This window comes from Lolium perenne, chromosome 3, assembly GCF_019359855.2.
Source record: "Lolium perenne isolate Kyuss_39 chromosome 3, Kyuss_2.0, whole genome shotgun sequence".
NCBI classification, from domain to species: Eukaryota; Viridiplantae; Streptophyta; class Magnoliopsida; order Poales; family Poaceae; genus Lolium; species Lolium perenne.
In genome coordinates, this window is record NC_067246.2 from 134300890 (window position 1) to 134372978 (window position 72089).

The 72089-nt window shown below is 42.4% G+C and overlaps 1 long non-coding RNA gene across 1 annotated transcript; it reads right to left on the reverse strand.

Annotated features, from left to right (window-relative positions):
• Positions 1-10965: 10965 nt before the first annotated feature.
• Positions 10966-15093, reverse strand: LOC127342494 (uncharacterized). Its single transcript, XR_011755420.1, has 2 exons — positions 14384-15093; positions 10966-14276 (listed from the first exon to the last, which is right to left on the reverse strand). It is a non-coding gene; the product is annotated as an uncharacterized lncRNA (long non-coding RNA).
• Positions 15094-72089: the final 56996 nt, after the last annotated feature.

Genomic DNA, 72089 nt, shown 5'->3' on the forward strand with positions numbered 1-72089 from the left:
TATTTTATAAAATTCTTTGAAATACTCACTTAAATGGGTATTTTGGAAATGTCCAAAATGCCCTCGGGCCCACCTGTCAGGGTGAACCCGAGTGGGTTGGGCTCAACCCCGTTGGCCTGGTCCGGCCCACTCGGTCGCCCTCACTTCCTCCTCTCTCTCCCTCGCGAAACCCTAATCCCCTTCGGCTCCCGCGACCATAATCGCCTGCGCCGTCGCCGCTTTAATCAGACCGTCTCCGGCCATCGCCGGCGACGAGATGCGGCGGATCTGGTCCGCCTCTCGATGGCGGACCTGATGGTCCTCGTCGATCTGACGCTCGCTGCTTCCTCGACTCGCCCCAACGCCTCCGCTCGCCTGCCGTGGTGTGCCGCGGCGATTTCGTCGCCGCCGACGCTCCTGGCGCCGTGGCGTCGCCGTGCCCTGCCGTGGTGGTGCTGGGCGCTGCGGCGCTGCCGTGGCCTGGCTTGGCCTGGCGCCGCTGTGCCCCGGCGTGTGCCGCCGTGGCCGCCATGGCCGCGCTCTTCGCTCCGCCTCACCAGTAAGTTTCTCCTCCTCCGTCCTTCTCTGCTACTTGTTCTACTGCTTCTCCTTCCCTTGTCTAGCTCTGGCCACGGCTGCTCCTCCTCGTGGAGATGCCTGCCGTGCTGATGCGCTGCTGTTGCGCCTAGCTAGCTTGCGCGTATGCTGTTGTGCTATGGCTTAGCTCGATGCTGCACTATTACTGTTGTGCTAGCCATGGATGCGCGTGTGCTGCTGCGGTGATGCTGCTCTGTGTATGCTGCTGCCATTATTCCTAGCTTCTGCGCTGTGCTGTTCTTCTTTATCAGTTGCTGTTGTAATCCATGAGCCCTTGCTCATGAGCTTGCTGTGGTGTTGTGCTCAATTTAATTGTTACTGCTGCTGCTATCTTGCTCTTGCCTCTCCTGTGGGTGCAACCACTTGCCTCTGGCTTGATCATGATGCATGATCCTTGCCTTTGGCAAGTGCCAGTGCCCTGGTGTGCTATATCTTGTGCTTAATTTCATGAACATGCTCAATGGAGCATTGTTGTTGGCTTAACAGCACTATCCAGTGATGAGTGTTGTGTGCTATCCTTTTGTAACTTGATCCAGTGGTACATCATGCCTTTGATGTGCTTCTGGATACAATTATAAAGTCATTAATTCTGTATTTGTTTATTCAGTTATGGCTTGGGTGTAATTCTTTAGTAGTTGGCTAATTATTGATGCTATGCTTGGCTATAGCAACCTGTAACAAGTGCTAGCAAGCTCTGGTGATCATATGATCATCAGTTGCTTGATGATTAACTATTGTGCTTCTGTCTGTGCCTAACTGGTGCTCACTCTGTGCTGTGTGTGCATCACACATGCTTGGCCTGGTGTGTGATGGTGCTTGCTCAAGCATCAGTTGATGCTTGCAATGATCCATTGGATCATCTGCAAGGCTCTGGTGCTTTGATTACTTGTGTAGTTCATTTATCTGTATTAGCTTGCTTTATTAAATGGATAAATGATGTGAACTGCTTGCAGTGATGATCATTTCAATGAATTTGGTAGGGCTAGATGGATGCCAACCACTGGTTGGGTACCCTATCCCACTTCTGAACCCTATTGGGTGATGATGTGGTGGCTTTAGGTGTTGGCTGTGGGTTGAGGTGGCCCTGGCAGCTCTTGGATGCTGTCATGGGTAGCTCCCCCTCTCTGTGGCTTGATGTGGCTTTGTGGATGCATCTCTAGCAATTCCTTGTTGGATTTCCAGTGAGCTTTACTGTTGACAAACAAAAATAGGCACATGTTGCCTATCTGTCTGATGGTATTACTAGCTGTAGGTGCTAGGTGATTTGGGCTAGGCTAGCTGTGAATCCATCGTTTGCTGGGTTTCCTTAGTTGTGCCACTCATTTGACATAACTAGTGTTCCCCTTGGATGATTTCCTATTGGCCTCTCCCTTATTTGCTTGCACCAAATGGCTTTGTAGCTAGATGATGACACAAACAGGGTTTCTACCCTTTTTGCTTCTGTGACATATGCACATGCTTAATTATGAGCAAAACCATGGTTTGCTCATGTTCATCTGGTATACCTCACTCCAGCTCCTAGAAATTTGGTGTTGGTGTAGAGGTTTGCTTCTGATTGATGACTTAAGCTTGCCCTGCTCCTCCTGGCTAGCTTGAGCTTGCTCTACTCCATCTTGTGCTTGCTCACAGTTGACAGTTCTTGGTGAAACTGTCCCTGGATGGTTTTTGGTGGTTTGCTGTTCTTCCTATTCTAAGTGTTCTTGTGTTCTTGGTGCACTTACCCAGCTGCTTGTGTCGATGGACTGGTTAGAGTTTACTGTGGAGGCTTTTATCTGTCTGGCCCCTTTCTTCTCTGGTCGACAGCACTGCCTGGCAACACTTGGTGACTCACTGGCTGTGTGAGTTGCTGTTGTGCATGCACACTAGCTGTGTGAGCAGCTAGTGTGTGTGTGTGTGTACCTGGTGCTTGGGACTTGGGCTGTGAGAGGATCAGCTCGGCAGCCTGTGGTCATATCCTCACATTTTTACTTTCTTTTGCTAATCTGCCAAGTGGCTTTGCCACTTGGCATAATCTGTTTCTCTTCTTTGTGTGTATGCAGGGACTTGGAGATGATCAAGATGAATTGCAAGATCATCTTGGTCAGGGATTGCATGAAGATCAACTTGTAGTTTAGGAAATTTCATTAAGTTGTAATCTTCTTTCTTTTTCTTTTTTTTCCATTTTGTCAATTCTTGTAATGTGTTGTAATATTTCAAATCTGAATATTGTAAAGACAATGTATCTTGTGTGATTATCAATAAAGCTCGAATTTTCTCTAATGAGCTTTACTTAATATTTGCATTGTTCATATTCTTTAGTATTCATAATTTGTATAAAGAATTACCTCAATATTGAATTATGAGATATCCATATGGTGTTTGAATTTGAAATTCAAATGCAACTTGTGTTTGAATTCAATCATGCAACTTAAGTTGTAATGCAATATATCTCCTCTCTTCTCAAAACCCTAGTTTAGTTAGGTGAGAATCAAGTTTGTCGCACTCTCGAAACCCTAACCCTGTAAGGTGTCGAGAGAGAAACTTGTCCCCCTTCAATGCAGTTTTGTTTTAAAAGCGCGAAATTTCCCCAGAATTTACGATGCGGTGCACATCCCTTTCTAAAATCTACCCCTCGATCGTATCTAAACCTGAGACATTACAGAACCCCGAAGTAAAAACTCCTCCTTTACTTTCATTAAGCCCTTCCAAAAAGGCGAGTCACTTGGTTTTGCTGAAACTTGTGACAAAGTTTTAGAATGCAAGTATTTCTTAGTGAGCAGCTCTTGCCAAATTCCCTCCTCATTAAAAAGTTTGTAAACCACTTGCTGAGCAAACTCTTATTTTTTTAAATCTAGAACCTCTACTCCCAAACCGCCCTGGTCCCTGGGTCTACATATAATATTCCATTTCGTTAGCATGTATTTCTTCTTGCGACCATCACTTTGCCAAAAGAACCGGGACCTAAAAAATCTAGCCTTTTCCGAACTCCTTTCGGAATATCGAGAAAAGAAAGCATAAACATTGGCAGACTAGTTAAAACCGAGTTAATCAGAACCAACCTATCGCCATATGATAAAAGTTTCCCAATCCAACTACTTAATTTTGTCTCAAACCTGTCCTCCACCGGTTTCCATTCACCATTTCTCAATTTGCGGAAATGGATTGAACCTATGTCACAACCAAAAAGAGATTTATAATCATCCTCCCTCTGTTTGGCCTTTCCAAAACAAAAAAGTTCACTTTTATGGAAGTTTATCTTTAGGCCTGACAATTGTTCAAAGATACATAACACTAACTTCATGTTAAGTTCCTTTTCAAGATCATGTTGCATAAATAATATGGTATCGTCAGCATATTGAAGAATAGACAAGCCCCCATCAACTAAATGTGGAATAAGACCCTCCACTTGGCCATCTTCGTTTGCCCTCGCAATCAGAATAGCAAGCATATCCGCTACGATGTTAAATAAAATTGGTGACATTGGATCCCCTTGACGCAATCCTTTTTAGTTTGGAAATAATGACTTATGTCATTATTTACCCGGATCCCCTTGTATGTCCAGAGAGGAGATCACTGTACATGGACTTCACCGAAAAAACACCAGAAGCCGTTAAGTTCCATTTGAATCTATCCTCACTATCATTTAACTGTACCATAATAAGCCTGTGTAATAGATGTGTCCATCTTTTCCATTTGTTGTCATTTAAAGTCCTCCTAAAACTAATATTAAGAGGATTCGTCGCAAGCACATTTTCAACCGTGACATTTTTATGATTTACAATATTATAAAGTGATGGGTATTCTTCCGCCAAAGATTTATGATCTAGCCAAATGTCCTCCCAGAATCTGGTGTTCATCCCATTGCCAACCACAAAAGAACCCCGAGATAAAAAATCCTCCTTTACTTTCATTAAGCCCTTCCAAAAAGGCGAGTCACTTGGTTTTGCTGAAACTTGTGACAAAGTTTTAGAATGCAGGTATTTCTTAGTGAGTAGCTCTTGCCAAATTCCCTCCTTATTAAAAAGTTTGTAAAGCCACTTGCTGAGAAAACTCTTATTTTTTAAATCTAGAACCTCTACTCCCAAACCGCCCTGGTCCCTGGGTCTACATATAATATTCCATTTCGTTAGCCTGTATTTCTTCTTGTGACCATCACTTTGCCAAAAGAACCGGGACCTAAAAAAATCTAGCCTTTTCCGAACTCCTTTCGGAATCTCGAGAAAAGAAAGCATAAACATTGGCAGACTAGTTAAAACCGAGTTAATCAGAACCAACCTATCGCCATATGATAAAAGTTTCCCAATCCAACTACTTAATTTTGTCTCAAACCTATCCTCCACCGGTTTCCATTCACCGTTTCTCAATTTGCGAAATGGATAGGAATCCCTAGATATCTAAAAGGAAGTGAACCTATGTCACAACTAAAAAGAGATTTATAATCATCCTCCCTCTGTTTGGCCTTTCCAAAACAAAAAAGTTCACTTTTATGGAAGTTTATCTTTAGGCCTGACAATTGTTCAAAGATACATAACACTAACTTCATGTTAAGTGCCTTTTCAAGATCATGTTGCATAAATAATATGGTATCGTCAGCATATTGAAGAATAGACAAGCCCCCGTCAACTAAATGTGGAATAAGACCCTCCACTTGGCCATCTTCGTTTGCCCTCGCAATCAGAATAGCAAGCATATCCGCTACGATGTTAAATAAAATTGGTGACATTGGATCCCCTTGACGCAATCCTTTTTTAGTTTGGAAATAATGACCTATGTTCCATTGAGCTACGGGTAAGTGTGCTATGCCGCTCTGGACGCTCTTCTGGGTTTCGAGATGGCTAGGAGTTATTGGGAGCGAGTTGGCTACAATAGCCATGTTGATCGTCTCAACATTTAAAGAACTATGTGTATGAACTATATGTGTCTTTCTATAAATCGTCTTCAATATATATTGAAGTATGTGTATGTGTCCTTCTATAAATCGTCTTCAATATTTGTAGGAAATCATCGCTACATTTTCCTTGTGTATTTTACATCTCTGCATTCACTCAGTCCTGGGGCACGTTCCTTGTATACCAAAATTATATTAGTCCATGCCTCTCCAAGGAGGAGGCCTAGAGGATGACAATAGACGCCTCGTGCATGCCGCCACCTCCACGTCCACCTCCATCACCATGGGACTAGTGGCCGGCGCCGGCTCTGGTCTACCCTCCACCTACAACATATCCATTGCCTTCCTAGGCGCCCAAATGTCCCTGCATGCACGAGCCCTAAGCTGCACCGACCATCCCTCCTCCTATGTGATCGATCTACTATCTGCCAGCGCCCAGGACCGACGGTTGTACCCGATGCTCCACCATCACGCTGCAGAAGATGCCGTTCCAATTGCGATTTACAAACTTAAAGATATTATTTGTCCAATTGCGGTTTACAGATTGAAAGATACTAATTATTTGGCCATATTATATGAATAATGCATATATTATTTGATAATAATATTTAAAAAAGAATAAACCATAATTATTTCATATTCAAATTCCTCATATTTTTCTAATAATAAAGCATATATTATTTAAAGATATTAATTATTTGGCCATATTATATGAATAATGCGTATATTTTTTACAATAATAATAATAAATGAATAAAAAATAATTATTTCATATTAAAATTCCTCACATTTTTCTATTAATAAATCATATATTATTTCAATTGCGGTTTACAAATTTTAATATATTAATTATTTGGCCATATTATATGAATAATGCATATATTATTTAATAGTAATAATAATAATAATAATAATAATAATAATGAATAAAAACATAATTATTTCATATTCAAATTGCTCACATTTTTCTAATAATAAAGCATATATTATTTGTCCAATTGTGATTTATAGATTTAAAGATATTAATTATTTGGCCATATTATATGAATAATGCATATGTTATTTGATAATAATAATAATAATAATAATTGAATAAAAAAATAGTTATTTCATATTCAAATTCCTCATATTTTTCTAATAATAAAGCATATATTATTTGTCCAATTGCGATTTACAAATTTAAAGATATTAATTATTTGGCCATATTATATGAATAATGCATATATTATTTGATAATAATAATAATAAATGAATAAAAATATAATTATTTCATATTCAAATTCCTCACATTTTCTAATAATAAAGTATATATTATTTGTCCAATTGCGGTTTATAGATTTAAAGATATTAATTATTTGGCCAACCGAGACTAGAGCCTCTTACGGGTCGGGACCGAAGGTCCTGTCTCCACTAGCCAGAAATCTACCGGCGCAGTTGACCGAATAGATCTTGGGCGGCGAGGCCGGCCGGCGCAACCGAAAAATATTTGGCCTCTAAAGACGCGACAAATGTGGCCAAGAATCTACTCCAACTCCGATCCTGTCTCCGGCGCGGAGAGGCCCGAACAGACGGCGTGTACTACGGTGGTGCCGCGGGGTGGGGTTGGGGTGACGGCATCACATTAGGGCAGCAAAGAAGGGGAATATAAAGCAAATCCATGCAGTAGTTTTCGCTGTCCCTGACCTGCGGGACCAGGTTAGAATACGAGGAGACTCGGCGCGATCACGCATCATCCATGCATACACAAATTTAACGCATATTTGGACCATGTTTATGTCTCTGGACACAATCCAGTCACTATGTATCGGATCGCTTGATCTAAGTGCAGACGCATTTTTCAACCGCGCATTCGCACAGAAGCCCCGCACTTGCCCACTGGTAAGTACTGTGCCGTGACATGCCGTTACCTAGCTGAGAGCGCAAGTAGGCACGCAGTCGTGCATGCAGCAGTCCGTAGACGTGTCGACGTACGTACCTCTGCGATGCGTGTCCGTTAGCGTAGCGTGAGGCGTGCAGGTATTATTGCACGAGTGCACGCACCTGACACCACTAAAGAATTGCACGAACGGGACGTACATAGTCACTTTTCTCATCATTAGTTTACTAGCAATAAAGGGCGCGGCGGCACGACTCGCCATTTGGTGGATGGACGATGATAAGTTTTAGCAATGTTAAATACTTATGGGTTTTAGGTTTTAGTATTTTTTCCTTTTCAGAATTGTGATTGTTCTAGCTTTATTTTAAGGCGCATCGGATTTGTTGTTTTTATTTTTATGTGACACCTTTACATAGATCTTGCAAAGGGCAGATGTTAACAGAGGTGGGCATGCATTTTTAGATGTTAATTGTGTTTGATGGTCGTATCTGCAAAGGTGGACAACATTCTTGGGCGTACTCCTTTTCCTAGTGACAGTATGTAGCAGTTTCAGGTGGAGGAGTCAACTTTGTAAGGTTGGTGCAACGACACACCCGTGTAGTGGCTAACAATAAAAGACATAATTTAAATGCATGACTCTTAGAGAGAACCGCTTTTCTTTCCCATTAATTTTGCAATACTCTTTCCTATGTGAAATCGATTAGTTTGTTAGTATAGCAAAGCTAAACCTAAGTTAGATTACAATTATTGTAGAGAACCAACCTGAGGTTGAGTGGTTAGGAGGGTGGTTGTGCACCCATCCCACCATAGTTCAAACACCAGGTTTGCCATCTGTTTGTCACATAAAGGTGGAATATTTATTCAGTGAAAAACGACGTTCCCGTGGACGGTGAGGCGGCTGTGGTGACTTTGTCAATTTCAAGATCCAATCCACTGGCTCAGTCTTTCGGAGGTGCTCATAGGGATAGGGTGTATGTGCGTTCATAGGGATGAGTGTATGTAAACGTCTGCGTCTGTACCCTGTTTTTTTAATACAATTATTGTAAGCATCCAAAAATATTCGAAGGATGCAGTTGCACATGGCCGTACATCTGGTTCAAATCAAAGCCACTTTCAGCCTACATTGATTTCGCACATACCTACCTAATAAGCACATCTCGAGACTAATTTTCACTTCTATATATTTCCAAAAAGAATCAGTTACCTTAAAAAGATGACTGTAGAGCATATTAAAAAAAATGGTTACATACTATGTAGCATATTAAAAAATGGTTACATACTCAACTGAATGCCCAAGATCGATGAAATACGATAACTTTACTCTCATAATCTAACCGTGTCTCTGATCAGGTAGCAAGCTCCCGTCTTTCATTCTCCAAAGCATGTCGCATCAACAATAACCGCAAACACAATTCTCCTACAGTGAAATATCCTTGTTGATTGGTGCTCTAGAATCATACTAATATTGCCGAACATCTAGAAAAGACAAAAGAAGGCACATACATGCAAAGTAACATGGAAAAAAAGTTAACTGCAGATTCAATTCAATGGGCAAGCTTGGTGTTTTACTTGTTCAAACGACTCCCTTTCACCGTGAACAAACATCCTAATAGTCTATAGTCCACCGAACAGCCAAACCATAAAATTGATGATTGATAGATTCAATTCACTTTTTTTTGCATACACAGGTCAATGTGGTATTTTGAATGTCTACGAAAGGAGTGACGAACCATTTAAATTGTAAAATGACAAGTACCTCAAACAGTCGCAGGACTCTCACAACATAATTAATTTGACACACCGCCAAAAGTGAGGAACTTTAGTATGGACTGAAACATGGATCAAGTTTCTAATAACTAACTCTGAGTTAGATATATAATATCGCAAATTTGGTATTACACATGTCTACAATTGTACAAAGAGTGTACTTGGACAACTATCCACTTCTTTTTTTAGAAACCACTACTTGTTTGACAATCTAAGATATGTCATTACGTGCAGAATTTTATTTTATTCAAAAAGTGACCCAAAAGAACTTCCACATATATTCTGACTGGAGGGCCCACAAAATATTGAAAGGAAAGTTCTATTATGTGTGTAACCATCCTTATAAACAGACATAATAACACATTATATTTTCAACATAAATTATTGACCTTATATGATGGCTCGGTTACCATATTGCTCACCATTGCTGAAGCAAAACAAAGACGATCTCTAGTGAGAATACACTTTGTATATTTACTTAGAAATAAAACTATCTCCCTTAAAAGGATGCCTATACTTGTAAAAGAACTAATTGGATTAGTCCAAAAGAAAAATATTATTTTCTAAAACTAACATGAGTTCAGTAAGACAATAATTGCATTGTGTCTGATGAATCATGTACATGCAAGATAACAATTAATACCTTGCCGTACAGACAAAGATCAATGTATAAACTACGCAGCTATGTGACTCCTAGCAGCTTAGCATATATGTCAGCATACCTGATGCCGGAACATAAATGGTGTTGCAAATGTAGTCAACTTAGAATGTAGTACACCTAGCCAATGTTCAAGAAATCGGTAATCGTTAACTGCTCGATCGGCTTGAGTTTAAAGATTAATTGAAAATCGGCCTATTAACTGATTTAATCGGTAGATTATTAACGGAGCTAGCGAGTAACGCATCCGATTTGCCCTATTCGATAGGGTCACCTCACGAGCAGCGTTTAATCGGACGATTACTCGTCTACTCGGCCGAGTTTTCGAACAATGCACCTAGCTAAGTTTTTTCCTTCTCCCTATTTTATTCCTCGAGATGATCTGCAGGTATTAATAAGTTAAAATTTTATTTTCTAGGGCCAAACTATGCATGAAATTAATCTGCAAAGATAAGCGGTCCCGAAACAATATAAGGAAAACATAAAAATTAATCCTGCAATCATCGCTTCGTGTTGTGATCGCTTATCGTTTTGTACTGAATACTGAGTAAATAAGGCAATACGGAGCACAAAAGAAAATGGAATCTAGAGAATAAATAGTGAAGCTACAACTTAAGAGAATACCTTTGAAAATGATGAATCTGTTGAAAAAAAATAGTGAATCTGATGAAAATTCTCAACAAATTTCTGTCATTTTCATGATTGCCATCAGGCATCAGCAGAGTCTATGGTATCTTGAGAGCAACCTCAATCTTTGTAGACAGTTAGAGTCCGTAGATTCGTAAAAAGTAATTATGTAGATTTGGAAGAAATATGACCATACCAATAGAGAAAATCCAAGCACAATTAACTTCTCAATTAAACAGTTATTCACATGACCACAAACAACCATTTCACTTGAAGGACAATATTTATAAAGTTGGAACTCTTTTATCTACGTCAGATCATAATGGTGTAGGCGTGTAGCATATCGAGCCGGCACTTGAACCACACTAACTGTAGTTCAACTTTGATCAATTTGAAATTGCAGCCATAAAAATGGGGTAAAGGAATCCCATACTTTATTTCTCATTAGTTCATGTTGGACAGATCAAACATTAGAAATCGTAATTAAGGGGAGAAGGATGGGATACCACCATAAAGAATCACTGCCAATATGCCAAAAAATAAGCCCTCACCACTTATAGTCCACTAAACGATATTTACAACGCAAAATAGAAGTGTCGGTATTATCTTGCCTTACTTTTTTCTCGAACACATTGTGTATTAGAAAAAAAACATCAAGAAGAGCAAAAAAATTCAGAAAAAGCAAGGAAAAAAACTGTACAAAGTTATTTTGTTAATCCTTAATGTTCTATCCCGGTGGGTCATCAGGGGGCATAGCATCCAGGGGAAGCCGGCGTAACGCCCTAGCACCGGCAAGCATCCATGGTTTGGCTTCTTCAAGGACAGATTGAACCAGGTCATGTCTGTGTGGGGCTAAGTTTTTGAAGATGGCATCATTGCACGTCTTCCAAAGTCTCCACATTGTGAGATCCCCTTTCTGAACTACAGGGTCAGAGTTGGTGACAGCCAGCCGTGAACTCCATGTTGGGATGTGGCATACTAATAAGACATTATCTTGCCTTATTAGTGTCCGCAGGCTTGAAACATCCACAACGCACTTACTCAATCAATACTGAGATCGAGTGACTTGGCTCTGTCAAACCACCGAGTAATTTGCCCCTACACAAATACTGCAAACAACAGTTCCAAAGGCACAGATCAATCACTACCAAAGCACAGCAATGCTTCAAAGCATTTCTCTGATACAAATTTATCAGCTGCGTCGGTATTTTTTCCCGCAAAATGCAAACAGAACCATTTGCATGGTGTGGTACATAATCAAAAATATTATTCCCTATTGACGTAGCTGGAATAGATTAAGAATCCTATCTCAGTTATTAATACTGGTATATATAAATATCTACTCACCAGTCAGAAGGAAGACAAATACGACACGACACACTGAAGGGAAGAAAATTTGACCGGCAGAGAATATTCAGTAGTGTACAGTCAAAAATAATAAGCGTGTTTGTTTGTAGCCATGCAACGCAATGTATAGCAAGCCACGGTACATTGCAACATATGAGCCTAGTGCAAAAACAGAATGCAATGCCTGCAAACTACAAGTCTTTCCCATGCTTTCTTACATTTGTAATTATCTGAATCCAAGAAGATATATACACACAAGAAATGTGGAGGCCGTGTATTGTTAATCTAAGGTCTAATCAGTCAATTAGATTGCAGGGTACCTGAAGGCTTCTAGGTATATAGAAAGTTTGCCTGATTCACGTTTGTTGAGTACAGAGAGGAACAACTTAAGTCGCACAAATGTTCAGGGGAACAGAATGTGAAATGCACTATATGCATAAAGAACACTAACAGTACATCTATGAAATCTAGGATTTAGAACTTAAATTCGATGTGTAAAACTAAGCGAGGAGCAGAGCAGGGAACAAATAGGGACTTACTCTTCTAGGGCATACCTCAATAATCGTGCTGGATTCTGTTTCTTACAATAACACTATCGCTCCAACTTCAAACTTGCCAGAACATGCCACACTTTGCGGTTGGCAATTCATGAAAATGCCAACATATATAATTATGTAGGAGCATACCTTGGGAAGGCCAAACAATTCCAGACATGGGACATGTATTTTATATTTATCTCTTAATAGACTTACTTTCTCTCAACATCACTTGCAGCCTACGTGCCAGAAGTTGTCCATGGAAACAAACTACCTGATGACCACAGTATGATATTTGCAAGCAGGATGGGAATGCAAAATTTTCTTTTGTGCTCCCACACATTTATTACCTGAAAATTATCCAAAATACACCTCTCATTAACATGAGAACAGAGGACGTCAGGAAAATCAATGTTTATAATTTGCATATCCAACGACTTATAAGTCATAACTATTATATTAGGCATTACATGATTGAGAAAATCAAATGATTTAAAGAGGCGCCTCCAAAGACCTATAAACCATAAGCGAGATATTTTGAGTATATAAAGTTTCAGGAAAACAGAGATTAGGGTGAAGCCATCCCCCACGATATGGAAGCAAGATAAATGCCCGAGCCCATGATCTTCCTGAGACCGGATGGTGAGACGCCGCGCCTTTGTGGTAGCCACAAGTTGAAGAATAAAAGAAGCCTCTATTATAAAATTACTAAGGCGGCCCCAAGGTGAGTTAGAAATCAAAAGATAAGCAATGTGTAAACAAATTCAGAAGTGAAGCATCAGCTCTGATATTGCTTTAAATTGTATTACATACCTCATTAATGGGTGGACACTAATAGAATGTAGAACACTGACCACATAACCGACGGTGAAGTTAAATTCGCAGCTGGGTCTGGTGTTCAGACTTCAAGGATGAAGTTAGGACGATCCAGCCAGAAGTACAATCTGGTTAATATATACATTTCCGTAAGTTTCCTATGCAGTTGGATGCACCATTGTTGCCTAGAATAATACTAATTGACATAATATCGTGCAACTGAGTTTGCGCTAAGCTCTACGTGGTTACAGATCATAAAATGATCGAATTAAGACGTGAGGTTTTCTAGGTCAGCTTAATACGAAATAGCCACAAATACTACTACATGAAATGAAAATTTCCAACAGGCTAAATATGATAATAATATGCTAAGGATCAAGTTAACATGGAGAAAATTTATGCTTCGGGTCTCATAAGTTGTTCCACTCTCTACAGTGGTATCTCCAATAGATAAAAAAAATTATTCGTCACAGGCTCAGAAGTTCAATGGAATCAGACTTTTCTAGATCTCGACCTATATACTCAATCCACCATGTATTAACCCCCTGTTGTGGCATCCAATAAAAATATTCACGGGAATTCTCATGTCGATCATGATTGGGCAGCTACCTCGGAGAATTGAACAACCCAAAGCAATGACAATCTCAACTCGTCTCAATACGTACAAATGACGGCGAGTTGAACCTTAATGGTAGCCTACCCAGAACCAGCAGCCAGAGTGGAAAGGTCCAGGTATCCTGAAACCAACAGACATAATTTGCAAAAGCAGAATAGGAACAATCAAAAGTATACAGGAAGCTTAACAGAACTCATGGAGAAACATGATGCAAAAAAAAAATTTGCTTCATGCTTTTGAAAAGAGAAGCAATGCTAGTGATCCTGTTCATGTTTTAATAATTCTACAATAACAAAAGAAACAAACAAATTGGGCGAGTATTTCCGTTGTATGTTCAGTACAATAAGTCAATAACAAATCTTAGCTAGCCATCTAACTCCAATCCGAACATTTGGACATTACCTCGGTAGATAATCAGCTCGGCCAGAACCAAAAACACTACTCTGGTCGGCACCGCTCGTCTCTCGCCCATGGCCTGGCTGTGCCTGCCCACCACCGTGCAAAGTTCGAGATCGACGTCTCTGACTGTGCCTGTTAGACACCCGCGCCCGAAGCATGGCTGATGCGCCGCGTGCCTGCATCCTCTTGATCTGATTTGGGTGAAAAAACATTGTAGTCACATCATCGCCTAGATGTAAATCATGTCGGAGGAGAGGGAGAGCGCCAGCACGTACACACACAAGGGGTGGGGGGCTACCTGTGCCGTTGCTGGCGGCGGCCTGGCGAAAGGCGACGGGTCCTAGACGGACAAAGTGGCGGAGCCGGCTCCCAACCCGCCAAATCGGCGGAGACTGCTCCCAGCGTGAGGCACAACTTGGGTGTATGCCAGCAGCAGCGCGAACACCCAGCGGCAAGGCCTTGCACTGTCCGTTGCAGGACTATGTCCTTGGCGCTGCTCCTCCCGGTAGGCCTCGCGAGGCATCGGCCGACGACCGTCGTCCTGGCGCTGCTCCTCGATCCCGGCATGGCCTTTCGGTAGCCGTGGCGGCAAACGACCAGCCCGGCGAAGCCCTTCGCAACACTCGGCAAATAAGCACGGGGCGGCGGGCCTGGTCGTCTCGGCAAGCCGAGCTCCTCCTCCGCGCCGCCAGCAGCCTTGGGGAGCCGAGCACCTCCTCCGCGCCGCCCGCAGCCGGGGAGCCGAGCACCTCCTCCGCTCTGCCGACCGCTTAGTACGGAGAGAATGGAGCAGGTGTGAGGGAGAAGAGGATCGATCTCCGCCGGTCCATCCAGATGACCCCTCGCGCACTGCCGGCACTGGCAGGGAAAGATGATGATGAAGAAAGAGGAGAGGAAATTGAGATGAAATAATGGTCAAAGCGGTGCCATCAAGTGCTTGTCCCCCCATGGCCCACCACCATCCCAAGAACATCTCAGCTATGGTCACACCGGTAATACCCCAGAGCATCTCACCGTCAAAGGCCTAATACATCATCAAATAAATCTGAACTATCTCAAATTCTTGGAGAGCACCAAAGTGGTACACGTAAAGAAAGGTGCAGTAATCAATCACCACAAAACACACGTGTTAGCTCAGAGTTAATCCAAAAAGTAATTCAAAATTATGTGAAAAAAGATGTTTGTTCATCTTTAGTATAGTAGTTATGCGCGGAGTAGACGGTGGCCCTGCTCCATGGATCCACGATCGCGGGTCAGAGCAGCCATCGTTGAACTAGCCTTGGTTTATTGGGAACTATAGGAACATTATTCTCCCTTCAAAAACTAGGATCAATATTGTTTTTCACATTGAATATAGTATGTTCGTATTTACACGCGTGTATTTAACCCAGAATGCCCAACAAGCACACATGGCGTGGTCACACAAGTCAAGCGTACCAAGATAATAAAATCATTAAGATTAGTCACAACGAAAAGTATCATACAATAGATCATGCATATGAACCAGTTTATGATACCAACACTATAATGCATAGTACCAGTGTTTTCTAGAATCTCAATGTAAATATATGTATATGATATATTTGTCATTATATTTCCTAGTTTTACGTGCTATAATACCATATCTAAGTATGATACCACTCTTATATATTTCCTCATTAATATTTTGTAACACATTAGATATTTGCTAACATAGCATAGATGATACTACCTATGCCATTGTGGTTAGTCTAACCCAAACACACCACGGTGCTCAGCGAAGGGAGCCGCACGATTAGCACTTGCTCTTTGCCCTTGTGAGTAACTAGTCTCGGCACCCAACACAACCAGAGAGCATAAACCTCGGATTGCCCTATGATTCAAATTGTCACTTGTTGTGTTTGTTATCCGATTAGTACGTACTTCCTCCTTCCCAAATTAGCATGCCTATATTTTTTAGTTAAAATTAAACTTTAAAAAGTTTGAGTAATTTTTTATCAACATATATAATTTTAAATTCTCATATTATGAAAATATTTTTCATGTTGGTTCTAAAAATATTGATATGTGATCATAATTGTTAACATCTTTTATAGTTGGTCAAACTTTAAGAAGTTTGATTTTATCAAAATATTATAGGCATCCTATTTTGTAAAAGAGGTAGTACTTACTCCGTTCTTAGATAAATTATTAATATTTGTATTTATACAAACAAACAAATGTACTCCCTCCATTCTAGTTTATTAGGGTATACGTACTTCGAGAAAAATGTTTAATCGTATGTGGTAAAAATGTAAAATATATACCACAAAAAATACCATTATATTCATACTTAAACAAAGTTTTAAATGGTATAATTTTGTGGCATCTGTCTAGTATTTGTTGACCAAATTAATGGTTAAAGTTTTGCCTTAAAGTATGTACTACACTAATAAACATGTACTCCTTATGGAGGTAGTACTTCTAACTCTTAGCTTAGGGCACCAACGGCCCATTTCAGACAGCAAATATGTTCATTTTGATCCGTTTGGATCGGCCCACGAACATATATGCTTGCCTTTCGCATACTTTTTTCTTTCTATTTCACCCAATTGACCAGCATACAGATGGAAAACAATAATGTATTGCAACCAAACTAATTTAAATAGTTCACAACTGAAGGGATGGTATATGCGACTAGAGGAGGGGGTGCGGGGTGAATAGAGCTGCTCAACGGCGTTGGCTCGCTGTGACGGTGAATAGAGCTGCTAACGTCGTTGGCTTGCTGTCACGGTGGAGGCCCCCGTGCCAACGGTCTTTCTGTGCCGACGGTCTGTCTGGACCTGTGCCGACGATCTTTTTTTCTTTTCCGACCGTGCCGGTCAACACAAACTTTTCTACGCCGATGGCCTTCATCGCGGCCTGCCCTGTTTGGGATCTATGCAGATAGCCCCGATAAAATGCCCGCACATGTTTTGGCCGTCTGCACCTTGACGTTTTCTGTAGTGATATGTGTGAGGAAACATGGTAGCAACAAGTTAAGAGCTCTTTTACGGTGATTGGCACGAAACCTTGGCTCCGTCTAATCAAATCTAGGTTTCGTCTAATCTAATTTTTCGTGACCGTTGATTAAATCCATAATATTTTTTTGTGTAATTCCTATAATGCTTCAACAATTCAAAACATCCGTTCAAGAGGTTAAAAGTGATCTATGGCCATCATCAGTTCACCGAAATCAAAAGGAGTCACATAGATCGTCGACCATCCATCGTCATCTCCCTCTCCTCCTTGCCTTCTCCTAGTTGATGAGCGCCGCCGCGGTCATCTCATACATATTTCTTTCTTTCTTTTTTCTCATGAGTTGATCCATCCGGAACGTGCCTGCATGGATCGATCCTCATGTAAATGCGTATGTGGACTTTAATTAGTTTCATCGATCGAACTCGTTCGTCAAGTTCTGTCGAATGGAAGCGCGATAGTCGCAACGTATGCGCGAGACCCAGATTAATCACCACCTCTCTTTTTTTCCTGCTCCGAGCCAGACAGCTGGAAACGAAGAAGCGCGGTTGTCGCGCGCGGATCGCTGTGATGACCTCGTACAGTGCTTCCAGTGTCAAGTCGCCCATGGTATGGGAAAAGTGTGGTGGAGCAGGTGCGCTCCATGCACCTTCTCATTTTTTTTTCTATCTCTTAAATAATACAATATTTCGATTAGATTTTTTTGAAAATCACTCAAAAACAACAAATAGAATGGAGGAAAAATAGTTCAGATTTTTTTTGCAAATTTAAATTTTAAATTAATTAAAATTCGAAATAAATTCTTGAGATACATATATAGATAATGACATAAAAAATTCAAAATATTTTTCCCACATTCCAATTGTTATGTTTAAATGATCTGCAAGTTTTTGACTTCAAACAAAGTGTGGTGTGAGAGATACAAAAAAGAGAAATTGTTTGAGAGGGGAACAAAAAGAATTAGCACGGATCTTGATGGAGTATACATGGTGTGGATACAAGTGCTCACCAAGCACCTGCTCATACGTATTCCAATTGGTGCAGTCGCACGATGACTGCTGGACGGGGCTAGTGGTGGAGGGAGGATCTGTACTGCGTGCGAGAGAACGGGGCGACAATAACGGGGACACGGCGGAAGGAATCGGCATTTCATCCCCTCCGCCTCTGCTGTCATCAGTGCTCCACTACTCCAGCCGCCGCTGCCCAGGGTTCTCCGCGACGGAGATGGAAAGAGCCAAGTTTCCTGGTACGTGCTGGACGGTAGGCGATAGATAGCACTGAATACGAGCTTTCCATCGACCATGGCGGGCGGTAGGCCGCGGAATCGGCAGCCGACCGGAGTGGAGCTCGCCGTCGCATACGGTGAAGCTGGGGTGCAGACCGACAGCGAGATAGAGGATTTTATTCATTGACACCGGAGAGAGAGGATATGGGCGTTGCTTTAAGATCAGTGTAGTATCATCTGATGCATCGGCTGTTCAGAAGGACGTTCGTCTTTAATAATTTTCGTAAAATATATTTAAGGTTCCGGTCCCACAATTTTAGTTCCATCCGTTCGGTTCTGTCTATTTGCCACTGGTAGATTGGGGTGGATGAACGATTATTAAAAATATCAATCATCGTAAAACTTATAACAAGTTAATTGATCAACAGTTACATAACTGAGTATGTATAATGGACAGCGCTGAGTATCCTCCGGAGGCACGGATCCACCCAGCCTCCGGATCGGTAACCGTTCGATTAACTAATTCTGACCGTCCGATCTGGAGCTCCTTCTCCCTCTCTCCCGCTTCTGCTTCACTGAAGCAACTCCGTGTTTGGTCGCAGCATCAAACCAAAAAAGCTAACCACTCTGGGATGGATCGCGGGGGAAGACGGCGAGGGCGGCGCGGCGGCGCGCCAGGTAGCAATCGGCGGGGGACGCTGCAGCAATCGACGGTGGGAGGATGGCCCACCTACTCCGATCAATCCTCTACCCCTCGGAAGGGAATCCAAACCACCGGACCACGCCACCCTCAAAGATGACATCCTTCTATGCTTCAAATCATGGTCGTCCCCGCCGATGTGAGGGTGCTCAGGCAAGCACCAAAGAGGGTGAACCTGTGCTGCAAGGTTTTCGTGCCCGCTACAGCAACCCTGAAGTAGTTTTTACTCAGGACCCTGAGATTGAAGAACCTTCTGCTTCGGTGAGTGATCCTACCTGGAATTTGTTGCTAATGTTGCTAGGGTTTCAGATGTTTTGCTTTCCTCATGATGATTTACATGTTGTCCTAGTGCTTCAACGTAGCAGATGCTATGTGTGGATAGTGTGACATTGCTTCATGTTTGTTTGCAGAGTTGCTGCTTGGTAGCAAGTTCTTATAGGTAGCAGATGTGAATTTATTCATAAAATAGAAGAACAAAAATGTATCAATGACTTTTGCAACAACCAAATAATGTTTCAATGTCATCTTAATTTCTCACATTGTTTCATGAAGAACAAATATAACACTGTAGTTCCAGCCAATTATCTGATAACTAATTTTTGTTCTATTGTGCTGCCATACACCATAAGTAAACATTGTGCCAACTAAACCATAACTCAAAATGTTTGCAGAGTTTTGTTGCTGACAGCATTCTAGGAGGGTTTGATCTCAACCAGCAATATAAAGATAATTGTGATGTTGATGCTACGGTGAATGTAAATGGTGAGTTCGCACCTAAACCAGGAAGTTCTTCTTTTGTGTCGGGGCCAGAAAGTGTTGCGTTTGTTCCGGGTCCAAAAAGTGCTGCAAGTGGTAATGCTGCTGAAGAAGCAGCTGATGAGATCTCTTTGCAACCTGTTATTCCTTATGTTGGCATGGAATTCGATGATCTAGAAGAAGCATATAAAGTCTACAATGACTATGCCTACAAAACAGGGATTGGCATAAGAATAGGAAACACAAAATACATTACAACACGCAATGTACCAAAGGATACAATACTGAACAGGGTGTTCGAGTGCGTCCATACTGGAAAAACTGCTGCTGCAACTCAAGGGACCCGAAACAGAAAAGATGCTGCTGCAAACATGATGGATAGTACAATTGACATGAGCAGCTTCACCGCGGAGAAACAATCAAAAGATAAAGGGCTGCAAATGGACATGTCTGATACAAGGCAACGAAAGAGACTGTTGCGCTACGATTGCAAAGCATATATGCATGTTGGCAAGCGAAACGGTCGTTGGACAGTAACAGTTTTCACAGAGGATCACACACACCCTATGGTGAAGCAACTAGGACGACGCAGATATTACTGCTCACATAGGAAGGTGCCAGAAGAGGACTTCCAATTGCTGCAAACCTTGCATAATCAGAATATTAGTACTGCTCAGATTATGGGGTGCCTAGGAAATGTTCGTGGTGGTGACCTGAGGACATTGGGTTATGTGAAGAGAGATGTTTCGAACATAAGAACAATGCTTCTAATGATGTTTCGCTGTGAGACATGAGTCTGACAATTGAGTACTTTGAAAAAAGAAAAAGTAGAAAGCCCGAGCTTCTTTTATGCAACACAATTGGATGAGAATAATGTTGTACGGGCTCTGTTCTGGGTGGACGGGAGAACCAGGTCGTTGTATCCAAAGTACAAGGACTGTGTCTTCTTTGACACTACCTTCTGTACTAATAGGTACAATAAGCCTTTTGCACCAATAGTCGGGGTAAATAACCACACACACACACAATTGTGTTGGGATGTGCTGTGCTTTGCTACCTGATGAAATATTTGAAACATTCAAGATGATGGCGATGAATCAAGTGGCGCCTGATCATATCATGACAGATCAAGATCAGCAAATAGGTAATGCAATATCCAAAGTCTTCCCTGACTCAATACACAGATGTTGCTTCTACCATGTGGTGAACTTGGCGAGGAGGAAGCTCGGTCCAAAATTAGTTGATGGGCACCCTTTTGGTGATGCTTTTTATTCATGCATATATGGGACAGATTCACCAGAACAATTTGAATACTGCTAGAAGCACATGCTGCAAGTACACTCAATGTCAGAAAACAAACACCTACAGAACATGTGGGACAGTCGGAAAAAATGGGCACATGTCTATTTCAGGCACATATTCTTCCCGTTTACATCTACAACTAGAAGATCTGAAGGGCTGAATTCATATTTCAACAAGTTAGTTCGACCAAGTGAATCTGTGTGGAATTTTGTGCAGCAATATGAATTGTGCCAGAACTTCATGCTAGATCGTGAAGATAATGCAGGTTTCATAATGGAGACAACAGGGAGACCTCTTTGGGGAAGGTTAGATACATGGAACTTCCTCATGATGCAACTTTCGATATGTTCATATATTCTTGCATCAATGAAATGTAATAATATATATCTACAATAGCTAATAGTTGTTTATGTTTGCAACTTTCATTTTATGCAGTTGGAACATTGAAGCACAATCTCGGAAATTCTACACCCTAGAAGTGTTTGAAAGGTTCCAGAAAATGATTTCGACATCAACAAGGTTTCATCCAATGTTCCAAACATATTGAGTTTTGATCTTGTTCCAAACATTGGACTAGATATGAAAACATATTGAGTTGAAGTTGTTGCTGCGGAATCATTGTATTGTTGTGGCTGCAACTCATTCGAGATGTGTGGCCTTTTATGCCCACACATCATCAGAGTAATGGTGCACCTAAATGTCCAAGAAAAACCAGCAAGGTACTTGCTTCATCGCTGGTCTGTTGCGGCAACAACAACTCCACCAGACCCTGGCGCAAACACAATCAGATTCGGGGTTCGTACGACCAACACACTGATGTACAATGCACTGTGTAGGAAGATGAAGAATCTTGCGTCAGATGCTTGCTACACCGAAGATACATATGCAATTGTGTCAAGCATGGTTGATGAAGCAAGTAAAACTGTAAGTAACATGAGGAGAGCTCTAAATGGAATGCAGAAACAGCCAAAAGATATACAGCCGGAACAACATGAAGCAGGACATCAGAATAATGAAGCACAACAAAATGCAGCAGTAGATGAAGCACAAGGAAGTGGCAACCTGCGAAACGCACCCTGAAACAAGCCTAAAGGTCATCCAAAAGAAACAGAAAAGCGACATAAACCTTTGGTCGAGCTAAGAGAAGAAGCAAACAAAAAGAGAAAGAAAAAGGCGAGTGAATCCAAGTCCAAGAAGGAACCTGCTGCAAAATTGAAGAGAAGGCAAGGGTGAAAAATGTCCCTCTTGCAACAAAGAAGGTCACACGATACAAGAATGCACGTGGATGAAACTTGCAAGACAAGCTGATGAAGCGAGAGCTGCAGGGGTTGTATTGAGGTTATAGATGCTGCGATAATGTTTAGTACAGAAATGTAGTCAGGTTGATATTATTAGTACACATAATTGAAAAAGTATTGTAAGAAACACATCTATAGGTTTACACAAAAAAGTGCAATGCATATCAGATTTGTTTGTTGTTCAGTATAAAATATCTATTTTGAAGCAACCTGTGGTACCATGTAAATCATTCATACATATGCTTTGAAGGAGAAGTGTACCAGAACCTTTATTTGGTTGAAGCATTAGGTAAAAGTATTAGAAGCAGAAATTCAGGTGGTATGAAGCACATACAAAGTGTTTTTGCAGCATGATATTAGACAAAAAAATGCTGGTTATTTTTGGTAGATGATGTTATGAGCAAAGCAAAAGGAAATAAGTAGCATAATTTCATTCTTTTGGCACAATTGCATTTTCCTATTTGAAACAATTTGGTAGCATTTCCTTGCAGTACGAAAATACGGAGAAGCATTACAAAAATGGTACAATTTAGTGCTTACATATGCTTTTGAAGCAACACAATTTGTCTTTTGCAGCTTATCAGATATACATTTGAAGCAACAAAATTTGTCTTTGTAGCTTATCAGATATGCTTTTGAACCAACAAAATTTTTCTTTGTAGCTTATCAGATATGCTTTTGAAGCAACAAAATTTGTCTTTTGTAGCTTATCAGATATGCTTTTGAAGCTAGAAAATTTGTGATTTATAGCTTATCATATATGCTTTTGAAGAAACAAAATTTGTCTTTTGTTGCTTATCAGATATGCTATTGAATCAACAGTATATAAGTATTGTTGTTTGCTGCATTAAACACAAATGAGTAGCATAGGGAAAAACATAAATCTTTGCTGAATTACAGCACAAATAAAGAAGGTCATGATATATAAACATCATACTCCCCAAAAGATTGCGAAATATGTATTGTTGTTTCATATTGGAATAACATATGCGTCGAAGAAGGCTTTGTAGCACACATAGAAAACGGAGAAATCTAAATGAAGCTTCCATCCATTTACATAGCAAAGATCAAAGTTTACATCCGCCCGCAAAAGGACTACAGAAACGACGATCAAACTAGTACTATCAAAAACTACAGAAACTCCTACTTGGACTGCAACTCAGCATCCATAAGCTTTTCAACCGACTCTGTGTTGTCTCTGTTGTTGATTAGGCTTGATGCAATGTATTTGCAAATATCTGGAATGACCTTGTCATCAAACTCTGCCATCACCTTCCCTGTGAAATGGTCCATGCACAGAAGAGAGAAGAATCCACAATCAAACCTATATCATAAAAAAGAAAACATGGAAGCAATTAGTGTGTGAGTTGTATGTTTGGGTAACAATTTGGATTTTGAAAAAAGTCTCCCAAAAACAACGAAACTTACGTTGTCTTCTGTTGTGGATGGTCAGGAGTAGACAGGTTGTAAAGGGACCAATCAATCTTTGCTAGACCTGACTCATTGACAAGCCTCATGAAGTTTGTGAACTACGAAGTAATAAAAGCAAGTGTAGTTAGTAGAAGCAAATCATTAATCATATGGTACATGAACTATTTGTATCACTAACCAGATTATTTGCAGCTTCTTGCAACTTGCTGGTACCATCAGCTTTAAGCAATGAATAAAAAATGTGGTACTGTTTGTGCACAAGATTGACAGAACACACAATCCAGTGGTACTCTTTCCCAACAGGAAAGTAAAGCTATGAAAACACCATTGAAACAAATAAGAACCTTCTTTTAGGATTTTTGACTTGCTGACCAGATGATCTTTTAGAAAAAATGACATGCAACAGAGAAAAGAAGGTACAAATAAAGCTCACCAGATCATCTTTTAGCATTTTTGACTTGCTGACTGTGACTTGAAATCTTTCATGCATTCATTTGGATTGAATGTTGCTGGATCGACAATTAGCTTAGTCCGGAAATTTCATGACAGTCTTGTGAGTTGTGGTGGAGGTCTTTGCTGGAAAAATGTTTCAAAAGTTAAGTGGGGGAAGTACTAACCACCATATGATGCGAGAATGCATACTATTTCTTGATCGGTTGCTTTTCGCTGCCAATAATGATGCTTCACGGTTGAACTTCTCAGTCCACACATCCATTACCTGGCTATCTAGTGGCATTCGAGGCTTGAGAGAAGCTACAAAGCTCTTGTATGTGCAAAAGTAGCGTCCAATCTGAACAAAAGATTTGCTGCGAAGAAGCATATATGAAAGCATAAAAAAGTGAGTTAAATGCTTAGAAGCAAAAAAGTTTCAAATAATGAAGAATAATAGTAAGAATACTGAACCTCCTAAATTGAACTAATGAAGCACATGGTAGTATCAATTGAAGCAACATCTATTTATTAAAGAAACATACTATTTTAACAAATGCAAGTATAAAAGAAAAATGTGAACTCACGGGATATCATTCTTCGGCTGCCTCTTTAATTTCCGACCATGTATGACAAATTTGTCGTAGGTCTGAACTGTATCTTGAGAGACCCGAATCTTCTTCATTTTAGGAGGTGTAAGCTCGTCCTTTGCTGCTCTCTTGGCTCTATTCCTCTTATCAACTGTATCTACCCCAGTAGTAGCATGTTTCTCAACAGAATCTATAAGGAAAACATCTAAAGAGGTAGAAGAAAAACAAGGAAAACAGAGGGTCATGTCAACCCATTGAAACGAAGCATACAAGACGATAAAAACGTTGAAACAAATAGTACACCTGCACTCTTGGGACCAATTGGTGTCTTTGGCTCACCCAAATCAGCAACTAGAACAATGATGCATATACAAAGATCAAAACACAAAATAAGCTGCAGCCGTGCAATTAAAAAGAACTCACGACATGTTCACAAAAGATATACAAAAAACACATACTTGCAACAAGTGGAATCTTCAGAACAGCCACAACAGGCAGGTTTCCCACATCAGACGCTTTACCTGGTTTCTCCGGAGGATCCACAACAATTGCAGCGGATGGTTTCTTCAGAACAGCAGCAACGACTGGATTCTCCACATCAGGCGCAGCAGGTGCCTTATTATCCACAACAGCCGCATCAGTTGGATTCTCCACGACAGCCACAGGAGGTGCCTTTTCCATGGCACCCGCAACATGTACCATCTCCACAGCAGCCGCAATGGGTAGTTTCTTCAGAACAGCAGCAACAGTTGGATTATCCACAACATCCGCAACAAGTTCCTTCTCCACGATGGCAGCTGCAAGTGGTTTCTTCAGAACATCTGCTGGAGGTGGATTAGCCACAGCAACCACAAAAGGTTGCTTCTCCACAGCAGCCGCAGACACATCGCCATGTTTCTCCACAAAAGATGTTTTTTCGACAAGCGGTGGCTTCTCCAAGTCAGGCACAGGAACTGGACACACAGAAGATGCAACAGTATCATCACCTGCAGTAGCAAATGAACCAAAGCTTGTGCTGTCTGGGATTGTATTGAAGTACTCCCATTCTTCAGAACCTTGAGGAAACAAATCCATTGAAGGATGATCCGGAGCATGGTTCCATGCTTCTGCAGATACACCCTTTGGAATACTTGAACGAAACGGAGATCTCACCGGACTATCAACAGAGTTCAACTCACCAGTGTAGCCTTCTTTAAGTGAAGAATCAACAAGTATTGCAGGCTGTGGAACATCTGGTTTGCTGCTGCATTCATGGACCTCCGGATAATCTTCCATTGCATCAGTCTGCAAGTCAAGGTCTTCTTTAGCATCATCACTGCTGTTGCGATCTCCTTCATCCATTGGGATTTCTCCATCCATGCAGCATCCTGTTCCTCGGTAGATACATTGGGGATTTGTGCTTTGCTCGCCATTTTCTGCTGATGGAAACACAATACTTGGACCATCGCCTTCTTGGATAGCAGCATCAACATCAACCAATAGAGCGTACATACGCTGCAAATTCATGCGTTTCAACGCAACACCAAGATTCTTCATAGTTGCATCGACATCAGCAACATAAATAGCCTTATGCTTATGATACAGATGTTTGTAACGAGCTGGGATCTGCAAAAAACATAGCAAAACTTGATTATTATTGAAGCAAAAATACATTGCAGCAATGGAAAATGAAAAACCTAGATGTAACCAACATGGACTAAGCAGCAGTAAAAAGCAAAGGTTAATTAAGCAAAACTATAATACTAAGGCAGCATTAAAAATAAAATGCTAAGGTATAATTTGCAGATACAAGAACACAAATTTTAAAAAGGTAGCAACATTTACTAATATATAATGCAGCTAAAAAATTGATCTAAAGAGAGAAATGGAGATCACTATTGAAGCACTTATATAAACCTACTAGCAAAAACATGCCAAAAAGCACTTGCTTATACAGAAAAAGTAGCAGCAAACAGGGCAAGCCAATGAAGCAAAACTATAACAGTATGGCAACAACAACAAAGATCTAAGGTAGCAACCTGAAAAAATATCAGATAAAAACTTTAAAAAAAGAAGTCTAATGCAGGAAATAAAATTGATATATTGGTTACCTCCAATTCCTGGCTGCTTGGAAAACCAGGAACAAGCCATTCATTCAGTGATGCCAATGGGTTAACTTCGACATCTTCAGCAGTTTCAGGCGGCTGACCAATTTGTGCATACGGAGTACTTGAGAACGGAAGAAACTGCAAAAAACATCAGAAAGCCAAACAAAATGATTATTGAACATGTAGACATATATAAAAGATGCAAAAATAGACAACAACTGGTACCGAGAATTAATACTTACAGGTTTCCTTGCAAAAATAGTACTGTTGAAGAGATTTTTCTTGTCAATATCAGTAGCAACTACAAACTCGAAGTCCTTGCTCTTTACATGACAAATTCTAGGCAGTGAGTAGTCAATGACATACTCATTTGGAGGAAATTCCAAGTGATCCATATACACAATCTACACGAAGCACATTGTTTAAGCACATTCGTAGAAAAAAACACAGAAAAATAGAAATTTAAAAGGAAGCATGTGAAATCAGGAAAAAGCAATGAAAGAAACATGGAAAAGCAACATACCCCAAGGAATGGCAAAGGACCGCTTATCCAGAAATCACCACCCATGACACCTGATGCTCGTAGCTTTTCCTTCTTCTCCTGGATTTTCTGGACATGGAACATACATTCATCCAATATGTGTTGATCCCAAGCTAGCTCCACTGAGGAGAAAGGGTCGACAAGACATCCCAGGTAGTCCATAGACAACATGTTACTGGTGCCCGGGTTAAGAACCGTTGCGAGCACAAGAAGATCCCAGCTCCTAACTATGGTTTCCTCATCTTTAATGTCACATTCCATTAACACCTACAAAAATAAAAAAAAGCATGAGTAAAAAATGCAAAACAAAATATAGGAAAAGAAGCAAATATGTGATAGTACAAAAGCACCCAAAAAAGGGTAAAAGGGCATTGGTATGAAGAAAGAAAGAAAAACAAAAACATGATGAAATCAGGAGTAGACAAACACAAGTATTTGAAGCAGAACAATAACAATGAAGCATCAAAAAGCTAAAAACCATACATGCATCAACACAAAAGTTGTACCTTCTCAGCATTTTTTATGGGCGGCCTTGGGTTATTCTGCTTATAAACATCACGCAGCTGGCATGGAACACTCCTGTTAATCAAGTCGACAGCCCTGTTACCTGATGGTACATTAAACACCTTCCTGACCATGTCTGTAGTGAGCACAATTCTCTTCCCATGATAAGAGAACTCACGCAGCTGATAACTTGTATGTGTCACAATAAAATCAAGAAGGCGATTTGGCATAGTGAATGGAGCAACACTAAGCATGGTCTTAAATGCACTCCTCTTTGCAATAACATCCCGCTTATTCTGCGGAAGTTTCTTTTCAACGAACTGGCGCAAACGCTTTGCTCCAAAATGATCCTTCAAGTTATATACGGGATCCACCTCCATCATTAAAACCTGATAACCAAATACAGTAGCAGCCACATAGATACATGAGAATGGAACCTAATTGTAACATCCATCACTGGCAAACTAGAAAATGCATCATACCAAGCAAATGGTTGCTACATAACACTGGAGAATATGCTTACCCTAACATAGATAGAAACATGGCAATTATGAAGCTACATTGTAGAAAAAAAATATACAGGACACCAAACAACATACATTATTAGCCTACCAGACGAGTTTCATCAGAAGGGTGACCAAACATGAAAACACGCTAGTACCAAAACTACCAGGGAGGAACTCACCACGAGTCGAGCAGCACCAGATGAGCTATATCTCCGTCAAGTGGAAAATTTCTCGTCGGTGGCAGATTAGACGGTGGCGCTACAGCGAGAATCGCGGCGGATTAGACGGCGGCGCTACAGCTAGGTTTTCAGGGAGAGCTAGAATCAGAGACTAAGGAAGCAACAGTAGAGAGGGATGAAGATGCGAAAACTCACGCCGACGACGAGGATCGACGGCGCCCTCCTGTTGCGGCAGCAGCTCGCCGGTGGCGGGCGGAAATCGCCCCGCCGTCGCCTCCTCCAATGACTGCTTCGGCTCGTGCGAAATGGACACAGGATGGTGCGGGCACGGGGCGTTGCAACATTAAAACCAGGGGCAATCCGGTCCGAGCAGAGGGCTACGTGGCACAACTAGAATCACGCATCTCCAGACGATGGACAACGCGCGATCCGGAGGCCACGACGCGCCCTGCCTCCGAAGGAAACGAAGCATTTTCGATATACAATCGACTTATGATACAACCGGAGTTATAGACTTATAGTACTATCGCTAGTTGCATGGTCGGTGGCATCCATCGACCCATTGTGCTTTCGCGGCAGCTTCGTTGATTGGGGTGTGCTCCGGTGTCCCCCCCTTAACTTCACGGTTCTGAGAAGTTGGAGCTGCTCCAGCTTTTGGTACAATTACGTGAAGTTCAATTCGTGAAATATAAAAATGCAGAGCACACATCGTTATGTTTGGGATGCACCACGTGATCGCTTAAATCTTTGGCTAGAAGTCCATCTCAGCCCGTGGCGAAGTATTTTCTGGCGGTGGAGTTGGCGCTGAACCACCCGACAGTGCCGTGGCGTTCCCAAACACAGGGTAATTAGAAATTTTGAACCAGATCCATATTTAGATACTAGTAGAATTATGAATCCATTACGCCCTCTTGAGGAGACGGATTTGAAAAGTTAAGTGCAAGCTGCTCTAGCTTTTGGTACACAAACATAAAAATACGGAGCGCCCGTAATTCACATCCGACTGCTAATGATTTGACTTCATCGCAACGATATTTACATTTGTCGGCACTGAATCGTGGACTCCGGCGAACGAGTCGACGTACCTTCAGTTGAAGTCAAACTTGTCTGATTCATTCTCGTCGCCGCGCAAATCGAGTTGTAGCTCGATGCCGCCACCGCAAGGAGCTTGTTGTCGCCGCCTCACCCATGACGAAGCTGGTTGAGGCGGCCACACAAGTTTCTGGCGGCGGCGGCAACAAGCTACAACTCGATTTGCGCGGCAGTAAGAATGATTTAGATAAGTTTGACTCCGGCTGAATGTAAGTTGATTCGTTTGTGGGCGGCCTCGATTCGGTGGCGGCAGGTGTGAATCACGCTGCGGTGAAGTCAAATCGGGGAAGAGTCTGGGCATTGAGAAACATACTCGAGAAAGGAGGGGGAGAAAGATAAAACGTGCGTAACATTTTTATCACTTATCGGTGGTAGTGGGACGTAAATAAATAACAAATCCATATTTTTGTGTTCTGCAGAACCAACTCCACATATGTGTACCAAAAGCTGAAGCAACTACACGTATTTATACCAAAATTTGGAGCAACTCTACAAATCAAAACAAAAAAGCTGGAGCCGCTCCAATTTTTCAGAACCATGGAGCTGTGAGGGGGGGGACACCGGAGCAATCACCTCGTTGATTTCGTCTGCATGTGATGATGGATGTCGGCGCGGATGATAGTATACTTCTTTCTTTTTAGCACGGGATGATAGTATATAGTATACTTGATGTGCGGCTAATTACGAACACTTGGCGACAGGGATCACCTCGCCTTTTGCCTGCTAGCCAAGCCGAAAGCGATATAGCACGCCACATGTGCTGTTCGAGGAACAGAGTGTGTACGTGCCTCTTGGCTTGTTAGGCTGACTAAGCTAATCTTAGTTCTGCGCATTCGTGTAATCAGGCAGACTGGCTGCAGGTTAACCTAATCCCACTCCACGTACGGCCGGCAGGATTATTGGGACGCGTCTATTTCCAGTCGCGTACGCTAAATAGAAATTTGAAGAGTTATATTTGTGCGAATAGGACACTGGCATTAAAAGAAACACCGAACAGTACAAAGCAGCTCAAGAAAAACGAAAATTACAACGAGATCCTTGAGAAGCCCTTCATCTTCAACCTCCAGACCGTGTCGACGGCGCGCCGCCGCTGCCGCTCCTCCCTGAGCTAGCCTGACGTTGTTGATTGCGGACGGGAAGTCGCCGAACGGGTCGAAAAGACCACATCCGTCCCGGAGACGAAGAAGTAGGATGAACTGCCGATGAAGCTCCTTGACGATCCGAAGATCCCCACAGCCAGACGAAATCCTCGAAGACCACACCATACCCACAAGCTTCTCGACGTAGCCGTCGAGATGGGGTTGAAGCCGGGGAAATATTATTGCACGAGGCGCCGCCACCACCACCTGAGCGCCGCCCCTACAAACAGAAGCCCTAAAGACGGGAAACGAAGCTCCCAAAACTGGGAAACGGAGCCCTCCCGCCGACGAGGGCCGCGATCTGCCCCACCTCCATGGCCCGAGGGCCACAGAGGCGGCCAGATCGGAGGCGGCCGCCGACGGGAGGCAAATAACCCTAATCGCCTGAGCCCTGAGGTCACGCGCGAAGAGGTATGAGTATGATTGAAGAGTTATATTTAACCAAGAACACTCGAATTTATTCAAATTTATTATATGTTACAAGGATTTAAATGAAAGCCAACCAAATTAAAACTTGAAAGTAAACTAACGGCACCTGCGGCAGCCAGAGCTGTCGTAGTACTTGAAGAAGTTGTAGTCGTTGTTGGTCACGACGCCCTGCTTGCCGCGAGGGTTGGCGGACTCATCCTAGTGTATATGTCGGTGGTGATCTGTGAGCGGTGCGAGCGTGCGGTGGCGGCGTGACTACTACGACCAGAACTCGAAACTCTAATGGAACTAGACGCTAAGACCAGTAAGTCGACATGAAGATGCAGACAGAAATTCAACTATGCAAAGCTGAAAAGGCAATGCAAAGGCTTGGGGTGGTTTATGGGACGATACTATCTAAAACCCTAACTGTAATATCTTTTTTTGGCTTTTTCATGGTTTTTGGGTACGAAGGAAGATGCATTCTACACTAAGAATACTATAAAATCTCACCGAGCAACCTGGACTCTGATGCCATTTGGTAGGGAAAAGGTGGCCGATCTTTCGATGCGGCGTGGATAGATCGATTTGTTGGTGGAGTTCGTGCTTGACGATCTGACTACACGTGCAAAGCTCGTGCGCCAATGCAATCGCTAGGACAATCTCTAGGAGTTACTGATCTTGCGGATGCATGATCAGCCTAACCAATAGGTCATAATTCCTATCTGAAATCGAGATCACGTAAGAACTAATAATGCAATCAGAATATTACGGATAAAGATAAAATCTTTATTAAAAAGGGTGAGATTTCGAATAGTCGGTCTTGTTCCGGACGTTGGCCTCAAAAGAAGTACACGAGAGTTGCAGCAATGTCTAACTTTTGGTCTAATCAAAATCTGAGTCTAAACGTGATGGCTATGGGAGTATTTAAAGGAGGAAAATATGGGGTTTCGGTCGGCCATATATATGGTGGCCAAACCAACACCTAGAAGGTCTTTCCCCCTCCAATACAGACTCTAAATGGTGGCTGACTTAATGTCAACACCCGGATTTTTAAGTCCGGATGCCTATTATGTCATACATCGCAATCCCAGGAATATTGTTGTTGCGAGGCATAATAGTTAAGTATCACAGTCATCATTCATTACAAACCATAAGTCTTACAAATTGGAATCACATGATCCATATTACACGAATAGTTGATCTATTGATCAACGAACAAACACAAGTTCATAGCGGAAGCGTAAGATACACAGTGTAACACCCCAACTTTTGCAACCTTGATTTGTTGTCCTTATTGCAAAAATTAGGGGGAACAAATTTTTTTTCTAAAGACTAATTAGATGAATTGCCTTGATCTGTTTGTTGTGATGAATTGCCTTGATCTGTTGGTAGATGTATTGTCTTGATTTCTTGTTGAGTTTTGTCTTGAGCCACCTCTTAGAACAACACCTCTAGTGGTAAAACAAACAACTCACCTAATAAAACACATGTGTGTCCTAGGAAAAGTTGTTTTCCTTTTTACTACATCAAACTCTTCCCCTGATGGCAACCTGAGTGTGCCTTCTTGATTTTTCTCCTTGTGGTACAACCTAGCTCAATCATCCTAAATTCAAAACTTGGGATCGTCTACCCCTAGCTACATCCCTCTCTTATACCCACTCATCCTTGTTGGTTTTGAGGCCATGTCGACCATCTGTGTTGACAGGCTTAAAATGTCCAGACTTTGGCAGTTGATATCTAAGCAACCACCACTGTTATTGGTGATCTCACTGCATGGATCCCATCTATGCAACACCCTCTTCAACCTCCACGTCTTGCATGTCTCAGTCTATCCTTGCAACTCCTTTATTCAACTTGATCTTATACCCTATCCAGTGTTTCAGCACTAGATCACTTCCTTCAATTTTACCTCTTGTTTTTATTCCAGTTTAATCTTCACAAAACCAAGAGTGAGAATGATGGGTACATTTTGTAGCCATCATCTACCCTTGAGAGCACTTCTCCCTAAATTGGTTTCTCCCTCAAAAACCCTATTGATTTTCCTTCTCTAGTTTTGATCACAAAACTACTTCTAATTCTACAAAATCTTTTCAAGATATTTCTTCAAGGAAAACAAGGAACTGAAATGGGTTTTGTTTTTATCCCATTTCTACCAAGTACTGATTTCTAAAACATTATTTTCTATCTTGCTTTCTTTTTAAGCAAAAGGCTTGTTTATGGTACCTATACCATTTCTTGTTTTCCCTCTTGCTTATTCTTACATTTGAGAAAAAACTCTACTTTATTTGGGAAAGTAAGTAGAATGTGTTGAACCCCTATGTTCCAACTAGTTTCCTCTCAACATTTTCAAATTTCATTCTACTTGAGTTCTTTCCCAATTGTCCCTAGACAATTGAGGTGTTTGATACGTCTCCGACGTATCGATAATTTCTTATGTTCCATGCCACATTATTGATGTTATCTACATGTTTTATGCACACTTTATGTCATATTCGTGCATTTTCTGGAACTAACCTATTAACAAGATGCCGAAGTGCCGGTTGCTGTTTTCTGCTGTTTTTGGTTTCAGAAATCCTAGTAAGGAAATATTCTCGGAATTGGACGAAATCAAAGCCCAGGGGCCTATTTTCTCACGAAGCTTCCAGAAGTCCGAAGGAGAGACGAAGAGGGGCCACGGAGGGGCCACACCCTAGGGCGGCGCGGCCCCCCCCTTGGCCGCGCGGCCCTGTGGTGTGGGGCCCCCGTGCCGCCTCTTGACCTGCCCTTCCGCCTATAAAAAGTCTCCGTGACGAAACCCCCAGTACCGAGAGCCACGATACGGAAAACCTTCCAGAGACGCCGCCGCCGCCGATCCCATCTCGGGGGATCCAGGAGATCGCCTCCGGCACCCTGCCGGAGAGGGGAATCATCTCCCGGAGGACTCTACGCCGCCATGGTCGCCTCCGGTGTGATGTGTGAGTAATCTACCCCTGGACTATGGGTCCATAGCAGTAGCTAGATGGTTGTCTTCTCCCCATTGTGCTATCATTGTCGGATCTTGTGAGCTGCCTAACATGATCAAGATCATCTATCTGTAATTCTATATGTTGCGTTTGTTGGGATCCGATGAATAGAGAATACTTGTTATGTTGATTATCAAAGTTATATCTATGTGTTGTTTATGATCTTGCATGCTCTCCGTTATTAGTAGATGCTCTGGCCAAGTTGATGCTAGTAACTCCAAGAGGGAGTATTTATGCTCGATAGTGGGTTCATGTCTCCGTGAATCTGGAGGAGTGACAAGAACCACTAAGATTAAAGATGTGCTGTTGCCACTAGGGATAAAACATTAGTGCTATGTTCAAGGATGTAGTCACTAGTTACATTACGCACCATACTTAATGCAATTGTCTGTTGTTAGCAACTTAATACTGGAGGGGGTTCGGATGATAACCTGAAGGTGGACTTTTTAGGCATAGATGCAGTTGGATGACGGTCTATGTACTTTGTCGTAATGCCCAATTAAATCTCACTATACTCATCATGATATGTATGTGCATGGTCATGCTCTCTTTATTTGTCAATTGCCCAACTGTAATTTGTTCACCCAACATGCTGTTCGTCTTATGGGAGAGACACCTCTAGTGAATTGTGGACCCCGGTCCAATTCTCTTTACTGAAATACAATCTACTGCAATACTTGTTCTACTGTTTTCTGCAAACAATCATCTTCCACACAATACGGTTAACTCTTTGTTACAGCAAGCCGGTGAGATTGACAACCTCACTGTTTCGTTGGGGCAAAGTACTTTGGTTGTGTTGTGCAGGTTCCACGTTGGCGCCGGAATCACTGGTGTTGCGCCGCACTACATCTCGCCGCCATCAACCTTCAACGTGCTTCTTGACTCCTACTGGTCCGATTAAACCTTGGTTTCTTACTGAGGGAAACTTCCCGCTGTGCGCATCACACCTTCCTCTTGGGGTTCCCAACGGACGTGCCAACCACACGCATCAAGCAAATTTCTGGCGCCGTTGCCGGGGAGATCAAGACACGCTGCAAGGGGAGTCTCCACTTCTCAATCTCTTTACTTTGTTTTTGTCTTGCTTAGTTTTATTTACTACTTTATTTGCTGCACTAAATCAAAATACAAAAAAATTAGTTGCTAGTTTTACTTTATTTGCTATCTTGTTTGCTATATCAAAAATACAAAAAAATTAGTTTACTTGCATTTACTTTACTTAATATCATGCATGTTTTTATTTCACTAGTTAAGCATAATGGAAAACAACAAAAATATGAGAGACCTTTATGAACTTTATCTTGAATTAGGACATGATGTGTTTGAAGAGAGAATTAAAAAACCCATGGAACTTTATATGCATGCTAATGGGAGTGTTATTACTATGAATGCTTTGAACACCATTGTTGCTAATGCTATGGAAAATTCTAAGCTTGGGGAAGTTGGCTCTGATGAGCATGATCTTTTTAGTCCCCCAAGCATTGAGGAGAAAATTTTCTTTTATGATATGCCTCCTATATATGATGATAACCACTTTGTTGAATTTGCTCCCACTACAACTAATAAAATTGATTATGCTTATGTGGAGAGTAATAATTTTATGTATGAGACTCATGATAAGAATGCTTTATGTGATAGTTATATTGTTGAGTTTGCTCATGACACTACTGAAAGTTATTATGAGAGAGGAAAATATGGTTGTAGAAATTTTCATGTTACTAAAACACCTCTCTATGTGCTGAAATTTTTGAAGCTATACTTGTTTTATCTTCCTATGCTTGTTACTTTGCTTTTCATGAACTTGTTTATTTACAAGATTCCTATGCATAGGAAGCATGTTAGACTTAAATGTGTTTTGAATTTGCCTCTTGATGCTCTCTTTTGCTTCAAATACTATTTCTTGCGAGTGCATCATTAAAACTGCTGAGCCCATCTTGATGACTATAAAGAAAGAACTTCTTGGGAGATAACCCATGTGTTATTTTGCTACAGTACTTTGTTTTATATTTGTGTCTTGGAAGTTGTTTACTACTGTAGCAACCTCTCCTTATCTTAGTTTTGTGTTTTGTTGTGCCAAGTTAAGCCGTTGATAGAAAAGTAAGTACTAGATTTGGATTACTGCACAGTTCCAGATTTCTTTGCTGTCACGAATCTGGGTCCACCTCCCTGTAGGTAGCTCAGAAAATTAAGCCAATTTACGTGCATGATCCTCAGATATGTACGCAACTTTCATTCAATTTGAGCATTTTCATTTGAGCAAGTCTGGTGCCATTTTAAAATTCGTCAATACGAACTGTTCTGTTTTGACAGATTCTGCCTTTTATTTCGCATTGCCTCTTTCGCTATGTTGGATGAATTTCTTTGATCCATTAATGTCCAGTAGCATTATGCAATGTCCAGAAGTGTTAAGAATGATTGTGTCACCTCTGAATATGTCAATTTATATTGTGCACTAACCCTCTAATGAGTTGTTTCGAGTTTGGTGTGGAGGAAGTTTTCAAGGATCAAGAGAGGAGTATGATGCAACATGATCAAGGAGAGTGAAAGCTCTAAGCTTGGGGATGCACCCGGTGGTTCACCCCTGCATATTCTAAGAAGACTCAAGCGTCTAAGCTTGGGGATGCCCAAGGCATCCCCTTCTTCATCGACAACATTATCAGGTTCCTCCCCTGAAACTATATTTTTATTCCATCACATCTTATGTGCTTTTTCTTGGAGCGTCGGTTTGTTTTTGTTTTTGTGTTGTTTGAATAAAATGGATCCTAGCATTCACTTTATGGGAGAGAGACACGCTCCGCTGTAGCATATGGACAAGTATGTCCTTGGTTTCTACTCATAGTATTCATGGCGAAGTTTCTCCTTCGTTAAATTGTTATATGGTTGGAATTGGAAAATGATACATGTAGTAATTGCTATTAATGTCTTGGGTAATGTGATACTTGGCAATTGTTGTGCTCATGATTAAGCTCTTGCATCATATGCTTTGCACTCATTAATGAAGAAATACATAGAGCATGCTAAAATTTGGTTTGCATATTTGGTTTCTCTAAGGTCTAGATAATTTCTAGTTTTGAGTTTGAACAACAAGGAAGACGGTGTAGAGTCTTATAATGTTTTCAATATGTCTTTTATGTGAGTTTTGCTGCACCGGTTCATCCTTGTGTTTGTTTCAAATAAGCCTTGCTAGCCTAAACCTTGTATCGAGAGGGAATACTTCTCATGCATCCAAAATACTTGAGCCAACCACTATGCCATTTGTGTCCACCATACCTACCTACTACATGGTATTTTCCGCCATTCCAAAGTAAATTGCTTGAGTGCTACCTTTAAAATTCCATCATTCACCTTTGTAATATATAGCTCATGGGACAAATAGCTTAAAAACTATTGTGGTATTGAATATGTAATTATGCACTTTATCTCTTATTAAGTTGCTTGTTGTGCGATAACCATGTTCACTGGGGACGCCATCAACTTTTCATTGTTGAATTTCATGTGAGTTGCTATGCATGTCCGTCTTGTCTGAAGTAAGAGAGATCTACCACCATATGGTTAAGCATGCATATGTTAGAGAAGAACATTGGGCCGCTAACTAAAGCCATGCTCCATGGTGGAAGTTTCAGTTTTGGACAACAATCCTCAAATCTCAAATGAGAAAATTATTAATTGTTGGTATATGCTTATGCATAAAAGAGGAGTCCATTATCTGTTGTCTATGTTGTCCCGGTATGGATGTCTAAGTTGAAGAATAATCAATAGCGAGAAATCCAATGCGAGCTTTCTCCTTAGACCTTTGTACAGGCGGCATAGAGGTACCCCTTTGTGACACTTGGTAAAAACAATGCATTGTGATGATCCGGTAGTCCAAGCTAATTAGGACAAGGTGCGGGCACTATTAGTACACTATGCATGAGGCTTGCAACTTATAAGATATAATTTACATGATGCATATGCTTTATTACTACCGTTGACAAAATTGTTTCATGTTTTCAAAATCAAAGCTCTAGCACAAATATAGCAATCGATGCTTTTCCTCTATGGAGGACCATTCTTTTACTTTCAATGTTGAGTCAGTTCACCTATCTCTCTCCACCTCAAGAAGCAAACACTTGTGTGAACTGTGCATTGATTCCTACATATTTGCTTATTGCATCTATTATATTACTCTATGTTGACAATATCCATGAGATATACATGTTACAAGTTGAAAGCAACCGCTGAAACTTAATCTTCTTTTGTGTTGCTTCAATGCCTTTACTTTGAATTATTGCTTTATGAGTTAACTCTTATGCAAGACTTATTGATGCTTGTCTTGAAGTGCTATTCATGAAAAGTCTTTGCTATATGATTCACTTGTTTACTCATGTCATATACATTGTTTCGATCGCTGCATTCACTACATATGCTTTACAAATAGTATGATCAAGATTATGATGGCATGTCACTCCGTAAATTATACGTGTTATCGTTTTACTCGCTCGGGACGAGCAGAACTAAGCTTGGGGATGCTGATACGTCTCCGACGTATCGATAATTTCTTATGTTCCATGCCACATTATTGATGTTATCTACATGTTTTATGCACACTTTATGTCATATTCGTGCATTTTCTGGAACTAACCTATTAACAAGATGCCGAAGTGCCGGTTCTTTGTTTTCTGCTGTTTTTGGTTTCAGAAATCCTAGTAAGGAAATATTCTCGGAATTGGACGAAATCAAAGCCCAGGGGCCTATTTTCTCACGAAGCTTCCAGAAGTCCGAAGGAGAGACGAAGAGGGGCCACGGAGGGGCCACACCCTAGGGCGGCGCGGCCCCCCCCTTGGCCGCGCGGCCCTGTGGTGTGGGGCCCCCGTGCCGCCTCTTGACCTGCCCTTCCGCCTATAAAAAGTCTCCGTGACGAAACCCCCAGTACCGAGAGCCACGATACGGAAAACCTTCCAGAGACGCCGCCGCCGCCGATCCCATCTCGGGGGATCCAGGAGATCGCCTCCGGCACCCTGCCAGAGAGGGGAATCATCTCCCGGAGGACTCTACGCCGCCATGGTCGCCTCCGGTGTGATGTGTGAGTAATCTACCCCTGGACTATGGGTCCATAGCAGTAGCTAGATGGTTGTCTTCTCCCCATTGTGCTATCATTGTCGGATCTTGTGAGCTGCCTAACATGATCAAGATCATCTATCTGTAATTCTATATGTTGCGTTTGTTGGGATCCGATGAATAGAGAATACTTGTTATGTTGATTATCAAAGTTATATCTATGTGTTGTTTATGATCTTGCATGCTCTCCGTTATTAGTAGATGCTCTGGCCAAGTTGATGCTAGTAACTCCAAGAGGGAGTATTTATGCTCGATAGTGGGTTCATGTCTCCGTGAATCTGGAGGAGTGACAAGAACCACTAAGATTACGGATGTGCTGTTGCCACTAGGGATAAAACATTAGTGCTATGTTCAAGGATGTAGTCACTAGTTACATTACGCACCATACTTAATGCAATTGTCTGTTGTTAGCAACTTAATACTGGAGGGGGTTCGGATGATAACCTGAAGGTGGACTTTTTAGGCATAGATGCAGTTGGATGACGGTCTATGTACTTTGTCGTAATGCCCAATTAAATCTCACTATACTCATCATGATATGTATGTGCATGGTCATGCTCTCTTTATTTGTTAATTGCCCAACTGTAATTTGTTCACCCAACATGCTGTTCGTCTTATGGGAGAGACACCTCTAGTGAACTGTGGACCCCGGTCCAATTCTCTTTACTGAAATACAATCTACTGCAATACTTGTTCTACTGTTTTCTGCAAACAATCATCTTCCACACAATACGGTTAACTCTTTGTTACAGCAAGCCGGTGAGATTGACAACCTCACTGTTTCGTTGGGGCAAAGTACTTTGGTTGTGTTGTGCAGGTTCCACGTTGGCGCCAGAATCACTGGTGTTGCGCCGCACTACATCTCGCCGCCATCAACCTTCAACGTGCTTCTTGACTCCTACTGGTCCGATTAAACCTTGGTTTCTTACTGAGGGAAACTTGCCGCTGTGCGCATCACACCTTCCTCTTGGGGTTCCCAACGGACGTGCCAACCACACGCATCAGTGTTTCATATACCTTTCAAATAAATCCTTTTCCAAATGGCAACACTTGCACATCTTATGCACACCTCTGATCTATCACATTGTATTTTCCCCATCCTCCAATTCTTGATCAAATGGATGATCATTTGATACTCTCAAATCACTCCCAATTGACCTCTTATTTGTAGAGCAACTTATATATATTTCTTCCTACCCATCTCAATCATATATTCTTTTCCATTATCACATTGGTCTCATGAATTGAAGATTTATTTCTATATATTCATCTTTGTAAGTTTATGAATACTTCACTCACCATCTCTCTTAATCTTGCTCTATCATTGACTAAGCCACCATCACCATCCCATCTACCTTGACATGCTCATGCATTGTTGCATGTGGTCAACCCCAATATTTCTAAGATTGAATTCAAATGAAAACTTCTATTCATTAACCCTACCTTGGGAACTATCTTCATCATAAGTTGGTCTCCACCAAAGTGGTGAAGATTATTCTCATGGCACATGTCACCTTCATACCCCTTTTTTGATCTATATGTATCTACTCCTATTTTTATCATTATCAAAGTCACTCATTGACATTATCTTCTCAACATCATGCCTTGGTCTATACACGTGAATGTTGTGCACCTCTCTCATTGTTCACTTGTGTTTGGCAAAAATGGAGCCGGCCATTGTGTTGGCATGACAATTTTGGCCAGCCATTGTGCTCCTCATTTTCTTCTCTTGAAAGCCTTGCCTCCCAACTACCCCAACAATTAAATGGGCAGCCACCCACCTTGGCCAATCAAAAAAGGAGGCAGCCACCCCTCTCCCTCTATATAAGGAGCTTGGCCGGCCACCTCCTTCACCTTTGGCTCTCATTTCTCTTCCTCCACTCCCTCACACTCTCCTCCTCCACTTCCCCATGAAATGCTGCTGCCCCTTGCTTGCATGACCGGCCATGGCCATGGGAAGCCACCTAGATGAAGCTCTCCCCCTCTCTCAAGCTTCCCCTCACTATGAGAGCTTCCCTCTCACTCTCTCCTCCCCTAATCTTTGATGAATCCAGCTCCCTTTCTCCTTTCCCCTCTCACAAGATTGGATCTTGATGCAGGTGCATGTTGGTCCAAGCATGGAGAAGGTTGAGCAATCCTCAGATCTGAAACTCTTGACCAAAGTTCGTCCAAAACCTTGCAGTAATTTCTGCTGTCTTGCTGTTTCAGATTCTGGTATGATATTGTAAAATCCGTCAAATCCAGTGTGCAGATCCAAATCCAGTGATTCAAAGTTCCACAGATAGGTATTGAAAAGATCTACAACTTGGCATTGGTCTCATCCTCAAATTCATTACGGATTTGGCATGGTAAATAAAGTTCTGCAAACATGCAGAATCACTGTTTGTTAGATTTCTCCCGTTTTACAAAACCTTTTTGAGCAAACTCAACTGTGGGTGAAAGCCCTCTTCAGTACCTTCATTTTGAAGTTGGTTTCACTTCAAAGGACCTCTTTAATTGAAATGGTTCACAGATCAACATCTGGTCAGATCTGACTTTGTCGAATTAAACCAGGAGCTTGGAAACGAATTTTTGAATGAAACCAATTGGGTAAGAACCACCTATTCAATACCTTTCAGATGCAGCTGACCTCATATTTTTATGATTTATGTACGATTATTGGTGAATTAAACTTGTTCTGTGTGTTCTGCAGACAGTGCTGTTAGCTTTTAAATCACCAAAAATCCATCTTTAATCCCAATTGAGTGATTCCAATTCTGTAGGATTACTGAATGTTTTCTTAATCATCCCAAACCAGTTTCAAACCATTATCTGTTCTGCAACTCCTTAGTTGAAGCAAATGGTATAGACATGCAGTAATTTGTTAACCCATTTGTGAGAGTTTCAGGAAAAATTTGAACCCAAATCCAATTATGTGTGCATCTCTGTTTAATTACCTTTCAAATGCAAGTGGCCTCATATTTTTAGGATTTTTCTACGATTTATGGCTTACAGATCTTGTTTTCTGTACAGTCAGATCCAAAGAAATTCCTAAAATTGTAGGTTTAATATTTTTGGGTGATTCCAATTGGGTTAGTCTTGTATTAGTACTGGCTATATAGGAAAAATATTATTAGTCTCTGTTCATACATATTTGTTGTTGTTAGTAATGTTTATGTGTGACATGCATTGTTGAAGCAAAACTTTTCGGTTTATTTAAAACCCTTGACCAACTCTTTTTAGTAGAGATGGGCAACCTTTGTTTTATGCTTGCAAAACAAAACCTCTGCAACCTAACTTTAGCTCTTTTGTTTTGCTTAAGTTTTCAAATGATGTGGTATATGGTTTGCTTCCTATTTTTGTATAATGTTAAGTGAGCAAATTAAATTAGGAAAACTGATTTCTACTTTTCCAAAAATGTTTGAAATCATGTTGTGAATGTTGGTGATGCCAAACTAATGCTCTTGTCCTCTTCATGATGTTATCTACCAGGGGATAATTGGTTTGTACCATGGTGATAACCGAGAGAGGCAATTGCTAAGTTGTGATGCACTCATACCTTTACTAGGTAAATAAATGGGGTTTTCTAAATTAAAACTCTTAAAGTTGTTTTGTGGTATCTATAGGTCCTTAGTATGTTATACCTTGGCTGCATGGTTAGTTGTTGATTGTTGTATGTTTGTTTTGTTGGTACAACGTGATTGATTGTGTTCCTTTATATTTTCCGGCGATAGATGCGAAGAATTCCGGAGAAGAAGAAGAAGTGGAATCGGACGAGGATTTTATTTATGTTGTTGGGATTCTTATATTGTTGGAGTTGAAGAAGTACAGGGACAAATAAGCCAAGGCAAGCCATCTTTTGATCTCTGATTTGGTGTCTAGTTGGATGTCATTTGTTGATGTCCAAAGCACCTTAATTCTATGTGTGTTATTCTCTCTATTTATGCCATCTATGTGTGATTGCAAGTGGGGTACTCCCTATTGGTGATACTCCACTATTGTCCTTGTGTTATGGGATGCATGGTGTCATAGCCGTGCTATTCCACTTGGTTATCTTGTGTGCTCAACATGAGCATGCTCCATCTCAAGATAGTAACTTACATCACACCCACCACTTGTGTAGTATAGAGGTATCAATGGCATGATCTTGGTGTATTCTCAACTTGAGAGGAGTATGCCGTGTACCCATTGGAGAGTATGTTGGATAGTGATACTCCACTATCTAAGTTATATTTTTAGCACCACCAATCTGAAAGTATAATCCTCCTTGTGTTGTCTTAATACATGCTTACCTTAAGCAAGTATGATCCACTCCATTACCACCTTTTTACACCGTCTATGGCGTGATGACTCTCATCTCGGCCGTAGTGCAATAGTAGTTCAACTCATGAAACTATAGGTTGGGAACCCCTCAAGGCTTACCTTGTTGTAAATGTTTTATGAAAACCTTGGGTAAGTTAACTCTACCCGAGAGAAGGTTTTTGGAAGAGCAAATGTTTGAACAAGGTTGTTCGGAGAAATATGGTGGTTGTTGACAAGTAAAGGAAATGTGGGTGAAATGTTTTTCAAAGGAGCACTGCGTATAAGTGTACACCAGCCCAACTTTTATTGCGCAACCACTCTACCCTGGTGTGGGACGGGGCTTAGCCCGTAGTTTGTTGAAGCTGGCAGGAGCACCCTTCACAACTTTCTAGGGAGGGTCACGATGACCTCCGACGCCGGGTTGCGCTCTGGAGGAGGCAATACACTGTAGTTGTCTATAGCCGGACGATTACTGAGGGTCTTCTGTCATGGCGCCGGAGATACGCTCAAAAGGAGGTATGCTGCCGGGGTGCCGGGAAGGGGTAAGCCCGCAGGGAAGGACTCGTGCCAGTGGAGATGGGCGAAAGGTTATGTCCGGGTATCCGTCGTGGCATATGTTGTTATGCGGGGATGATGCCCACACGATAGGTATCCGGATAGTTGTGGGGAAAGTGTGCAAACTCTGCAGAGTCAAATCTATTCGAATAGCCGTGTCCACGGTCATGGACGGGTTGCAAAGGTCTACCTTTACCGGGGCTTGAGTTTTGTTTTGATAAATGCTTTGCAAAGAAAGTGTTGTGTTGAATGTACCGGAAGGGTACGAAAACAGGGCGTGTGTCGACCATATGGAGATGGTCGTGGAAAAATAAGACCAAGTGGGGAACTTTTTCCTAATGTTTCATGTAGAGGAACTCTTCTTTAACAAAGATATAGAGATGTCATAGGACTTCCCTAGTATCCCCATCACCTGAGATGGCGGTATGCTAACTCTTCTTCAGTAAAGATATAGATATGTCATAGCTATCTTTTGAAGTATCTTCTTCAATAAAGATATAGAGATGTCATAGTACCACTATAGTGTCTCCATAAATTGCGATGTCGGGATACTATACCCACGAGAGAAACTATGTCTCTTCCACATGCTATATCCACAAGAGAAACTGATCCCCTTATGCATGCTATATCCACAAGAGAAACTGTTCTCTCCCTCTTGTCTTCTCTAGTTAGACTTGTATTCACCTTCTTGATGGTTTGCGAGTACAATTCCAAATGTACTCACGGCTTTGTCCCTGGCTATTTACTTGGCCAGACTTGGAGGAACACGACGGATGAAGAAGGAGTTGGCGACGTCTATGCGAGCTAGGAACGTCTTCCCAGTCAGTTGCCTGTAGGGTTATGGCAGATGACTTGGGTACTGCGCTGCTGAAGTGATGTTGCTACTCTGATGTTTAGTTAGGCCCTTCGAGGCTATTATGTAAGTATTGGTCATGTGACCATGTTGTAATTTTCTTATTCCGCTTTGTAATGGATGGTGTAATTTGATATCAGTTCGGTTATGTGTTCACGGCGCACTGATCATGGGATCGTGAACTGTATACATAACAGGGAATTTCGGACAGCTAGTCTGGGGTCCCCACAGAGCTGGTATCAGAGCTATCCTGACTGTAGGAGACCTTAGTTAGCATGGACGTTAGTTAGAAAACAATTACTTGGGGAAAACTATTTATGAAACAACTTGTTTCTTTAGTCGGAAGTATAGCTTCTACTCCTCTTATGTATTCAAAGCTTCTAAATTCTTATCTCTCCGCTTTATAGAAAGGTTTGAAAATTCTTGCTCTATTGTCTCATCCACTTCAAACCTACCTGTTGGACGATGTCCCCAACTCAGACCGGACACTCGAAGTCGAAGATGAATCAACCTTTTATGAAGTCTCACGTATCTCCAACGACAACTATTGAAGATTGGAGGCCGACTTAGTGTGCCCACAAAAGGATAGTTAGATCATGTCTTTGGTTACCACCAAAGTCTGTCAGGGAGCTGACCTTGTTCCTCCGTGGACTTGCACCTTTTTGCAGTCATCTGGGATCAAGTCCTCAGTTTCTTGACTAGTAATTTTTAGGCCAGCCACGAGAAGGTCTCGACTTCGGGAGTACCTCAACAACTACCTCTTCGAAGACCTCACATCCCCGGGATGTTGAGCAAGAAGACTACGCAGTTTTCTCCTCCGCCTCAACATAGAAGACCGAACACCAGGCCTGCTTCGCAACCAACTGCCCCGAAAATCCATGTTGGAGTCCATAAGAGCAAAATGAAGACGGCAACATATGTGACCAGCCCCCAAACCTATAGGATGGATAGGACAAACTCAATCGCTTTGATTGAGCTACCCCCGCGCATTAGGAATTTCTGGGTACTTAGAGTACCATGTCTGGTTTGATGATTGCTTGTAGTTCCCTAGTGTGCTGCCTTGAGTGTTTATATCTGTTTGCTGTGTGCATGTATGTCTTGCTATTTAGACGTTTCCGCCCTTTTTAATTGTTTGAAATTTGTAAAACAGAAATTAAAAATGGAAATCTGCCAGTGTACTGTTTTGCTAATAAAAATAGTTTGGTAGCTCCGATTGATGTGATTCCAATTGCACTAGAACCAGTATGAAATTATCTCTCAGATGCCACTGACCTTGTATTTTTAGGATTTTTGTGCGATTTTTAATAAATAAAACTTGATCACTGTTTCTGGTTAGTATTTTGAGTCTCAAAAATTAAAAAATAAATATTTTTGAATGATTCCAATTGTGTTGATCTTGTTTTGTTACTGTGCATCTAGGAAAAATACCAGTAACCTCTGTTAGTGGTATTTTGTCTCTGGTTATGATTGTATGGGTGTCACAGGCAATGATAGGATTAAAGTTTGCCTCGCCGATGTATTGCTAACTGCTAGTTAGTTGGGTAGATTAACGAAAGACTCTAACTCTAAACCCGTTAGCAGTTGTTTTTCAACAGTCAGGGAAACTAACTCAGACCCCTATCTACGCCGACTACTTTCAAGATCAGCTGGAACATCTCCACTATGCCAGGAAAGAAGAAGCCCTACCTTCAAGATCGAGTGACTGCACCTCTGCGAGAAGATCTACTAACTTGGTCTAACCTTGGAGTACAATCACGCTAACCTCGAGGATATCTTCTTGAAACCACCCTCTAACACACCATCTAACAAGCTGAGAGAACAATGACGTCAAAGCCGAACTACATCACATGGTTCATCTGATCCTCATCAAGTGAAGACTCCTGAAGATACCTCAAGAACTCAAGACTAGGTGCAACTTACCCGCTCACCAACTGGTATAAGTCAGCACCGACCCGCCAGCTGATGAGTGTCTTCGACAACCTCTAATGTCACTTCATATGGATACCAACCAGCCGTTTATCCACTTACTAACTCACCGCGTGTCCCATATGGCTCAGTTAACACCGTGAGTACCTCTTGAAGATGTGGTCTACACGTCGCCCCCGAAGATTTCTCAACTGAACAAGGAAGATCAACAACTTCTTCAGAAGCCCCCGACAGGACCGCAAGGCAGGCGCTCTGAGTTATTCCGAAAACCGATGAAAAATCTTAAGGGTGGAAGACTTCGTCTTCCACTAAAAGTTGGAGCTAACCCTCAAAATTTTAAACCTTTCTTAAAACACCGTTGAAAACTTGGGATGCACTAACTCCCCTCGAAGCTATGGACTACACATCAACCTCTGAAGATGTTCGCCTCAAGACGCGAGACTGGTGACTTCTCCAAGGAGCGCCCGACAAGACCCGTGGCCGAAGCTTACAGTTTTTAACGCCCCTCTCCGATGAACAATTTTAAGGGTGGAAGACTTCGTCTTCCACTAAATTTAAGCTAACTCTAAACAGTTTTCAACCCTGCTCAAGCACCATTGGGTGCACTAACCCTCCCACAGTCTTGAACCTCCGCTAGGATTGTTAAGAAGCTACAGATCCAACATCTGCACGGAGTAGTCAACCTCTTCATGAAGCTCGCCATCGGCAGGAATCCATCATGTCTGCTAGAAGATGAAGCAACGACCTTCTCTACAATGGTGCATCTACAGAAGGATGGAGTCTAACTTTCGTTAAGCTTTACAACCCCTCTAGTTCTGCGCTCAGTAATCTCGGGACGAGATTATTTTAAGGGTGGAAGATCTGTAACACCCCAACTTTTGCAACCTTGATTTGTTGTCCTTATTGCAAAAATTAGGGGGAACAAAAACTTTTTCTAAAGACTAATTAGATGAATTGCCTTGATCTGTTTGTTGTGATGAATTGCCTTGATCTGTTGGTAGATGTATTGTCTTGATTTCTTGTTGAGTTTTGTCTTGAGCCACCTCTTAGAACAACACCTCTAGTGGTAAAACAAACAACTCACCTAATAAAACACATGTGTGTCCTAGGAAAAGTTGTTTTCCTTTTTACTACATCAAACTCTTCCCCTGATGGCAACCTGAGTGTGCCTTCTTGATTTTTCTCCTTGTGGTACAACCTAGCTCAATCATCCTAAATTCAAAACTTGGGATCGTCTACCCCTAGCTACATTTCTCTCTTATACCCACTCATCCTTGTTGGTTTTGAGGCCATGTCGACCATCTGTGTTGACAGGCTTAAAATGTCCAGACTTTGGCAGTTGATATCTAAGCAACCACCACTGTTATTGGTGATCTCACTGCATGGATCCCATCTATGCAACACCCTCTTCAACCTCCACGTCTTGCATGTCTCAGTCTATCCTTGCAACTCCTTTATTCAACTTGATCTTATACCCTATCCAGTGTTTCAGCACTAGATCACTTCCTTCAATTTTACCTCTTGTTTTTATTCAAGTTTAATCTTCACAAAACCAAGAGTGAGAATGATGGGTACATTTTGTAGCCATCATCTACCCTTGAGAGCACTTCTCCCTAAATTGGTTTCTCCCTCAAAAACCCTATTGATTTTCCTTCTCTAGTTTTGATCACAAAACTACTTCTAATTCTACAAAATCTTTTCAAGATATTTCTTCAAGGAAAACAAGGAACTGAAATGGGTTTTGTTTTTATCCCATTTCTACCAAGTACTGATTTCTAAAACATTATTTTCTATCTTGCTTTCTTTTTAAGCAAAAGGCTTGTTTATGGTACCTATACCATTTCTTGTTTTCCCTCTTGCTTATTCTTACATTTGAGAAAAACTCTACTTTATTTGGGAAAGTAAGTAGAATGTGTTGAACCCCTATGTTCCAACTAGTTTCCTCTCAACATTTTCAAATTTCATTCTACTTGAGTTCTTTCCCAATTGTCCCTAGACAATTGAGGTGTTTCATATACCTTTCAAATAAATCCTTTTCCAAATGGCAACACTTGCACATCTTATGCACACCTCTGATCTATCACATTGTATTTTCCCCATCCTCCAATTCTTGATCAAATGGATGATCATTTGATACTCTCAAATCACTCCCAATTGACCTCTTATTTGTAGAGCAACTTATATATATTTCTTCCTACCCATCTCAATCATATATTCTTTTCCATTATCACATTGGTCTCATGAATTGAAGATTTATTTCTATATATTCATCTTTGTAAGTTTATGAATACTTCACTCACCATCTCTCTTAATCTTGCTCTATCATTGACTAAGCCACCATCACCATCCCATCTACCTTGACATGCTCATGCATTGTTGCATGTGGTCAACCCCAATATTTCTAAGATTGAATTCAAATGAAAACTTCTATTCATTAACCCTACCTTGGGAACTATCTTCATCATAAGTTGGTCTCCACCAAAGTGGTGAAGATTATTCTCATGGCACATGTCACCTTCATACCCCTTTTTTGATCTATATGTATGTACTCCTATTTTTATCATTATCAAAGTCACTCATTGACATTATCTTCTCAACATCATGCCTTGGTCTATACACGTGAATGTTGTGCACCTCTCTCATTGTTCACTTGTGTTTGGCAAAAATGGAGCCGGCCATTGTGTTGGCATGACAATTTTGGCCAGCCATTGTGCTCCTCATTTTCTTCTCTTGAAAGCCTTGCCTCCCAACTACCCCAACAATTAAATGGGCAGCCACCCACCTTGGCCAATCAAAAAAGGAGGCAGCCACCCCTCTCCCTCTATATAAGGAGCTTGGCCGGCCACCTCCTTCACCTTTGGCTCTCATTTCTCTTCCTCCACTCCCTCACACTCTCCTCCTCCACTTCCCCATGAAATGCTGCTGCCCCTTGCTTGCATGACCGGCCATGGCCATGGGAAGCCACCTAGATGAAGCTCTCCCCCTCTCTCAAGCTTCCCCTCACCATGAGAGCTTCCCTCTCACTCTCTCCTCCCCTAATCTTTGATGAATCCAGCTCCCTTTCTCCTTTCCCCTCTCACAAGATTGGATCTTGATGCAGGTGCATGTTGGTCCAAGCATGGAGAAGGTTGAGCAATCCTCAGATCTGAAACTCTTGACCAAAGTTCGTCCAAAACCTTGCAGTAATTTCTGCTGTCTTGCTGTTTCAGATTCTGGTACGATATTGTAAAATCCGTCAAATCCTGTGTGCAGATCCAAATCGAGTGATTCAAAGTTCCACAGATAGGTATTGAAAAGATCTACAACTTGGCATTGGTATCATCCTCAAATTCATTACGGATTTGGCATGGTAAATAAAGTTCTGAAAACATGCAGAATCACTGTTTGTTAGATTTCTCCCGTTTTACAAAACCTTTTTGAGCAAACTCAACTGTGGGTGAAAGCCCTCTTCAGTACCTTCATTTTGGCGTTGGTTTCACTTCAAAGGACCTCCTTAAATTGAAATGGTTCACAGATCAACATCTGGTCAGATCTAAATTTGTCGAATTAAACCAGGAGCTTGGAAACGAATTTTTGAATGAAACCAATTGGGTAAGAACCACCTATTCAATACCTTTCAGATGCAGCTGATCTCATATTTTTATGATTTATGTACGATTATTGGTGAATTAAACTTGTTCTGTGTATTCTGCAGACAGTGCTGTTAGCTTTTAAATCACCAAAAATCCATCTTTAATCCCAATTGAGTGATTCCAATTCTGTAGGATTACTGAATGTTTTCTTAATCATCCCAAACCAGTTTCAAACCATTATCTGTTCTGCAACTCCTTAGTTAAAGCAAATGGTATAGACATGCAGTAATCTTGTTAACCCATTTGTGAGAGTTTCAGGAAAAATTTGAACCCAAATCCAATTATGTGTGCATCTCTGTTTAATTAACTTTCAAATGCAAGTGGCCTCATATTTTTAGGATTTTTCTACAATTTATGGCTTACAGATCTTTTTTTCTGTACAGTCAGATCCAAAGAAATTCCTAAAATTGTAGGTTTAATATTTTTGGGTGATTCCAATTGGGTTAGTCTTGTATTAGTACTGGCTATATAGGAAAAATATTATTAGTCTCTGTTCATATATATTTGTTGCTGTTAGTAATGTTTATGTGTGACATGCATTGTTGAAGCAAAACTTTTCGGTTTATTTAAAACCCTTGACCAACTCTTTTTAGTAGAGATGGGCAACCTTTGTTTTATGCTTGCAAAACAAAACCTCTGCAACCTAACTTTAGCTCTTTTGTTTTGCTTAAGTTTTCAAATGATGTGGTATATGGTTTGCTTCCTATTTTTGTATAATGTTAAGTGAGCAAATTAAATTAGGAAAACTGATTTCTACTTTTCCAAAAATGTTTGAAATCAAGTTTTGAATGTTTGTGATGCCAAACTAATGCTCTTGTCCTCTTCATGATGTTATCTACCAGGGGATAATTGGTTTGTACCATGGTGATAACCGAGAGAGGCAATTTCTAAGTTGTGATGCACTCATACCTTTACTAGGTAAATAAATGGGGTTTTCTAAATTAAAACTCTTAAAGTTGTTTTGTGGTATCTATAGGTCCTTAGTATGTTATACCTTGGCTGCATGGTTAGTTGTTGATTGTTGTATGTTTGTTTTGTTGGTACAACGTGATTGATTGTGTTCCTTTATATTTTCCGGCGATAGATGCGAACAATTCCGGAGAAGAAGAAGAAGTGGAATCGGACGAGGATTTTATTTATGTTGTTGGGATTCTTATATTGTTGGAGTTGAAGAAGTACAGGGACAAATAAGCCAAGGCAAGCCATCTTTTGATCTCTGATTTGGTGTCTAGTTGGATGTCATTTGTTGATGTCCAAAGCACCTTAATTCTATGTGTGTTATTCTCTCTATTTATGCCATCTATGTGTGATTGCAAGTGGGGTACTCCCTATTGGTGATACTCCACTATTGTCCTTGTGTTATGGGATGCATGGTGTCATAGCCGTGCTATTCCACTTGGTTATCTTGTGTGCTCAACATGAGCATGCTCCATCTCAAGATAGTAACTTACATCACACCCACCACTTGTGTAGTATAGAGGTATCAATGTCATGATCTTGGTGTATTCTCAACTTGAGAGGAGTATGCCGTGTACCCATTGGAGAGTATGTTGGATAGTGATACTCCACTATCTAAGTTATATTTTTAGCACCACCAATCTGAAAGTATAATCCTCCTTGTGTTGTCTTAATACATGCTTACCTTAAGCAAGTATGATCCACTCCATTACCACCTTTTTACACCGTCTATGGCGTGATGACTCTCATCTCGGCCGTAGTGCAATAGTAGTTCAACTCATGAAACTATAGGTTGGGAACCCCTCAAGGCTTACCTTGTTGTAAATGTTTTATGAAAACCTTGGGTAAGTTAACTCTACCCGAGAGAAGGTTTTTGGAAGAGCAAATGTTTGAACAAGGTTGTTCGGAGAAATATGGTGGTTGTTGACAAGTAAAGGAAATGTGGGTGAAATGTTTTTCAAAGGAGCACTGCGTATAAGTGTACACTAGCCCAACTTTTATCGCGCAACCACTCTACCCTGGTGTGGGACGGGGCTTAGCCCGTAGTTTGTTGAAGCTGGCAGGAGCACCCTTCACAACTTTCTAGGGAGGGTCACGATGACCTCCGACGCCGGGTTGCACTCTGGAGGAGGCAATACACTGTAGTTGTCTATAGCCGGACGATTACTGAGGGTCTTCTGTCATGGCGCCGGAGATACGCTCAAAAGGAGGTATGCTGCCGGGGTGCCGGGAAGGGGTAAGCCCGCAGGGAAGGACTCGTGCCAGTGGAGATGGGCGAAAGGTTATGTCCGGGTATCCATCGTGGCATATGTTGTTATGCGGGGATGATGCCCACACGATAGGTATCCGGATAGTTGTGGGGAAAGTGTGCAAACTCTGCAGAGTCAAATCTATTCGAATAGCCGTGTCCACGGTCATGGACGGGTTGCAAAGGTCTACCTTTACCGGGGCTTGAGTTTTGTTTTGATAAATGCTTTGCAAAGAAAGTGTTGTGTTGAATGTACCGGAAGGGTACGAAAACAGGGCGTGTGTCGACCATATGGAGATGGTCGTGGAAAAATAAGACCAAGTGGGGAACTTTTTCCTAATGTTTCATGTAGAGGAACTCTTCTTTAACAAAGATATAGAGATGTCATAGGACTTCCCTAGTATCCCCATCACCTGAGATGGCGGTATGCTAACTCTTCTTCAGTAAAGATATAGATATGTCATAGCTATCTTTTGAAGTATCTTCTTCAATAAAGATATAGAGATGTCATAGTACCACTATAGTGTCTCCATAAATTGCGATGTCGGGATACTATACCCACGAGAGAAACTATGTCTCTTCCACATGCTATATCCACAAGAGAAACTGATCCCCTTATGCATGCTATATCCACAAGAGAAACTGTTCTCTCCCTCTTGTCTTCTCTAGTTAGACTTGTATTCACCTTCTTGATGGTTTGCGAGTACAATTCCAAATGTACTCACGGCTTTGTCCCTGGCTATTTACTTGGCCAGACTTGGAGGAACACGACGGATGAAGAAGGAGTTGGCGACGTCTATGCGAGCTAGGAATGTCTTCCCAGTCAGTTGCCTGTAGGGTTATGGCAGATGACTTGGGTACTGCGCTGCTGAAGTGATGTTGCTACTCTGATGTTTAGTTAGGCCCTTCGAGGCTATTATGTAAGTATTGGTCATGTGACCATGTTGTAATTTTCTTATTCTGCTTTGTAATGGATGGTGTAATTTGATATCAGTTCGGTTATGTGTTCACGGCGCACTGATCATGGGATCGTGAACTGTATACATAACAGGGAATTTCGGACAGCTAGTCCGGGGTCCCCACACACAGACTCTCTAGTCCACAGGCCAACGCTTGACGTCGGAAGACTCCTAGTTGTCGTAGGCGTCCTGCTGGTCATCTCCTTGTTCATCTTCATACTCTGGCCATTTGAATAGCCAGGGACAAAGCCGTGAGTACTTTAAGTACTCGCAAACTAATACTAATGTAAATGCTAAACATTCTAGTAAGGTTTGCTAAGCTCTAGTTTATTTGCATAAAGCTAATTTTAGTTCATAAGTATTTGAGAAGAGCTTATTCAAATGCTAACTACTCAAGTGGGAACATTAGTGTCATTCCCACTATTCAAGTGGTGATTTCAATTCAATTCACCTCAAGTCATTTCACCATCTTCTTTCAACATCATTTTTCAAAGATATGACATCGGAAACTGTATGGCCTTTCCAACCGTCTGTAACCGTGGACGCGGCTATTCGAATAGGTTTACACTCTGCAGAGGTTGCACACTTGTGCCACAACATTTGATTTCATCCGTCGGGATTACCCCGAATCATCGTATCACAGTACGCGGATCATCAACCATAACCTTTCACTTACAAATCCTAGTATGAGCACCTCTCCCCATGAGCTTGGCCTCCCAGTGAAGACCAACTGTCAACCTGGGAACTGCACAGGGCTTGGCCGTACAATTCACCTCAATTCACATCTTTTCTCAACAACGGAGGCAGCCTCAAGCATAACCCCTATGACGTGTGTTCAGAGGGAACCCATACTAAGATGCATAAACTTCCAGTTAAGCCCTACCCATAATCATGTATTGTGGGGGTACTTGATATTGGAAAGGTATCGCATTCAAACCAATATCATGTTTATCAAAAATCACCATCTTCTCTTTGTCATATCCACCTTCAAAAATCATTCAATGGAATGCTTCATCATTCCAAGGTTTCAAATTCCTTTCAAATCACATTGTTCCCATCTAGAGTAGTCAAGTTTTATTCATTAGCACTAGCTCTAAATCATGAGGGGTGCTATCTTGCTTTGCTTGATGGAGACTAACTTTACTACTCTAGTAAACTTCTTTACGTTGACCAAAGTTAACTATAAAAGTAACTCTTTAAGAAAACAAGTAAAAACTTGGAATGTATAAACTGGGGATAGGCTTAGGTAAGAAAAGGTAAGCTTCATGGTGCCTTGCCCCAAAGGGCTTTGCACTTTGCAAGAATATTAGCTTGCCTAGGTAGTTCTCAAAATTCTCCTCCTCCTCCTCCTGGTAGTAACCTTCTTCTTCGGTGTACTCTCCGGTGCTAGCGTCTAAATTTGAATACGAGTATAATTACTCACTAATTCAATGGCTATTCCATGTATCACATATAAACACACAAACTATTCTATGCACACAAATAATCTAATTAGGGTGCATGGGTTGTGTTGCTTGAGGAGAATTCACTTCTTTTTAATTAATATGTAAATGATAGTTTCCATAGGGTTCTTGAGAAATAATTTCCTATCATTGAAATCTTCTTAAGATTTAATTTCTCAAACAATCCTAGATGAACTTATATTGACCTAAGTCAAACATTCATCATTATCATTTGAGAAAATGATTTAAATGAGGTAGATCACCTCATATCATTTAGTAACACTACATATGATTTAAATCTCTAAGTAATTCATATAAGAGAGTTTGGACCAGGGGTCCAAACATCACATGAATTCATTTGAGACAAAGTTTAAATGAAGTATAAGACTTCATATGAATTACTTAATAGTTTTGGACAATATCAACTAGTTAAACTAGCCATATTATCCATTAATTAAACTAGGGCATGATCATGCACAGTGACCACATCATTTTATTGTATAATCAATTAGTGTAAGTCAAATGTGAGCTATTAGAGTTGGAATTAACTTAATATCTATTTTGGTTGATTTTTAATAATTGCTTGAATAGGGAAAAGTCCCTGCCTTCTTCTTTTTATCAAATTAATTCTACAACTAATCTGGTCATGGGACCAGTGGCATTGTGTAGATATTTTCATTAGCTTTCCAACAAAATAAAATTCATTGAATTTGGTTAAGCCAATTTAAATCTATTGAATTTCAAAATTTGGGTAGTATTGAAATTCATTTGGAATTGTTTAAATAGAATTTGAATTAAAAAGGCCGGCGGGAAAGCTAGGTGGGCCGAAACGGTTTAAAACGGCCCAAGGCCAGCCCACCACGCGTCTGTGCCCGCGTGGGCTGCCTGACAAGGGGGCTCCACCTGTCAGCGAGTTTTAAAACCCGAATCGGTACGAGCGACGTGGCGCGTTGGATTAGAAGGCGATCCAATGGCGCACAGTCGTCGTCTTCTCCGACGAGAAGCCGAGGGTCTGGCGGCGATGGTAGGGGGTCGGAGGGCTTACGGCGGCTCCAGCTAGGGTTGGCAGTATGCTCGACGAAGTGGTGGACGACGGCGAGTCTCCTGGTAGCAGTGGCGTCGCCTGAGGTGGTCGGGATCGTCGGCGATTGCTGCAGAGCTTCCGCGGTGGTGAGCTTCCGATTGGCCTTGCTCCGGCGGCGATTGAGGTAGCTAATGGTGCTGGGCGAAGCGGTGGTGAGTGGTGATCGTGATGGTGTGCTTGGATTGCTCAGGGGAGCTCGGTATTTATAGGCGCGAGAGGGTGCTGCGGGGCAGTGAGGTGGTCGACATGCTCGCGGCGTCTCCGGCGAGCTAGCGAGCTAGGCGAGGGCGTGGCGCTGTTCTGCGGTTCCTGGCGGTGCGTTTGGCGGCGACAGCTTGGTCGGGCGGTGGCTGGTTTGGTCGCATTTCTTTCACGACTGCCGCGGCATTCACGGGAACATGTCATCGTCTCCGGCGCCGGCGGTCACGGGTCTGGGCTGAGCGCGTGTCTGGCGGCGTCGCGGTGTCACGGTGGTGCTCAACCTGCTCTTAGGGGGTCCAGGGGGAGCGCGAGGTGGTGGCACGGCGCGTGGCCAGTGACGTCTGCGAGCGTGCACTCGCGCGACGTCATCGGCATGGCGTCACCGTGCTGGGCGCGTGCGTTCCGGCCAGTGCAGGCTTCCTCCTCGACCGTGGCTTGTGCTAGGTGATCCAGTAGAGTGAGGTAGCGAGCAACGGCATGGTGGCCAGGGTTGGGGAGCAAGGGGAAGAGAGGGGGTGCGGCATGGATGGCATGGGCCGGCATGGCCATGCCATGCAAGCTATGCTTGCCCTCCTTAGGTTTACTATGTTGGTGTTAGTGAGAGAGGGAAACAGGGGACCATTTAGAATAGGTTGGGGTAGATTAGAGCTAGGTAGATCACTATTTCAAAGTGTCAAATAGTTCCATATTGATTATGTGTGAAATTTATCCAAATTTGATTTAATTCAAATGGTTGCCCAATTTGAAATGTGTGTGTTTGGTTGTGTTCTAAATGACCAGAGATGATGAGAGGTGGTGGTGGAATTGTTGAATTAAAGTTTTGCAAAAATTGATAAGTGGGAGATTGTTACATATGTTAAAAAGTTGCAACTTTGGTTGAGCATAGCTAATGATCAAAAAAGAATTTGGCATGGTGATCTTTACAAAAAGTGTTCACCTTGATGTTGACTTTGATGTGGTGCAAAGAGTTAGCAAGGTTTGGTTTGAGAAAATTGAATTGCAATGTCTGAAAGTAGTGATCAGACTATAATTGGCAGATTTGACCATTATCATATGTGAGCAAGTTTTGCATTTGAAATTTATTTGAATTGTGATTCTTTGATTCCAAAAGTTGTAATAAGTGTTTAGTAACATTATTCAACTAATGGTGAAGACCAAATTGGTCTAGGGTCAAAATTTATAAAAATGTCATAGAGCATATGTGAGGGTTTTTAGGGTTTTGCATTTATTTGATTTTCTTCCTCTTTTGGATTTATTTGGTTTGTGATCTTCTCATGATCACTTTAGGGTTTTAGGGTTTATCATATACACCTAATAACAATCATCATGGCATATCAATCAAATGCACAAGTCCTATGCATGGCACTATATGCAATTTAAAAAAAATTTGTTGGTTTGAAATTTTGCTCTCTGGAATTCTTCTAACTTTATTTTGTTGAAATTTGGGATGTTACAAACCCTTCCCCTTAAAAAAGATCTCGTCCCGAGATCGAAAAGAAAGTTAGGTACTAAAGAGATCTGGGTACTCCTTCTTCATGAAGTCTTTGCGTTCCCATGTGGCTTCATCCTCGGTATGATTGCTCCATTGTATCTTCAGAAACTTGATGCTTCGGGTGCGGGTGGTTCGGTAAGCTTCTTCCAGGATGCGAATCGGCACTTCGCGGTATGTCAAGTCCTGGTTGATATCCACCGATCGGTGATCGATGTTCTTGAACACTTCGGTCTTCTCGGGGACTTCAAGGCACATCCGGAGGAGTGAGATATGAAACACGTCGTGCACAGCCGACATCTCTTCAGGTAGCTCTAATTGATAAGATACTTCACCTCGGCGGCTGAGGACTTTGAAGGGTCCGACATATCGATGTGCGAGCTTTCCTTTCAGCTGGAATCTCTGCATTCCTTTCAAGGGGGATACCTTGAGATAGACGAAGTCTCCGATCTCGAAGGTCATCTCCCGACGTCTCTTGTCGGCGTAGCTCTTCTGTCTTGATTGCGCAGTCTTGAGGTACTCTCGGATCTTGTGTACTTTCTCTTCGGCTTCACGAAGAACATCTGGGCCAAAAACTTGGCTTTCTCCGACTTCCGACCAGTTCAGGGGGGTACGGCATTTCCTTCCGTACAAGGCTTCAAAGGGGGCCATCTGTAGGCTAGCTTGGTAGCTGTTGTTGTAAGAGAATTCTACGTAAGGTAGGCAGTCTTCCCACTTGGATCCGTATTCCAGTACACATGCTCTCAGCATGTCCTCTAGTATCTGGTTGACCCTCTCAGTCTGTCCGTCGGTCTGAGGGTGATAGGCGGTGCTGAAATTCAGACGGGTTCCTAGTCCTTCATGCACTTTCTGCTAGAATCTTGAGGTGAACTGTGATCCTCTATCTGACACTATCGATTTCGGGGTTCCGTGCAAGGCGACTATTCTGGAGATGTATAGTTCAGCTAACTTTGGGCCTTGGTAAGTGGTCTTGACGGCGATGAAATGGGCGACTTTGGTCAATCTATCGACAACTACCCATATTGAATCATTGCCTTTGCTGGATTTGGGCAGTCCGGTGATAAAGTCCATTCCTACGGAGTCCCATTTCCATTCTGGAATCTGGAGGGGTTGTAACAGTCCGGCGGGTCGTTGATGTTCTGCCTTTACTCTCTGACAGATGTCACACTTGGCGATGTAGCTGCCAATTTCTCTCTTCATTCCGTGCCACCAGAATTGCTCATTCAGGTCTTGGTACATCTTGGTACCTCCGGGGTGGATTGAATAAAGGGTGTCATGGGCTTCTTGCAGGATGACTTGTTTTAAGTCTGAGTCCGATGGTACGCAGAGACGTTCTTTGTACCAAAGAACTCCGGCTTCGTCTACGGTGAATCCGGGGGCTTTTCCTGCGGCTATCTGTTTCTTGATTCCGTCAATGCTAGCGTTGTCCTTCTGGGCTTCCTTGATTTGGCTAACCAAGGTGGGTTGCAGTTCTATGCTGGCTAGGAATCCTTCACTAACAAGTTCAAGTCTGAACTGTTCAAACTCTGGATGCAAGCTGGGCTGTTCGGTTGCGAGCATGGAGTTCAACTGGCACGGCAGTCGACTCAAAGCATCCGCTACCACATTGGCCTTGCCGTGGTGATAGTGAATCTCCATGTCGTAATCCTTGATCAATTTGATCCATCGGCGTTGTCTCATGTTTAGCTCCTTCTAGGTGAATATGTATTTGAGGCTCTTGTGGTCGGAGTAGATCTCGCATCGATTACCCATGAGGTAATGACGCCAAACTTTCAAGGCTAAGACCACAGCTGCGAGCTCGAGGTCATGGGTTGGGTTGTTCTGTTCATGTTGCTTTAGCTGTCTTGAAAGGTAGGATACAACCTTGCCTTCTTGCATAAGCACACATCCAAGACCAGTCTTGGAGGCGTCGCAATATACGTCAAAGGGCTTTGCGATATCGGGCATGATCAGGATTGGGGCTGTTGTCAGTCTACTCTTGAGCTGTTGAAAGCTCTCTTCACATTTATCGGTCCACTCGAACTTTCTGTCCTTCTTCAACAATTGGGTCATTGGTCGAGCGATGCTCGAAAAACCTTCTACAAATCTGCGGTAATATCCGGCTAATCCAAGAAAAGCGCGGACCTCGGTTTGGGTGGTTGGGGCTTGCCATTCCATAACAGTTTTGATTTTGGCGGGATCTACGGCAATTCCTCCTGCAGACAAGATGTGTCCCAGGAATCCAACTTCTTCCAACCAAAACTCACACTTGCTGAACTTGGCATACAACTGTTGCTGCCTAAGGGTTTCTAGGACAGTCTCCAAATGCTGTTCATGTTCTTCTTCGGACTTGGAGTATACCAGAATGTCATCGATGAAGACAACGACAAACTTATCCAAAAAGTTCATGAAGATCTTATTCATGAGATTCATGAAATAAGCGGGGGCATTGGTCAGTCCAAATGACATGACGTTGTACTCATACAACCCATATCTGGTGTTGAAGGCAGTTTTTGGGATGTCGGTGGCTCGGATCTTCAGCTGATGATATCCAGTTCTAAGGTCTATCTTGGAGAAAACTCTGGCTCCGGTGAGTTGATCAAACAAGTCTTCTATCTTGGGTAGGGGGTATTTGTTTTTGATGGTGACATCGTTAAGCTTACGATAGTCCGTACATAAACGATTTGCACCATCCTTCTTGTCCACAAACAAAACTGGTGATCTCCAGGGGATGCACTAGGTCTAATCAGACCCTTGGCTAACATATCATCTATTTGCTTCTTCAGCTCCACAAGCTCGGTTGCGTTCATGCTGTAGGCTCTCTGGGCTATGGGTCCAGTTCCGGGGATTAACTCGATGATGAACTCGATATCCCGATCCGGGGGCATACCGGGTAGATCATCCGGAAACACATCAGGGTAGCGGCAAACGACCCTGATTTGATCCAGAGTTGGCTTGGATACACTTTGGTTGCAGGTGAATTTTCTGGGTAGTTTTTCAGAGACGTGCTCTACTACGATACCGGTGCTGCTAGTCATGGTTATGGCTTTCTTGGCACAGTCTATCAATCCATTGTGTTTGGACATCCAGTCCATTCCTAGGACAACTTCCAAACCTTTGGTTCCCAAAATGATTAGATTGGCATAGAAATCTACATCATGGATTTTGATTGGTACATTTTTGCAAAATTTTCTGGCTTTGGTGGTTGATCCGGGAATTTGAACTATCATAACATGTTTCAAACTGAGGGGTTGAATTTTACTTGTTGATGCAAAGTCTTCGGTGACAAAAGAATGAGATGCTCCGGAATCAAACAACACTCTGGCAGGGATGTGGTTGACAGAAAACATACCCAGTACAACATCTGGTGCTTCCTGGGCTTCTTCGGCGTTCATGTGGTAGAGGAGGCCGTGGCGGTTATTGGGGTTGTTGGGGGCGAACTTCTTGCCGGTGGAGACACGGCGTTGTTGCTGAGCAGGTGCAGCGGTGTTGCCGGCGAGCTTGGCAAGACGCTTGGGACACTCGTTGGAGTAGTGCCCCACTACACCACACTCATAGCAAGTGATGGTGATCTTGTCCTGCTTGTTCGCAACGGGGACGGCGTTGCTTCCGGTTCTGGGAGCGGTGTTGGTGTTGTTGTTATTGTTGTTGGGGGCTCTGGGCGGAGCGCGGTTGTAGTTGTTGTTGTTGTAGTAGTTGTTGTAGCCTCCTGGCTTGGAGTTTCCTCCACTCCGGTTCTGATAACCGGGGCGCGAGTTCTGCATTGGTGGCTTGTTGTTCCTTGGAGTGAAACCTCCACTTGAGCTGGGGCGATACTTCTGGGGGTGGCTTGATCCACTTTGATTCGCCATGCGGCGCTTGCGGTTCTCATTGGCTTGGTTCAACTTGCCCTCCATCTGGATGGCGGAGTCAACAAGGGCTTCGAGGTCGGCGAAGGGGATGTTGACGAGGACAGTCTGCATCTCATCATGCAGTCCGTTCAGGAATCTCTCACTACAAGGAAAACAGCTACCGCCGGCGAACCTAAAAGGCCCATTGCCGGCGCACCACGAGTCCGCCGGTGCGAACGGGCCGGTGATAACTGGCCACTGCCGGCGCACCAGGCAGTGCGCCGGCGATAGGACGGATACTGCCGGCACGCCATCGACGCTTCGCCGGCAAAGGACAAGTTCCACCGGCGCACCATCAGCTGCGCCGGCAGTAGTGCTTCCAGCACTGGCGCATGCCACGTGCGCCGGCAGTAGGTCATTTAGGTGCGCCGGCAATAACTTCGAAAATTCTTTTTTCAGCTTTTTTCCAGCATATTACAATACATATTTGACAGCAGTATATATTTACAATGCAGTTCATATTTATACAGCATTACATGCAATATGAGAAGCACATAGAGAGCCAAGTTTCATTTCGGTATCAATACACAAATACGCAAGTCTCGTTTCGAAATGTTGATTCATACAACACATGTGCATATGCAACACCGAACGACGAAGTTTCACAAAGTTAGAAGTCTTGGTACATAGTCGTCACAAGTATCGTCATACACCTCACAATGTAGGTCCTAACCTAAACTACAATCACATAGAACATGACCAACATGGTCATGATGACCATCATCACGAAGGCCATGGTCTTCATCCGGTTCCTCCTCATGTCCCTCATCTCTCCCGCTAGATAACGGGCGTATCTTCCTTCCACCTCCACCCTAGTGGGGTATCCCTTGTAGCTGTTGCCGCTGAAACGGTGCACCTGTCTCCGACAGTCCTCCCAGTCGTCGTAGACTCCAGGAACCCTCCCCTTGTACACGACATATGTCGTCGGCATCTCCATTCACAAGACAAGTAAACGTTAGTACCAATGTAATGAACAAGTGCCAACTCAAATAAGAGACAAGTAGTATGAACTAAATAGCATGTGCCTCATACTTTGTTGGTCGAAATAAATAATAACATACAGGGATGGGGTCAGTGAGGCTAGGTAGGATGCACAATAGATTGATATTTGTGGCCATCACACCAAGCCTCACTGGCCCCACCCCGGAGTGTACAAGTGACCGAACATTTTAATCATCGGCCAATGCAATTAAGAAGTGCGAACTCAAATAGAAGACAAGTAGTACGAATTAAATAGTGTGCCTCATACTTTGTCGGTCGAAACAAATATTAACATCCAGGTATGGAGTCAGTGAGGCTAGGTAGGATGCACAATAGATTGATACTTGTGGCCGTCGCACCAAGGCTCACTGGCTCCACCCCCGAGTGTACGAGTGACCGAACATTCTAATCATCGGCGAACTCCAAATACGAGGCAAGTAGTGGTCGAGTAAATGCAAATAATTATTAAGCTATGTACGCCATAATCTTGAAATATATAGCAAAGTAAATGAAACTATAGACACATGTTCACATGCACATTCATACAACTAAATAAAAGCAACTAGTCGATTCTATGGGAATATATAGCAATTATTACAATACGGAAATTGAAGGACATATCGTTCAAGCTTTAGCAAGTGTTCCCGTCATAGGATCAGGTTGTACGCCTAGGGGGGAATGGACGGCAGCCCTGAAGCGAGTTGAATGGCCTCTCATCACGCGACATCTCCAAGCGAAGTTCTATCTCGTCATTAGGTGGTAGACCGTAGCCGTAGAAGAACTCGCCAGACCTATTGGTGACATCCTGCAGGATTATCGTGCAAATGAACTGCTGGATGCGACCCCAGTTCTTTCTAATCTCTCTATCAGGGACATCCGCCATGTTTGCAAACCTGTTTCGAGATTCTCTCGGCAGCAACATGTCATCTGCGTACTTTATGTACTCCTGCATCTGAAGGATGGCGTACCACGCGTCCATCCCATTGTCGTGCGTCGATCGCACGAGGCAGGGAAGTTGGTTGTGTGGGTTAAGACCAAGCCTCCTCGGGATTTCCTCTCTACTTTGAGGGGGCCTGCCTTGTTGGCGAAGCCGGTGAGAGCATCATTGAGAAGGGCCTTGATGTGGGTGTAGTCTTTCTTGTGGTCCCTACCCGAATCGAGATAGACTGCATGCGAGTGTTGCGGGTGCACGACGATGAGGGTGCAGAACTTGTCTCTGCGGAAAACACACGGATTAACCTTTGGAAATGAAAATGGAGATATAGGATAGAATAGTAATGGGGGACTAGCGAGTGATTACTTACTCGGGGAAGTAAGGGATGAGAATGGCGCCCTTTTTAATGTTCGCCAGCATGAAATCCTCGACCTGCTGGGTGGCAATCGCCCGATCCCCAGCGTTGCAGATGATGCTCTCCCGCATATAGAAGGGGTCCATTATCGCGATGGTCGGCGTCTCCTCCTTAACAATCTGGGCAGACAAGCTAAGAGCAACTAGGCGAACCACACTAAAGTGGAGCGCTTGCATGCGATAGATGCTGAAGATGTCGTTGAACCAGATGAAGCACAAGTCCGCGGGGTACTTCTCGACGAAGTTCATGCCAGTTGGCACCTTCGCCACGTAGAGAGGGTAACCAGGATCTTTTGATTTGAGAAGAAGGTTCTCCACATGCCTGACAGTCTCATGCAAGCTCCTCATATCCGGGGTGAGTTTCTTCACGACATGCTCCGGCAGCATCGGTTCACCCAAGTGATGCAGAGGTCGCCAATTGTTTGGCAACTTGTCAAGGAGTGGGACCTTGTCCTTGGATTTGGCCGCCGCCTTGTCTTGGGCGTCCTTCTTATTTTGCCTCTTCCTCTTCTTGGGTTGTACTGATGGACCCTCCATCGCCGTAGTGGCCGTAGCACGGAGTGTGTTTGGGCTCAACATATTTTTGACGGCGGCGGTGGCGACCTCCTCAGGATTTTCCTCCTCAGTCGTTTCTTGAGAATCGAACAACTTCTTGGAGCACACATATTTCAAGGCCGGCGCATCCTCATGGACAACTTGTGAAGACGTAGGAATATCCCATTGGAAGTTGTCACGTTCGTATTCCTCGGCCTCTGGCGCAGCTGGCTGTTGTGGTGGGGCGCTGACCTCTGGCGCAGCTGGCCGTTCTGGTGGGGCGATGACCACCGGCGCCGCTGGCTATCGTGGAGGGACGCTGACATGTGGCGCCGCAAGGTGCTTGTCTTTGCTTGCCGTCGACCCCGAGTAGGTGTTGATCCGAATTAGGGTCTTCGGCCATAGCAGTACCCAACCCTTCAGTGAGGCCAGATTCAACGGGCTATCGTCATCGGCACCATGCGGTTGATTAGGAGGAAACAAATCCTCATAGCCCGGTAACGCCCGATCCACTTCAACCCGGTAAACGTCATCCGCCATATCTCGTGTGTGCCACTTCTTATCCAGGGGCCAAAGGATGGACCCCCTCGCGACGCCTTTGAGTTCGTCGTTTACTCTCATCAGGAAGGTGCATGGCGTTGAGAGCGCCTGCGAGAACATGTGTATGGCGTTAGAGAGAGGGCAAGGATGATGAAACTAATATATTAACTTGATGTACACGTTAGTTAATTACCGTGAGGGCGTTGAGCTCGGCTAATGTTGACGGGCCAGCACATGCGGCGGCGGGCGTGCAAGTGACAGAGGGGCTGCTACCCGGCATGGACGGTGAATCCCTAGCACCAGCGACATTGCCGGCGGCCGGAGGAGTCTCCATTATAACATTGTCATTGCCGGCGGCCGGAGGAGTCTCCATTATAACATTGTCATTGCCAGCGGACGGCGGCGCCATCGAGTTGCTGCCGTCGAAGCTAACCACTTGCATTTCCGGGGCTTGTTTGCCACCCTCATACCACGCGCGTAGAGCGTTGAAATCTGCTTGGACTGAAGCGGCGACTTCAGCTTTGACTTCAGGTACGAGTGTAGCTTTGATTTGCGGTACCAGTTGCGGTACCAAACCAGCTTGGACTTGGGCTAGGATTGACTCCCTCATTTCCTCCGCCTCCCACTGCTTCCTCTCATTGCGCGCATTTTTATCGGCCGCAGACGATAAGCCGTAGTGATCATGCTTGTGGCCTGTACCGGCGCCAGCCACACGGCCTCTATGCGGCCTTCTCGTAGGTGAATGCTCATGGACGATGTTTAGCGCCCGTACGAGAGGCTTGTCCCATGCTACCCTGCCAGTCGACGCCTGGGACGAGGAGCCTTCGTCACCTTGAGAAAGTCTTTGTCTTTCTTCTTCCTGCGGAAGAAACGTGAACCATTTAGAAATGTTGCTACTATTATATGAACGATACTTGATCTAATAAAACCGGTAAATTGCTTACCAATTTTTTCTCCAACGACAGGACCTTCTGGTCGTTCGTGAACCAAATTATGCCGGTTACGACCTTGGGGTCCGTGACAAGTTCCCCGGTTAGTTTCTTCTTATGGTACCGCGACCTGATGAATCTTCTTTCAAGCGGGTCCTTGTACTTGAGCCAGGGGTTCTCAATGCCGGCATTTACATATGCCTCGTCCTCCTTCGCCCAATAGGGCTCCTTTCCCTCGTACCCACGGCTCCCAAGGTTGTGGTTGCCGATGTTAAGCTCCCGCATTTCCTTCCCCCACAACTTGCGATTCTTCGTCGCTTGTAGCTCTTCATTGGCCACAAAAGCATCAAAGTCCGCCTGGGAGACATGCGGAAAGGCAGAGTGGACCTCTTCGAAACCTTTGCCGTCAGCAATCATCTTCCGCAGCATGTACTTATAGCTGCTGAGGTGTTTGGTGAACTTCAAGAGGGCTTGTGAGTTCACAATGTTCTTGGATTCATCAGTGGAGGCGTAGTCGCCTAGGAACTTGTATCGTGAGTGCAACCTCGCAATGAGCTGGGCTCGCAAATGCGCTTTGCTCTCAGCTCGGAGATCCGTCTCGTTGAGATTGATGACCTCTCGGAGGATACATGCTGATACGTCTCCGACGTATCGATAATTTCTTATGTTCCATGCCACATTATTGATGTTATCTACATGTTTTATGCACACTTTATGTCATATTCGTGCATTTTCTGGAACTAACCTATTAACAAGATGCCGAAGTGCCAGTTGCTGTTTTCTGCTGTTTTTGGTTTCAGAAATCCTAGTAACGAAATATTCTCGGAATCGGACGAAATCAACGCCCAAGTTCCTATTTTCACCGGAAGCATCCAGAACACCCGGGAAGGACCAGAGGGGGGGCACTGGGCCCCCAGACCATAGGCCGGCGCGGCCCAGGCCCTGGCCACGCCGCCCTATGGTGTCGTCGCCCCTTCGACCCTCCTGCGCCGCCTCTTCGCCTATTTAAAGGCCCTGGATCGAAAACCCTGAGACGCTTGACGAAAACCACAGAAACCTTCCAGAGCCGCCGCCATCGCGAGGCCAAGATCTGGGGGACAGGAGTCTCTGTTCCGGCACGCCGCCGGAGCGGGGAAGTGCCCCCGGAAGGCTTGTCCATCGACACCGCTGCCATCTCCACCGCCATCTTCATCACCGCTGCTGCTCCCATGAGGAGGGAGTAGTTCTCCATCGAGGCTCGGGGCTGTACCGGTAGCTATGTGGTTCATCTCTCTCCTATGTACCTCAATACAATAATCTCATGAGCTGCTTTACATGATTGAGATTCATATGAGTTTGTATCACAATTTATCTATGTGCTAATCTAGCAAAGTTATTAAAGTAGTTCTATTCCTCCTACACGTGTGTAAAGGTGACAGTGTGTGCACCGTGTTAGTACTTGGTTTATGCTATGATCATGATCTCTTGTAGATTGCGAAGTTAACTATTGCTATGATAATATTGATGTGATCTATTCCTCCTACATATGCATGAAGGTGACAGTGTGCATGCTATGTTAGTACTTGGTTTAGTTCTATTGATCTATCTTACACTATAAGGTTACTTAAATATGAACAAATTGTGGAGCTTGTTAACTCCGGCATTGAGGGTTCGTGTAATCCTACGCAATGTGTTCATCATCCAACAAAAGTGTAGAGTATGCATTTATCTATTCTGTTATGTGATCAATGTTGAGAGTGTCCACTAGTGAAAGTGTAATCCCTAGGCCTTATTCCTAAATACTGCGTTACTACTGCTTGTTTACTGTTTTACTGCGTTACTACTGCTGCAATACTACCACCATCAACTACACGCCAGCAAGCTATTTTCTGGCACCGTTGCTACTGCTCATACTTATTCATACCACCTGTATTTCACTATCTCTTCGCCGAACTAGTGCACCTATTAGGTGTGTTGGGGACACAAGAGACTTCTTGCTTTGTGGTTGCAGGGTTGCATGAGAGGGATATCTTTGACCTCTTCCTCCCTGAGTTCGATAAACCTTGGGTGATCCACTTAAGGGAAAACTTGCTGCTGTTCTACAAACCTCTGCTCTTGGAGGCCCAACACTGTCTACAGGAAAGGAGGGGGAAGTAGACATCAAGCTATTTTCTGGCGCCGTTGCCGGGGAGGAAAGGTAAAAGGTACTCACACTCCGGACCTCGGCTACTAAGCTATTTTCCGGCGCATTGTAAGTACTCAAAGCTATTTCCTTTAGATCCTGCAATTGCATCTTTTTGTTTCTTGTTTACACTAGTTTGGCATAATGGACAAGAATGAGCTTCTTATTCTATTTCCTGATTTAAAACATGGATTGTTTGATGCGAAAATTAAAAAACCTATAGAATCTTATTTGCATGCTGGTAGTAATATTAGTATGAACGCTTTGAACACCATTGTTGATAATGATATAGAAAGTTCTAAGCTTGGGGAAGCTGGTTTTCATGATCTTTTTAGTCCCCCAAGCATTGAGGAGAAAATTTACTTTGATAATACTTTGCCTCCTATTTATGATGATTATAATGATATTGGTCTTTTAGTGCCGCCTACTATGGAGAGTAATTTTTATGATGATAATACTATGCCTCCTACACTTGATGAGAATAATAATGATAGCTACTTTGTTGAATTTGCTCCCACTATTACTAATAAAATTGATTATGCTTATGTGGAGAGTAATAATTTTATGCATAAGACTCATGATAAGAATGCTTTATGTGATAGTTATATTGTTGAGTTTGCTCATGATGCTACTGAAAGTTATTATGAGAGAGGAAAATATGGTTGTAGAAATTTTCATGTTACTAAAATGCCTCTCTATGTGCTGAAATTTTTGAAGCTATACTGGTTTTATCTTCCTATGCTTGTTACTTTGCTCTTCATGAACTTGTTTATTTACAAGATTCCTATGCATAGGAAGCATGTTAGACTTAAATGTGTTTTGTATTTGCCTCTTGATGCTCTCTTTTGCTCCAAATACTATTTCTTGCGAGTGCATCATTAAAACTGCTGAGCCCATCTTAATGGCTATAAAGAAAGAACTTCTTGGGAGATAACCCATGTGTTATTTTACTACAGTACTTTGTTTTTATTTTGTGTCTTGGAAGTTGTTTACTACTGTAGCAACCTCTCCTTATCTTAGTTTAGTGTTTTGTTGTGCCAAGTAAAGCCGTTGATAGAAAAGTAAGTACTAGATTTGGATTACTGCGCAGTTCCAGATTTCTTTGCTGTCACGAATCTGGGTCTACCTCCCTGTAGGTAGCTCAGAAAATTAAGCCAATTTACGTGCATGATCCTCAGATATGTACGCAACTTTCATTCAATTTGAGCATTTTCATTTGAGCAAGTCTGGTGCCATTTTAAAATTCGTCAATACGAGCTGTTCTGTTTTGACAGATTCTGCCTTTTATTTCGTATTGCCTCTTTTGCTATGTTGGATGAATTTCTTTGATCCACTAATGTCCAGTAGCATTATGCAATGTCCAGAAGTGCTAAGAATGATTGTGTCACCTCTGAATATGTTAATTTTTATTGTGCACTAACCCTCTAATGAGTTGTTTCGAGTTTGGTGTGGAGGAAGTTTTCAAGGGTCAAGAGAGGAGGATGATATACTATGATCAAGAAGAGTGAAAGCTCTAAGCTTGGGGATGCCCCGGTGGTTCACCCCTGCATATTTCAAGAAGACTCAAGCGTCTAAGCTTGGGGATGCCCAAGGCATCCCCTTCTTCATCGACAAATTATCAGGTTCCTTCTCTTGAAACTATATTTTTATTCGGTCACATCTTATGTGCTTTTCTTGGAGCGTCAGTATGTTTCTTGTTTTTGTTTTTGTTGAATAAATGCTTGTGTGGGAGAGAGACACGCTCCGCTGGTTCGTATGAACACATGTGTTCTTAGCTTTTAATGTTCATGGCGAAGGTTGAAACTGCTTCGTTAATTGTTATATGGTTGGAATTGGAAAATGATACATGTAGTAATTGCTATAAATGTCTTGGGTAATGTGATACTTGGCAATTGTTGTGCTCATGTTTAAGCTCTTGCATCATATGCTTTGCACCCATTAATGAAGAAATACATAGAGCATGCAAAAATTTGGTTTGCATATTTGGTTTCTCTAAGGTCTAGATAATTTCTAGTATTGAGTTTGAACAACAAGGAAGACGGTGTAGAGTCTTATAATGTTTTCAATATGTCTTTTATGTGAGTTTTGCTGCACCGGTTCATCCTTGTGTTTGTTTCAAATAAGCCTTGCTAGCCTAAACCTTGTATCGAGAGGGAATACTTCTCATGCATCCAAAATTCTTGAGCCAACCACTATGCCATTTGTGTCCACCATACCTACCTACTACATGGTATTTTCCGCCATTCCAAAGTAAATTGCTTGAGTGCTACCTTTAAAATTCCATCATCACCTTTGCAATATATAGCTCATGGGACAAATAGCTTAAAAACTATTGTGGTATTGAATATGTAATTATGCACTTTGTCTCTTATTAAGTTGCTTGTTGTGCGATAACCATGTTCACTGGAGACGCCATCAACTACTCTTTGTTGAATTTCATGTGAGTTGCTATGCATGTCCGTCTTGTCTGAAGTAAGAGAGATCTACCACCCTATGGTTAAGCATGCATAATGTTAGAGAAGAACATTGGGCCGCTAACTAAAGCCATGATCCATGGTGGAAGTTTCAGTTTTGGACATATATCCTCAATCTCAAATGAGAAAATTATTAATTGTTGTTACATGCTTATGCATAAAAGAGGAGTCCATTATCTGTTGTCTATGTTGTCCCGGTATGGATGTCTAAGTTGAAGAATAATCAATAGCGAGAAATCCAATGCGAGCTTTCTCCTTAGACCTTTGTACAGGCGTCATAGAGGTACCCCTTTGTGACACTTGGTAAAAACATGTGCATTGTGATGATCCGGAAGTCCAAGCTAATTAGGACAAGGTGCGGGCACTATTAGTACACTATGCATGAGGCTTGCAACTTATAAGATATAATTTACATGATACATATGCTTTATTACTACCGTTGACAAAATTGTTTCATGTTTTCAAAATCAAAGCTCTAGCACAAATATAGCAATCGATGTTTTTCCTCTATGAAGGACCATTCTTTTACTTTTATTGTTGAGTCAGTTCACCTATCTCTCTCTACCTCAAGAAGCAAACATTTGTGTGAACTGTGCATTGATTCTTACATACTTGCTTATTGCATTTTTTATATTGCTTTGCATTGACAACTATCCATGAGATATACATGTTACAAGTTGAAAGCAACCGCTGAAACTTAATCTTCCATTGTGTTGCTTCAATGCCTTTACTTTGAATTATTGCTTTATGAGTTAACTCTTATGCAAGACTTATTGATGCTTGTCTTGAAGTGCTATTCATGAAAAGTCTTTGCTTTATGATTCACTTGTTTACTCATGTCATTACCATTGTTTTGATCGCTGCATTCACTACATATGCTTTACAAATAGTATGATCAAGTTTATGATGGCATGTCACTCCAGAAATTATCTTTGTTATCGTTTTACCTGCTCGGGACGAGCAGAACTAAGCTTGGGGATGCTGATACGTCTCCGACGTATCGATAATTTCTTATGTTCCATGCCACATTATTGATGTTATCTACATGTTTTATGCACACTTTATGTCATATTCGTGCATTTTCTAGAACTAACCTATTAACAAGATGCCGAAGTGCCGATTCTTTGTTTCTGCTGTTTTTGGTTTCAGAAATCCTAGTAACGAAATATTCTCGGAATCGGACGAAATCAACGCCCAAGTTCCTATTTTCACCGGAAGCATCCAGAACACCCGGGAAGGACCAGAGGGGGGGCACTGGGCCCCCAGACCATACGCCGG